The following is a 72089-nucleotide window of genomic DNA, read 5'->3' on the forward strand; positions in this document are numbered from 1 at the left end:
ATCTCTATATCACCCCAGGGGGTAGTTGCAACATCTTCATTTAAATCAAACCATCGTGGAGTAAACTTGTCACCCTTGGCTTCTCGATTTCTCTTTTCTGCTCTCTGCCTCTCCTCCAAACTGAAACAGAAATAATCAACCCCTTTTAGGTTCAACGACATTATTAACAGCTCTCTGCCTCTCCTCCAAACTGAACCAGAAAAAAATCAACCCCTTTAGGTACAACGACATTATTAACAGCACAAAATTCATTGTTCTGCAGAACAGGTTTTGGCTGTTTAAAGGGACAAGTGCTTGTCCACCAGCATTTTATTTTTTTTCTTTGTATTAGGTTGTGTAGTACGGTAAGGAATTCATGTAAATCCTACAAATCTCTCATTCATGCGCGTTGTTCATGCCATGAGATGCCATTAACAAGAGTAAATCCTTAATATAAGTGATTTATCACATGCTCAAATGGTCTTAGTCCCCACAAAACTAGTTCTCTTCATCAAATCAATATGGCAACATGGTATGAATATAAACAGAAGACAATTGAATGTTGTTTGAATGTAGTATCATCAAAAGGCAACATAGTACTGCTTCCTTGCAAGAAATGAACATTGGACAGGTGTAAGTGTGTAACCAAAAGAAGCAGCACAGGATCAGTCCGAATGCTACTCTCGGAGACCAGCCAAGATGGAACATAGGATAAAATAGAAACTGATATTTTCAACCTACAAGCTACTGGAAGCATCCAAATTCAGAAACTTCCACAAACAACCAGAATACGTATTATGATCATGATTAAATGGCGAAACTCCAAAGTACTAGTTGACACATCTCAGGAAAATTAGCACTCTTTCCACATTGTAATGAATTTCACACTTGGGTCGGGGACGGAGAACAAGAATAGTTGTTACATGTAGATTAAATTTTTTGAATAGACGGAGAAAAGAAGGGAAAGTAAGAGAGACTAGGTAAAGTAAAAATTAAATTATTTACTTAAACTTGAAAAGGAAGTGTGGAGTTAATCTCAGAACAACTACAAATGGTAAGTGTAAAATTTCTTATGCGACAGAGTGACTAGAAGAATATCCCATAAAAATGATCAGGCTCTTGTCATTATTGCATTTGAAACATAATGACATGCCCATCGGCTAGCATTCACTTGGGTAACTCATTTCATGAAGATAACAGCCTAAAAAAGCACAGATACAACTATAGACAAACCTGCTTTTTTCAGCACCAGACTTGGACAAATCACCCATCTCAAGAGCAAATCTATCAGGTCGTAAACGTGAATCTGATGCCAATAACATCTTGGGTGATGTGTCAAAACTATTTATCTTGTGGGCAAAGTATGTATATTGATATTTGTCATTTTTTGGAACATCTGCAAGATGCCAGACCTGCGAAGTATACATATTCAACGCCATGAGGAATGTCTGACCGAAATCAACCTCAGAACTGGGCTTGAAAGTTAGATAAACGCACCTAGTCTATTAATTCAGAGACATTAGTATCAACTATCATGCAATGTACCAGAATCTGTTCAGTGAGAGTTAATTAAGCTTCGTATATTTTGTTCTTCCATCGCATAGACTATTATTAGAATCATCCAGTAAGTTATACCTATGTTACTCGGACTCGGGTACCGATGTTGGAAAACGGTATGTGTCCAAGTATCCGACTCGGCTATTTTGTGGAAAAAATTCATGATTTTGGTCCAAAATGAAGCATCCAGTGTCCATATCATCCGAGTGTAGAGGATCCGACACGGGTACTTGAGGTAAAATGAAGAGTCAAGTAACATAGAGTTATACTCACATTTGCATACAAATGACAAGAAGATACTAATTGAAAAAAAAGTGTGTTTATGCCAGGCAAGGAGAGGAAACTTCAGAGCTGACACATCTAAACAAGAAAAAAGCTCAAAAATAAGCCAGTCAGCAAGTCTGATACGGAGTACCATGCAACCTTAAGCTCTAAGATTCTCAGTTCTACTGAATGCTTCTAGAGTTCTGGCAGGAGCAAGCCACCATATAAATAGGAGTTGGAAAAAAAAGAATCTCTTAAATAAGTACCTCTTTCAGTTCTGTGCCAGGTTGAGGTTCCCCTTCCACATCACATGGTTGACAGCTCATTGACTCATTCCATTTACCGGTCATCAATATTTTAGGCTCCTCATTGGCGTCATATACATAACCATCCACTTCATACCGACCAGCCCTACAAGGAAACACAAGCTTAAAATAGCCCATAATAGACCAGGGGGGGGGGGGGGGGGGGGGGGGGGGGGGGGGGGGGGACTGAACTTTAGCTTCAAAAAGAGAAAAAGGAGAACAAGGCCAATAAAACAGTCTTGAAGCCTGAAGGACTCGAATATAGAGTTGTCAGTTCTGTGATACATACAAAAAAGGCAACACTGGATAGTCTAGATATACCATGAAAAATACTCATCTAAACCAAAATAGCAAAGAGTTCAAGAATATTAAGCTTAAAATTAAAGAAGAAATAGGAAAAGCAAGTAACAGGAACACTATCGAAGAGCTAGCATGTGGTACTGACAGTTCGGACTCTGGAAACACATGCAACATGAAAAGACTGGATATTCCATGTCAAGACTCCGGACTGCAATGGGCCAAATGTCTTACTAAACTGTCTTCTACTTATTGTACGCTGAGAAATAGCAGGCTTTCAAACATTCTAATACGGTTCTCATCAGAGACACTGGGGTAATGGTACTATTACTACTATATGTCAAGAAAAAAAATCAAGTAGCAGAAAATCCTTAGTGGCGTCATTATCTGAAAAACAAATCTTGCGATCAAAGGACTCAAAGATCACTACATACCCAAACCAACCACAAGGTTGAAAATACAGCACAACTTTATCTCCGGTAGTTAAATTGGTTAGTATCATCTCGCCTGGTGAATCTACCCATGTCCGACCAAAGATCAGGTTATGAACTTTTGAAGAAGGGGGGACCAAATCCAACACTACACCACTTCTTTTAAGAGTGACACGAGTCCTGCATCCAACAGAACCATGATTAAACAATAGAAGAACTAAAAGGAAAAAAGTGAAAACAAAAACATTTTAAGTTAGCTACTTCACCACTATTCACTATCCAGCACATCATAAGTTCACGTGACAATAAAAGTATCAAGGATTCAAGATACATATAAAAAAATTCTAACCATTAACTAACAGTGATGTCATAGAATCCCCTTTGGATGGAGGTAGAACACAAAATGAGAGCCTTGGATCCAATTTGTGTTACATCTAAAATCAAAAAACTTGTAGCTCAGACCAGAGGGCTGCACAGCCACCGTGTAAATTAGCACAGCCCATTCTTTAGAAGATAGGAAACAAATGCCCACAGTCCCAGAATGACGCGGGAAGCTAGCAACGTCACTGCCATACTGAGCCAGCACAACCATTACTTGCCCCATGATGCCCTTGTGCTGAGCTTTCATCTAGCATTCCAATAGATTTCTCTTGATTAGCCTCTTTAGCGGTACAGATATGATGCTACAGCGTTATGAGCCTCCGTTAAAAAAGGAAGTTAAACAGTTTGTTGGTGATAAGTGACTCCATTTTTCTTTTGTGGATTAAGAACCTTCTCTTCTGACTTGTTGCCTCATAAGTCAAAGCTAGCTTTAGGGGGAACATAAATCCAAGCTCATTGCTAATTTATTGGAGTAAAATTTGCTTAATTTTTTTAAAAGCTTTTAGCCTTTCTGAATGCGATTTTCTACCCCTAAATTTCCGATAAAATGTAACAAACAACCCAGAAATCTTTTTTTTTTTTAGGAGATTTTGGCTTAAATAATCAGAAACCCTTTAAGGGGCCATATGCAACAACTTTTGGTATCCAAGCCAACGACAGGGATTTCATTAAAGCTAGAGCAAGTTTTGCGTAAGACCGTCATATACTTAAAAGACAACTGGCATCACTTAACTACTAACCAGAAAATCATAACTATTTGACAATAAGAATGTAACTTTTTAATTATAAACTATAGCTATTTGATCATAAAGTGTAACTTTAGTCTTATACTCGTAAGATTGTCTTATTAAAAGTTAATAATTAAAGCTAACACCTTTAGGCGAGTATCTTAGTGAACTTCCCAAATATTTTATGTCATCCCTCTCTCTCCACCTCAGCATACTACTTCACTCCCTCCCTTAATAGCACCTCTCATTTTTGTCCTGCAAACTTAATACAGTAACTTATTCTGCTTATCTCCACTCTTGCGTTCAGTTTCTCAAAATCCTCTATCCATAAATCTAAAATTCACCCCTAACCTTCAACCAAAGAAGAAATAAAATTTATTTCACAACAAACCAACTCCAACTGCCAAAGGAACATGTCAATGAAGACAATTAGTTTCAACATGTCTTCCAAGTCTTGGTCGGAATTTATTTGGACACACAGAACCATAGGTGGAGTGGAATACCTACCACCAAAAGAAAGACTCGAGGAAGATGGCAAAGCTTTTGAAGATGAAAGGAAGATTCCAAGGACACAGTGGAAGTTCAATCAAGATGATGAGCAGGATACACAGACAGAGCTTCTAAATTTGGAAGGTAACTTGGACCCTATTGAATCCTCCGGCTGCTTTTGGAAGATAAAAAGTAAATAAAATCTTTGATAGAAAAGATTATGTGGTTCTTTGAAGTTCATTTCTAGACCCTTAAAATATAGTCTGTCAAAGAAATTATCAAATGTGGCTAAGAGCAAGAATGCCATTCAATTTTCATCTAAAGGTGACAAGCAAAAGTCTAAAGAAAGCAGTACACTGTACAGTGTGGGGAGTTCTAGGCACTTTGTCAATCCACCATGAACATTCAAACGTGCATAATGGAAAGGTAACGCAAGTATGCAACACCAAAAGGCTTGGATATTTTACATAACATACATTAAGGGAAAGCCTGACACAAAAAAAAAAGAATCAATACCTATCAGGGAATCAAGAAGCACCACAAACACAATTTTAATCCTCACCTTCCAACGGGATAGATATCAAGAGAATTGCCTAAAAATTTTGTCTTCACCTTTGATGTCACATCATATGTAAAATGCTCATTTTCACAATGTCCAGCACTCATAGGAGGATGATGACTCACCTAAAATATACAGAAAATGCAAACCATCAGCACTATGAAATTGAATGCAAGAAAAGAGGACACATAGTAAAATTGCCAAACTAAAGTAGAAAGAGAAAAATTTGTCCAGGTTCATGTCAAAGCCCTGCTCCAAAACAAGCTACAATCATGTATTCTGTTATAAGGAAGTTTAAAGACAGACTGACGGACCTGCTCTGAAAGAAAAGTAATCCCATTATGGTTAACCATTTCATAGGTTTCACCAAGAATGGGATTAAAAGGCTTCCAGGTGCGCTGAAAAGCATAGTAGACAGATATTGCCCAAGATGCTGCAAAGTGCAAACCAAGACATGAATAGTTTTCAAATCAAACGGTACAGGAATTTGCCTCGGATTCAATAAGAAAGTCTGCTCACCAGCATAAACCAATCGCATATAAGGATCTTCACATTCATCAGCCTGATCTAACAGGTTGCTGTACTCCATTAACTATAACAGCCATACACCAGTTCCCGTGTTAAAGCCCGTCACTACATCTACACGTAATTAAAGCACAAACATAACTGCACATGCATCAATGAACAACAACAGACAGCACAAACCTCTGCCATTTTCTGCAGCATAGTCATAGGCTCAAATATTATAACTGGCAGGGTTACCATTGATGTAACATCAGAACCAATGTACTTCTGCATCATTTTCCAGTAGCTATCTCTCTCCTGTAAATATGGAAGGTCGGCAAAAAGGGGAACATGAAATAACATGTAAAATTGTAAATAGTGATTTAAATTATCAGCACTGAAAGCCAAATCTAAATCTTTCCTACAGTGCACAGACTCCAATGATTCTTTGAGATTAAGTATTCCAGTGTTTCAAATGGTGAAGGTCAGCTTTAACTAAGAAAATTCCAAAAAACCAAAAAAAATCATATGGAGTACTCAACTACTCAAAACCTGGAGACATCGAAAAGATGTACATTGTTCTGTAAGGGTTGGTAAGACAGTAACTATATGCAGCAACTGAAATGCATAAATGTAAGGTAGGTATATATAAAAAAAAGGGGGAAAAAAAAAAAAAAGACTAATATGAAATTCAATTATCTCGAGATTTAAGGAAGAACAGCACGACAAACAAACAATCTCATCTTACTGAAGTACAAACATCAAACATCAAACACAACACCATGAGAGATTCTATAGGTACACCAAGGCTATTTTCTGTTCATTTGAAGTTCTCCCATTCCTCAAGCTTAGGTGCACTTGGGTCCCTGGGTGTATAATGGAAATAGCAACGGCAACAGCAATGGCATGGATAAAAAGTCAAATTCAGGAGAAATCAATAACTCAATTCAGCAGAAATACACACCTCTTGTTTCCACCTACCTCTCTGTGCTTCTTCCTCAGCATCATCTTTACCTCCCTCAGGATTAACCACTTCCAGATTTTCATAACCTATAAACCTAGAGATCACATAATAATTAGAAACTAAAATCATCAAAAATTTGAGCATGGTCAATCATAAATAGAGATACTGGAATTATTCACAAAATTCAATTACGAGAATCAGCATATAACTATATAATACTAAACTCAGCTTCCTGCTTCCAACAACATTGAAAACATGGAGAATTCAACAAATTTCAGAATCAAAAGTAATAAATTTTCTATCAGTGCCACTTAATTACTTAAATAAGCGTCAAATTACAGAAGCACAGAGTCATAAATGCGAAAAGAAGAAAGAAAAGTACCCATTGACAGATCTATGCATGGCGTTACTGAACATGGATAAGCTGGAAGACATTGAAGCGAAAAAGCCCTTGTTTTCCATCTTCTTCTTTGGGCTCGGCATGTTGAAATTAGTGATCAGATTAAGATTCAAATTGGAACCCTGACTTATGATAATCGATTAATTCGAAGCACATGAATCAGAATAGAGAGGACGCCATTGCTAGAAGATGACTCTGGAGAAGGATGAGGGTATCATGGTAGGAGGAAGTCTTTGTCACGAGTGACTTGTGTCCATATTGGACACAAGTGAGTACCAATACAGAATTTGGAATACCAATACAGAATATATTAGTACCAATACAAATTATGTGAATACCAATAATAACACATATGACTTATATTGGTGGTATTTCTAAGCAATTTTGCATTTTGATACTGACATATTATGTGTTGGTACTCAAGATGATTGTATTTGGATCACTTGTGTCCATGTCACTTGAGGTTTAGAAACCCTCATCATGCTAGTGCCATAACTCATAAGCAGGCAATATCTGGGTTTTGTTTATCCCGTATCATTTCTTATTTTAGAAAAGGTTTATACACTTACCTTTTTCAAACCTAAATTAAACTAGTTGAGGTAATAAATTATTTGGTTGAAATACACAAATAATTATTCTAATATAATCTATATTATATATTAAAAGGCGTTTCTAAAGAAGTTTATGTGATACGTGGCACTCTGCTTACCTCGTGTTTAAACAATAAAGTCTTTACCACTAAGACACGACATGTTCCATGTTATCATTGCGAAAATAAAAATAAATAAATGTAAATGTTATTAACGTAGTAACCCGAGGCATCGCCCGGACCCAAATACTAGTTTAGTATACAAAAAGCATGATTTACCATTTTCAAGTAAATGTTTTCCTAAAACTACAATTTGTCATATCTATATCATTACACACCTCAGCTAGTGTGAGAATATATCAATATATGTTTTGAGGTCTTAGTCTTTGAGAATAGATTTTTAAAAAAAATATCAGGGCAGACGAAGCAATAGTTAAGTGAAATGAAAACAATACAACCGATATTGGTTTCAAACCGTCCAAAGAGAAATAAACCTCTAATCTTTAGGCATGCAATAAAAGAGTAACTGGCGATGCACATTAATAAAGCAAGGCACAATTTTCTTATCGTAAACATGCTTAAAGGCCACTCTTCTTCTAGGTCATGAAACTTGACACGCCATATGTCTCTAAGCTTTAGAATGTGCTATAGATGGTCGATTCAGATTGAACTCAACCTATAATACAAAAATGAACAACCCCCAACAAAACTAAATAAATTGGAGATGAGAATTTGCAATATGCCACAATTGACGGTGTATCATATTACTTTCTTAAGTTAGCTTACACTCTTACAAGCAGTTGGCACTACTAATTGAGTTAATGAGTTCAATATAGTTTTAATTCACTTCTGCATATTGCTTTTCATGATTAACATATGAACAATCATACAAAAGAATTTAAACTAATGTTAACTAAAATAACTAACACAAGACAAACTTGAGTCCATATCCATAAAATGTAGTAACTTAAAGGCGCTGAAGCTGAAGTCTGCACAGAATTAGCTTTTTGTTAGCCGGTAGTGAGCATTTTAGTTTGACCAATATATCAGCAATACCCTTCCATATAAATTGTGGAGGAATATAGAATTGATAGACAAAGAACGAACGAAATTTACACTATTTCCTGCGAGGAATCATCACTTTTAACCTAAATGATCCTATTTTCTTTCTTGATTAGAGTAGATGTAGTGAACTCGGCATCATCACAACAAAGCTCTACATGATACAAGTGAGAGATACATAAATGGATTGCCACAAGCACATGTCTCGATTAAACCTTGAAAGGATGAAATTTGATTATCTCCGGAAGTAACACTAGGTCGCCCCCGACTACCACCATCCACAGCTTCCAGCACGATGGCCGGTGGAAATGAACGACCCACATTACCCATAAAGGAGTTGGGTTATACTGCATACTGCCATAATTAGGCCTGTAAAAAATTTAATTGCATTACATTTTACATCACTGAAGATACACAGACATGAAGGTATGAAATTGCATTACATTTTACATTACCGGACTCCATCACCCCACCCTTTAACAAACACACCCCCCCCCCCCCCAAAAAAAAAAAAAAAACCCCAACACACACAAAATATAAAAAATAGGAATAACATAATATCGTTTTATACAATCAGACACCAGTTCCAGTCGCATAAAATATAATCAAAGGAACATGACATGATAAAAGGAATAGAACACATGAGCAATGGAAGTCGAGGGCATTGAATATATATGTTTTGAAATATCACAAAGGAAAACACCGAAGATTTAACAGGAACACGGAACAAGAATGTCAAAGAAACGAAACTACAGTTTTAGCACATTTGGGTAATGTAAAGCTTCATTTCAGAACTTACAATAACAAATCACTTGGTATTGAGGAGGAGATGTTTCAAAACATCATGAAGAAATCCATAACCCCACCCTCATCAAAAAGGAAGAAATTGAAATTATTACTATCATTCAATTCCATACAAATGAGGCATGAATGAAGTGTGAAATGTTGAAATCCAAGCATACTCTTCATTCTGGCTGTGAACAACTATCGTAGGAAACAATTGACTCTTTACGTCTTTCTACACCGTTCCCGCTATGATCCCATTTTTGCTGAAAATCCAATGTTGTAAAGATCCATGAGCAACAGATACTTAAAAAACTGAAAACAACAACAAAGAAGTTAGGAACTAACACCAAACAAAAAATATTAACAAACAGGCATGATATATTTGCTTACAAGTTACAACTTCAATTAATAAAACAACTTGAAACTTATTAATTAAAGATGGAAATTCTAATTTCATTCTAATGTTGTAATATTTGGAAGTTGTCTTACGTAAAAAAGACTACTTGAGAAGTATAATTGATCCCTCCATCAACTATATCACCAGTAGTGAAAGTTGGGCCAAACGGTTCTCTTTTTGCATGACCACGATACAGTATTCCATCATCTCCAAGATAACCATAATTGTTAGCTTCCTACCGGCTTGTTCAATCGAAGTAAGGAAAACAAGAAATATGATACTGTTAAAGTAATCTCTTCCAATGACCTAAAAGGGAAGAGGGGAAAGAGGAGAAAGAGGGAGAGATTACAAATAGTCTTGCAAACTCAATAGGCAAAAACAAAAGCAAGTTCTAAATCCAAGTAACCTATAATTCTTGATATTTACGCTTTCTCCAAAAGTTCTTTTAAAGAAATCGCTATTTCAGCCAGGCCAACTTTCCCTAAGAAAACATTTTGATAGAAGAGGAATTAAGATCACAACCTCCTAACCTTTTCGAAAATGCAGATCTTTCAAAGTCTGGCATGTCACAGTTTGTTGGTTGCCACTTATAAGATTCATAACCAAAATCTGCGCTTTGTGTTGGTCTACAAGCCCACACATGCAATAGCCATTGATTACACTTAAATCCAGAATACAATGGTCGCTTGTTGTTCACAACCCATCTTCCCTTTGCATAATTACAATTTACAAACTGCCAAGGTGAAAACATAATGTCTCAGCATATCTGTACTTTGAGCAACGGGTATCTGGGGATTTATTTTATCTTCTATTTCTTCTTTGTTCCCAACATCAAATATATAATGTGCATGTTGTAGTTTATGTTGTTTCTTTTGTTTCTATGTTTACACGTGGAGGTTCTTAAACATGTTGTCTTCTGATTTGTTGAGATCACTAGAGGTGTGTGAAGCTACATCAAACGCATCTGAATCAAAAGCAATTAGCATACATCAGAACATCAAACAATGAATAAAGAAAAACACAACAACATCCTGTAAAATCACATGTACGACCAATTAAACCATTACCTTTGTAAGGATTACCAGTCTAAAGTGTTATGCCTGAAAAAGAACACATCATTTTGTTGTAACTAAGTTATGTAGTCTGTATAATATATACTTCATTTATATATATATTCATAAAATTCCAAACACAGTTATCCTATTCTTCGGTCTTTTATCTAAAAATGAAAAAAGAAAATTAATGCCCAAGTCAAAGAATACTCCATTCCCTACGATGAGTATTTAGCAGAACCAACCAGCGCCTGTAGAACAAAATAGAAATTCTAAAAATTAATATAGAAGATGCACATGGATGGCACGAACCTGAAGGTAAATTGAGTGATCTTGGGATGATATTGTATTTGTGTAAACAAGTCTTCGCTCATAAGACCAAAGAAATATGGCCATATATATTACTTCCAGCAGAGTAAATGAGAAGTGTTTTCCTCGGGTTCTCTACAAACATCCTCCCTTCATTTTTTTTAAATTCACAAACATCCTCACTCACGCCATCTTAGTGCATAACAATTGGGTAAGTTATTCTACACATTGTCTCTTTAAACTACACGTAAAGTAACCAAAGAATTAGATATGTAATTTACACAGTACATTGAGCCGAGAAAACGGAACATAAAATTAGCTGATAAGTATGAGATCATTTGGATCACAGGGTTCCCAATTGATAGCATGCATGTTATATTTCATGTGGTATCCTCTGAATGAGCGTATTTCCATATTTCCATATACAAAGAGCCGGAAACTTGATAAATACGAGAAATTATTATAAGATTAATTAAAGTTTGATTTTATGCACTTTGCTGCATCTATTTGCTTGCAGGGAATGATATTAAATTTCCTATACGTAAACCAAGCTACTGTCATCTCACTATATAGTATCCTAGTCAAGTAATGGTACTTGAACTTATATATAGCAACAGTAAAACCCAACATAGATCTTGTCCTAGATGGTAGTATGGTACTATGTATATGAGGTCTAAATTAAGAAGTCGAGATGTACACAACCTTACCTCTAACTAGTACAAACTATAACAAAAAAACAAGAGACACAACAACTTCTAATCCTAAGCAAAACTCAAAGAAGCAACTTTCATACAAATAATTAGTATTTATATTATTGCCACTTCCTATAATAAGCTTACTTAACAAATGAAATTATAAGACGAAAAAAGAAGCTGCGACAACAATAATCCAACTGAAAGAACTAATTATAGTCACCATCAACACATGTATCTTCATATCACAACTACTTCTGTTTCAAAAAGATCACCTGCCCCCTCAAATCCAAACTTCGTTATCGAATTGTTTAAGCTAAGGCCCTGTTCTTTTTGGCTTAATTTCACCTTCAGGACTTATTTTGCAATTCAATTCAGTTCAGTTCATGATCATTCAGTTCAGTTCAGTTTAGTTCAGTTATGTTAAGTTTAATTCAATTCAATTCAACTTAATAATAATAATAAAGTTATTATTTATTTATTTATTATTATTAGTATTATTATCATTATTATTATTATTTATATTATTATATTACTTATTATTTATATTTATATTATATTATTATTATATATAACTAATTATTTATTATTAATTATAATTTACTATTTATCATTTATTATTATTTTTAGTAAGTAATTATGGATTATTAGTTATTAATTATTTAGTTATTAATTAAGTAGTATGAATTATGAATTATGAATTTGTTATTATTAATATCTATCATTTATTATGATTATTTAGTAATTAATTACAGATTAATATTATTTATTATATAGTTATTTAGTAATTAATTATTAATATTCTTTAGTTAATAATTAAGATTTTTATTATTATTTTGTAATTAAGTAGAGATTACTAATTATTACTAATTATTACTAATTAATAATTAATAATTTATTATAATTATTTATTATTTATTATTTATTATTTATTATTTATTATTTATTATTTATTATTTATTATTTATTATTTATTATTTATTATTTATTATTTATTATTTATTATTTATTATTTATTATTTATTATTTATTATTTATTATTTATTATTTATTATTTATTATTTATTATTTATTATTTATTATTTATTATTTATTATTTATTATTTATTATTTATTATTTATTATTTATTATTATTATTTATTATTTATTATTTATTATTTATTATTTATTATTTATTATTTATTATTTATTATTTATTATTTATTATTATTATTTATTATTTATTATTTATTATTTATTATTTATTATTTATTATTTATTATTTATTATTTATTATTTATTATTCATTATTCATTATTCATTATTCATTATTTATTATTCATTATTCATTATTCATTATTCATTATTCATTATTCATTATTCATTATTATTATTATTTATTATTTATTATTATTATTTATTATTTATTATTTATTATTTATTATTTATTATTTATTATTTATTATTTATTATTTATTATTTATTATTTATTATTTATTATTTATTATTTATTATTTATTATTTATTATTTATTATTTATTATTATTATTTATTATCTATTATTTATTATCTATTATTTATTATTTATTATTTATTATTTATTATTATTATTTATTATTTATTATTTATTATTTATTATTTATTATTTATTATTATTATTTATTATTCATTATTCATTATTCATTATTCATTATTCATTATTCATTATTCATTATTCATTATTCATTATTTATTATTTATTATTTATTATTTATTATTTATTATTATTATTATTTATTATTTATTATTTATTATTTATTATTTATTATTTATTATTTATTATTTATTATTTATTATTATTATTTATTATTTATTATTTATTATTTATTATTATTATTTATTATTTATTATTTATTATTTATTATTATTATTATTATTATTTATTATTTATTATTTATTATTTATTATTTATTATTTATTATTCATTATTTATTATTTATTATTTATTATTTATTATTTATTATTTATTATTCATTATTCATTATTTATTATTCATTATTCATTATTCATTATTCATTATTCATTATTCATTATTCATTATTCATTATTCATTATTTATTATTTATTATTTATTATTTATTATTTATTATTTATTATTTATTATTTATTATTTATTATTTATTATTTATTATTTATTATTATTATTTATTATTTATTATTTATTATTTATTATTTATTATTTATTATTTATTATTTATTATTTATTATTTATTATTTATTATTTATTATTTATTATTATTATTTATTATTTATTATTTATTATTTATTATTTATTATTTATTATTTATTATTTATTATTTATTATTTATTATTTATTATTTATTATTATTATTTATTATTTATTATTTATTATTTATTATTTATTATTTATTATTTATTATTTATTATTTATTATTTATTATTTATTATTTATTATTTATTATTTATTATTTATTATTTATTATTTATTATTTATTATTTATTATTTATTATTATTATTTATTATTTATTATTTATTATTTATTATTTATTATTTATTATTTATTATTTATTATTTATTATTTATTATTTATTATTTATTATTTATTATTTATTATTTATTATTTATTATAAGATAAGGTGGTGTAAATATTACATAAGGTAATACTATAAGTTTCAATAAGATAAGATAAGATAAGGGTCAATAAGATAAGATAAGATAAAATAAGATAAGTTCAGGGCCAATAAGATAAGATAAGATAAGATAAGATAAGATAAGTGAAATTCAGGTGAAGAGAACACTACCTCAATTGACGATGTCTCCATACAACATCTCCATTTGAATTAGCGATTTTGCCAGATATCATCTCCAATTCAATTGGCGAATACATCACCAGTTGTAGTTAATGACTAGTAAAAAGTAACACTTCACCATTTGACTTGGCGATTTATTTTTATAACATCGCCAATGCAATTGGCAATGTATCGTACTACATCGCTAATTAAATTTGGCGATTCAGGCCTGGCTCGTTAAAAAAAAATCGGTTTTTTTTTCCGACGTGGACGGTAGATTGAGAGTCAATTGAAAGAGGAACGTATTTTGAGAATTTTGACATCTTTTAGCATTATTGTCCGAAATCGCTCATAAATATCCAGTCAATCGCTTGTAAATAAACAATATTGTATTTTTGTATACATCAACAATCATAAAATATATGGTTAACGACAAGTAGCCTTATAAGTTTGGTTTGTTTGACTAACACTACCATTTGACGTTTTTCGTCAATGTTTTCCTTCTTTGAACTCCACTACAACGATTATTAAATATGGCAAATGAACAAAACGACAAATAAACAGAGATATTTAAAAGAATAGAAGAAATACACGACGGAAAACATTAACGAAAAACGTCAAATGGTAGTGTTGGTCAAACAAACCAAACTTATAAGGTGGTTAAATTTTAAAAAAGTTTTTATAAGGTAGCAATTCACAAAACCACCAAACTTAAAGGTAGTGTTTCACAAAATTTCCTAAAATACTTATAAACTTGCCAATTGATTGAAAAGTTTTCTCAATCCCTGATTAACTTGGATTTTCTCTCTAATATTTTGTGTTGGACTGGGGCTCCTCACTTTAGGCCCTGTTTAGTTCACCTTATTTTGTGACCTTATTACTTATTTCAGATTTAATCAGATCAGACCAAATCAGAAAAAATAAGTTCATATCAGAAGAAAAAAACAAGTTCAGATCAAAAAAAATAAGTTCATGTCATATCAGATCAGATGATAAGTATATATATTTATATCATTGTTATTATAATATTACTATTATTTTATTACTTTTATTGCTTTAATATTAAAAATGTTATTGTCTAGATCTGAGCCGATATGTCTACATCAGAACCGGTATGGTCAGATCATGTCCAAATCATAAATTATATGTATGTATCATTGTCCAGATCATAACCGATCTGTCAAATCATGTGCATATCAGAATCGATATATCCAAATCAGAACTGATAAGTCTAGATCAGAACTGATATGGACATGATGAGTCATATTTGTATAGGGTATTTTAGGCGCATTTAGGTTGCATTATTAGGCATTTATATCATTTTAATTGCATTTAGGATCACATTTGCATAAGTTATCGTTGTCGTACTCTATTACGCTCCGTTTGTGTTTTCTTAATGTTTCAGGTGATTTTACGGTCATTTGGATGCTTTCGGAGTGTTATGAGTTGATTTGGATGATGAACGGATGGAATGTTCACTCGAGGATCATTGCATGTCTCTAGGGATAATTTTGAGTCAACAATGACGCTAAACGCTACTTTTCTAAGCATCAAAACGGACAAGCGTTCACTCTTTTGATGATATCTCAAGTTCTACATGTGGGGATGAGACGATTTTGATTGGGCTAGAAAGTAGGCTTCAAGAGCTTTCCAACGACAGGTTACACGTCCTTATAGGCATTGTAGAACAAGAGTTATGACATAAACAAGATGGCTCGACTATCCGATTCGCCCACGGCCCAAAACGCAGGCCCAACTCTCCTCCTTGGGCGCGAAAACCAGCGACCAACCAGCGGGCCCACTGGTTTCTGCGCCCAAGTGATTTCCGCGCGTGTTTTGGTCTTCGTGATCGTCCAATTAAATCATAGCTTATGTAATTGTTATTTATTCCTATTTTATTTAGAATTTAGGAAGCATATAAATACTTGAAGGGATTGCTTTATTTCCCTTATGCTTTTATTTTCCTAAGGTTTTAATTCTCCTAGAATTATAAGTCACTTGCTTCTTCTCTCTTTTCTTTTTCATGAACCCTAGTTTTTCTACATACTTCATCAATGTAATTCTTTGAGGTATTATTGATTTTCTTTTTATTTTATTTATTGCTTTTAATTATGTTTTCATTCTTAGATTTGATTTTCATTGTTCGTTTCATGATTGAGTAGTTCGCTTTCTAGGGTATGGGAATCCATGTTTATATTATGAATCTTTATTATTATTGTTGATGGTTTGATTATTCATTAATGTTTCTAGTTGATTAGGTTTATATTATTAATCTTTGCAATCTGATCAATTGTTTGATTAAATCATGCTAATAAGGTTTAGAATCGAAAGATCGAATTTTAGAGGCTTACCTACAACTAGCAATTCTTATTATGTTAGCGATCGTACTGCATATGTTGAATTGAGAGTGTTAAGACCCGACCGTAGGATTAACTTGTGCTCTAGATAATTTGAATATTTGAATTGTTGATAATGTTTTGATTGATCCTGAACTATGAACATGGTGAACCGTTGCCCTAGATCTTTTAGTTTATTTTTCTATTTATTTTAGTTTAAACATTGAATCCTAAATTTCGTGACATTGTTAGTTTCGCCATACCTTGAAAGCTAGATTTAAATAGCCATCTCTCTGTGGATTCGACCCTGCTTACCCTACTACATTGTTAGGAGGTTTCATTAGGATTTTATTTTTGACGGGTGTACGACATCCTATCAAATTTTGGCGCCGTTGCCGGGGAGACGGTTTTATTTTTCTTTTTAGCTTTTATTTTTGGTGAGACTACATTGTATATATATTTTTTTCGTTTGTGTATAAAATTTTCTTTTTGTTTTTTTTGATGGCTTCTATTTGTTTTCCTCAATTCGAGAATGAAGTGTTTTGGATATATTATTATAGGCTTGGAGATTTTCTTGGTCCAAATCATATTTTTGAACAATGGGAACTATGTATGGTGATTTATTAGGGATTGAATGAAGATACAAGATTGGTGTTAGATTCCATGAGTAGTTATATATTTGTGGAGAAGACTCCAGAAGAGTGTTGGGATTTGATTGAGCAATTAGCTAGGGATACATATGAGTGGGAGATGACAATGTTTGTTGAACCTACTCTGCAAAATTTCTCTTTTCCTATTCCTCAAACTCACACCCCTCCCCCATACTATTGTTCTTATTGTCATTGTCATGACCATGATACTTCTCTTTGTCCCTATAACGAGTCATATGTTAGTACTGTCAACCCTTTCCTTCGATTTGATATGCAAAATTTCCAACTCGAACCATCTTATTGTGACATGAAAATCCTTTATAATGATGATGATGATGATGGATTTGTTGAGAATGTTAGTTCATTAGAGGAAGGTTATCATTTGACTTTTGGTACTGAAGAGGAAAAGTTGGATATAACGGAGACTTTGGAGGATGAAGAATCACTAATGGTTGTAGAATCGTTGGTTGAGAAACCATTGGTTGCGAAACTTTTGGTTGAAGATTTTAGTGACAAGTTTATTCACGGGGGTGGAATTGTAGGTAAAAGCATTAATACCCCTATATCTCCTCCCGCCTATGTCCCGTTCTCGCGGAGGCTTGATCTTGTTCCTTCATCCCCCATGTTAAGTCTTTCGAACTTTATCAATAGGCCTCCATTCCATGATACATTTGACCTTGCCGACCTTGATGCTCATTCTAAAACATTTACATTGCCCGAGGAGCAATTAGAGGGAAGTTGTAAATATTCTCTCTTTTCTTTTTCTTTTGATTTTTCCTCTACTTCTGTTTCTTTTTCTTTTGGTTTTATTTTTTCTGCTTATTTATCTAATACCCTATTTGCGATGATGAATTTGGTTTTACTCAAGCCATACGTAGTGCTCAATGACATGTTTACAGGGGCATTTGATAAATTACTCAAGGCGTTGGATTCTTCTGATTAACTATTTGAGTGGAGTCAAGCTAATGACTTAAAACGAGCGCTTATCGGGAGGCAACCCGATTCCTAAATGTAATACCCCGAAATTTTAAACTCGATTTATTAAAATTAAAAATATTTATTAACTTAATTTCGTTTTAATTAAATTACGAATAATCGAATTTCGTTATTTTAATCGTTTTTACGAATTATTTTAAACGATAAATTTATAAACTGAAATTATTTATTTTCGTTAACGATAATTTATTTATTTTTAAGGAATTATTTTAATTAAACATTTTATTACAAATTCTGAATTTTTGCCAAATATTGTGAATTTATTAAATTAAAAAAAAATGAAAATGTCAGCTTTATTTTCTTGCTCCCCACGCTCAAACCAGGAAGTAAAAAACTTCCTTCCTTCCCACATTTCAGTCCAAATGCAAATGCTTGGACCCCAAGCACAATTCCTAGCTTGTTCAACACAATTCTAATGTACAAATTCAGAAACTTTAGGTGGAATTTCAACAACAATCAAATTCAATCTCAAACTCACTCCCTTGTTCCCTTTGATTCGGTTCACGAACCACCACCGCAAGCACCACTGCAACCACCAGCCACCACTACTGCCACCACCGTCCAACAACCACCAGAACCACCCTAATCAAGCACAACCACCGCCACACCCACCGCAAGCACCACCTCACCTCCCCTGCTCTCTTCGCACTCCCCTGTTATCTCCCCTGTTTCCTCCCCCTTCGCCCCACCGCACCAACACCACACCACGCACCACCACCTCCAGCCACCTTCACCACCTAGGCAACCACCTGCTGCCATCGCCGCACCGCCCTGTCACCGCCCAGAACCACCCACGAAACACCCCCCATCTCCCCTGTCTCTCCTCTCCTTCGCGCCCCTTTCTCCCTCTCTCGCCGTTCTGCCACCACCAGTCAATCACCACCATCGCCGCCTCACCTCTGGCACCGTGCCACACCACCGAGCCACCGAGCCACCTCCCTCCTCTCCTCTCCTTCTCTTCGTGTTCTCCCCTCCCCTGTTCCGCGCCCTGCTCCCAGAAAACCAAAACCAAAATTTGGTTTTCTTTGGTTTTACTCTCCTTTAAAAACCCAAAATCAAATTGGACCAAATTAATTTGGGCCTTGGGTAAGAAACCAACTTATGATTTCAGATTTTCCTAATTTATTAGTTTCATGTTTTAATTTATTTCTATGATATAAATATTCACTAATAAAATTATTTACTATTTTTCAGGTTTAATTATCGATTTTAATAAAGGAAATTACTAGTTTTATTTAACAAAAATGGAATTTAAATAATATTCATGACAAACAATTTATAAAATAAAAATATATATACATATATATTTTTTGATTGAAAATTAGATTAATATTAGTTTCATTAAATTTCAAAAGTATATTTTATTAAAAATCTTTATTTATAAAATTTATTAATTATAAATCTATGATTTTATAAACTATTGATTTTAAAGTATATTATCGATTTAACTAAAATCAGTTACTAAATGGATTTATCAGGGACAAAACTTAAATAAGATTTTCGTGTAAATTAACTAAGGAAAATATATATATTTCGATTGAAATTTCAATTAATTATATATTCTTCACTAAAATTGGCGTTTAATTATATATTCATTAAAACTATGAAATTATATATTATTTTTAACATTATTATTAGAAAATTTGTTAATTATAAAGTTTCGAAATTATTAAGTTAAATTATTTATCAATTTGGTACTTATTCAATTATTTAATATTTTTTAAAGAAATTGGACTCGGAGCTCAGGACGAACGAACCAACGAAAATCCCTTAGCAAAGTCGCGGAATTAAGGTAACGGCTATTGCTAGTACCCGCAATTCCCTTATAAATGTGATTATGAAATTACAACGTATGATTGATTTATTAAATGAATGTTTTGACATGTTTTATGAATTGCGGGAAATGAAATATGATTTTATTGAATAATTTATTATAGTATGATTTGATGGAATTATTCCTTATTTTATGATTGATTATAAAATGCTATGATGATTGATTGAATTTCTTATAAAATGTTGTTTATAAGAAACCGGGAAAGAAAGGATGTTTGATCTTATGATCCAAAGGAATTATGTTACTTCAACTGAAGTAAAAAGACTAAAATGTAAAATTAAACGAAACATGATAAATGAAAGTGAAATTCCTAGTCCGTTTGGCAGTATATGTTCACAGGTTACGATTCTCGGTCATGCATGTACCCATGGGGCATCCGCCCATTGAGCCAAGGCTCTCATGTTTTCGGGCCAAGGCCCAATGTTTATGGACAGCGGTCCATCGTGGAAGACGTTCCACCATGTCATACTTGCCACGACTAGCATGTGCACCCAAAAGTTAAGAATGAATTAAATAAAGGACTTTATAATATGTTTTACATTATTCTATTCTCCCTGTGTTATTAAATAAAATGAATTGAAATGAATTTACGTTGCTAGAATAGTTCGTTACTGAGTCTTCGGCTCACCGTTATTTTGTTTTCTGTTTTAGGTACCGCTGGGATCGATGGGAACGAGTAGTGGCGATGATTTCACCTTAATAATATTCACTTAGTTTATGCTTAATGTTTTAATAGTTTAATTAAAGACTTATAGTAATTTATGTACCTTTATTTTGGTAATACAAAAGATTATTATATTATTTTTTTTGGGATTTAATATCTTATGATTGATTGTTGCCTCGTAATTCCCAAGAGGGAGTTACGGCAGGTAATGCCCCGACCAATTAGGTTAACTCCGCTGCTAATTATGCTTAAATAATGTAATTAGAGGTCGGGGTGTTACACTAACTTTCCTTCATTTAAATTTTCTTCATTTATTTCCATTATAATTTAGTATTTTATTTCTATTTGCTTAATTTATTGAAAATAAAAAAAATAAAAAAACAACAAAAGCACAAAAATATTTTCCTTTGAGTTCACTTGAATTCATAATTTTGTTTATTTTTTGATTAGTTTTCGTTAATCGTATTTATTTATTTATTTATTTATTTATTTTGCGTTTAATTTTACTAACGATTTTTTCTTTTTTTTTCTTTGAGTTCACTTGAATTCATAATTTTATATTATTTCTAGATTATTTTTTCGTTCATCGTATTTATTTTATTTATTTTTTTGCGTTTAGTTTCACTAACGATTCTAACTTTTGAATTTAGTGGTGCTTGAATTATTAATTTTTCAGAATTATAGGGTCAAGATCAAGTTAATTCCGAAAATCCAATGCATCGACAAGTTTTTACAAGCCACAATAATGTAGCGACGAGCTGCACTCGAGCATTCCAGCGCTCGCCCAACGAGCTAGCTGGTCGCACTTAGTTGTGCGCACAACCAGCGACTACCCAGCGGCCTCGCTGAACGTTTTTGGCTCAATTTCAACTCTCTGCCTTGCCCGCTGGATTCCCGCCCTCCCCTTATTCAAAAAACAAGAAAAACAACTGGCCTTCCCTCACCCACAACACCGCCTACCACCCAGCCCATCCTCCAACCTCTCCCTCCGTTACTCGCCGGCCACCACTCCCCAACAACCGGCGGTCGGCGAAACCTCTGCCACCACCACCACCCGACCTCTCTCACCCGCGCAACAGCAGTTGCGCACCAGAAGTTGCGCCACCACCATCGCAACGAACCATCGCACCACCGCGCCACCAACCAGCCGACCATTGCACCTCGGTGGTCGGCGCACCACCTGCACTTCGCCTCCAACCACCATCACCTCGCCGGAATACCACCGCCCCTCTCTGCTCCTTTTCACGAACCCACGCGATAGCCCAGCCACTCTTTCGAATCTCTCCGACGCCAGCCTCCCTTCCCGCCACCGCTCCTTCAAACCATCGCCACGATGCCAGCCTTCCACCACCAGCCCACCATCCACCAACTTCCCTCCTCTTCTCCTCTCCAATCTCCCATATTCACCATTATTTTGTTCATGAATTTTAAACCCTAACTTTTGAAATCAATTTGGGGTTTTTAATTCTTTGTGGACATTGGTAAATTGTGTAGTATTAGTGCTTGTTTGCGGAATTCATGTGAATTTGCAACCAAATTCTGGTCTTTGTGGTGCACCAAAGGTTTTAAAATTTCAATTTTTCTAACGTTTATTCACTTGAATCATATTTGAAAAGAAAATTGGAATTTTGATGACAATATTGGTTGTTGAATTCAAATGGTTGTCGTTGTTGTGATTATTATATGAATTATTTGTTGAGATTGGTTAACGTTCGTTGGTTTTTGAGTTTGAATTATTAGCATTGGGCCACTATTGCCATTGCTTGGATTGCTTGTTGGGATTGATCGTTGAATCTTGAATTATGCATCATCTTGGTTGATTGGAGTATTTTAAATCGTGGTTGTTGCATCATGAAAACAACTAAACCAACTAGCTCTCACCCAAATCCACCACATCCGTGGAGATTGGCTCTTTGCGTCGTCAGTTTGAAGCTTCTGGCCACACCGCTTCTACTGTCGACAGTCCTACCGAGTCTTACTCGGCCGACGAGGCTCATCACGAGTGAGCACTTTCCATCTCTCTCCCTTGTTTGAGTTATATTGTTGCTATTTTCACAGTGAGGGCACTGTGTTTTGTTTAGCTTGGGGGAGGGATATCTATCTTTATTGCTTTCTAGTATAGTTTTATTGCTTTTTTTAGGTGTTGTACGCTTTGTACCATCCATTAGGGGTGGGAGTTTACGTGCAACGAAAAAAAAGTACTTTCCTGGTGTTATTGTTCAATTTAGTTGCATTTTTACTTGCATTCATACGTCTTTATACCCTGCATTGTGCAATTGACTTTCAAACTATGTTCGGGCTTTATTTGACTCTCTTGAGCTTCTTTTGAACTTAGTTATGATTCTGAAATTCAGTCGGTCATGCTATACATTGATAACAGCTTGGCATTGTGTGAACCAATTGAATGGTATGCGGTAAGATGTTGGTCTCGTGTCAAGAATAGCTAGCCAATTATCTTGTAGGTCACCTTACTATGTGTTTGTGTGATTGATGTGACTTGTTATTGTATGATTTTGGCTTGAGATTCATTAGTAGTTTAGTTGCAACTCACGCATGCCGCGTATGATAGAGGCCATTCTCTTAGGAAGCCTTCAGACGAATTTAGAAACATCAGTTCCTGCCTTTCATACCCATGTTGTAGCCTTGTCCTTTTATTCTTTTAACTCCACATAATTGAGCCCTATTAGCCCCGTTGGTTACTTGTCCCGAGTCTATCTTGGGGGAGCTTCGGTGTTCGTAATGGTTTCATTGATGTTGATTGATTGGCACACTAAGCCAATAGTTCGTGGTTCGAGGCTATGTTTGAATTTGTGGTTCGAAAATGGTGTATATTATTGTTGGCACCCAAGCTTGTAATAGTTAGCATTAGATTTATTTATGTACTTTCGATTTCATTCTTTAGTTTCATTTTCAGGAAAAAAAAAGACAAAAAAAAAGAAAAAAAAAGGAGAAAAATCAAAGAAAAATCAAAAAATATGTTTTTCGTTTTTGTATGTAGTTTGAAAGAAGGGAAAGGGGAATGAAGAAAGATCATTGACATTATATTATGTTTTTACCCTTGGTTATAACTTGGTTGATTGTTCGGGTTTCATGGTTCGATGGAGTTGGATTTGCGGCATTATCACGCCGACGCATATAGTTCACATTTGCTCCCCAAGTTGGACCTTACTCTCACTTTTTCCCAAATTATACCCTACCCTTCCTTTTCACCTAGCCCCATTACAAGCTTATTATAAAGACCTCTTGATCGGCATGTTTGTTTTGTGATTGAATGAAAATCGTTTCTTGCTATTGTCATCTTACCCCATATTGCATCATATATTCATATTCTACAAGGTATGCGGCGACGACTATCTTGATTGAGAATAGTTTGTGGCTAAGCTTGGTTGTTTCAATTGTGGATCATGATGCTTTGTGGTTCTATTTGTATCCGAGCTAGATTTCTGTCTCAATAACTCTGTTTGATTGTTTGCTCGAGAGTTGGGTTGGTCTTACCATGGTTCTATGAAAGTCATGTGTGTCTCGTTTCTCTATCTTTGGTTTAGTGTTGCTTGGGGACAAGCAACAGTCTAGCTTGGGGGAATTTGATGAGTCATATTTGTATAGGGTATTTTAGGCGCATTTAGGTTGCATTATTAGGCATTTATATCATTTTAATTGCATTTAGGATCACATTTGCATAAGTTATCGTTGTCGTACTCTATTACGCTCCGTTTGTCTTTTCTTAATGTTTCAGGTGATTTTACGGTCATTTGGATGCTTTCGAAGTGTTATGAGTTGATTTAGATGATGAACGGATGGGATGTTGACTCGAGGATCATTGCATGTCTCTAGGGATAATTTTGAGTCAACAATGAAGCTAAACGCTACTTTTCTAAGCATCAAAACGGACAAGCGTTCACTCTTTTGATGATATCTCAAGTTCTACATGTGGGGATGAGACAATTTTGATTGGGCTAGAAAGTGGGCTTTAAGAGCTTTCCAACGACAGGTTACACGTCCTTATAGGCATTGTAGAACAAGAGTTATGACATAAACAAGATGGCTCGACTATCCGATTCGCCCACGGCCCAAAACGCAGGCCCAACTCTCCTCCTTGGGCGCGAAAACCAGCGACCAACCAGCGGGCCCGCTGGTTTCTGCGCCCAAGTGATTTCCGCGCGTGGTTTGGTCTTCTTGATCGTCCAATTAAATCATAGCTTATGTAATTGTTATTTATTCCTATTTTATTTAGAATTTAGGAAGCATATAAATACTTGAAGGGATTGCTTTATTTCCCTTATGCTTTTATTTTCCTAAGGTTTCCTCCTAGAATTCTAATTCACGTGCTTCTTCTCTCTTTTCTTTTTCATGAACCCTAGTTTTTCTACATACTTCATTAATGTAATTCTTTGAGGTATTATTGATTTTCTTTTTTATTTTCTTTATTGCTTTTAATTATGTTTTCATTCTTAGATTTGATTTTCATTGTTCGTTTCATGATTGAGTAGTTCGCTTTCTAGGGTATGGGAATCCATGTTTATATTATGAATCTTTATTATTATTGTTGATGGTTTGATTATTCATTAATGTTTCTAGTTGATTAGGTTTATATTATTAATCTTTGCAATCTGATCAATTGTTTGATTAAATCATGCTAATAAGGTTTAGAATCGAAAGATCGAATTTTAGAGGCTTACCTACAACTAGCAATTCTTATTATGTTAGCGATCGTACTGCATATGTTGAATTGAGAGTGTTAAGACCCGACCGTAGGATTAACTTGTGCTCTAGATAATTTGAATATTTGAATTGTTGATAATGTTTTGATTGATTCTGAACTATGAACATGGTGAACCGTTGCCCTAGATCTTTTAGTTTATTTTTCTATTTATTTTAGTTTAAACATTGAATCCTAAATTTCGTGACATTGTTAGTTTCGCCATACCTTGAAAGCTAGATTTAAATAGCCATCTATCTGTGGATTCGACCCTGCTTACCCTACTACATTGTTAGGAGGTTTCGTTAGGATTTTATTTTTGACGGGTGTACGACAGCCTATCAGGACATGATCATGTCTAGATCATAATTGATATGTACAAATCAGGTCCAAATCAGAACCGATATGTGTAGACCATAATCGATCAATGCCGATCATACTTAGATCAAAACTGTTATGTCCAGATTAGTATTGATCTATACAGATCATGTCATGATTATAACTGATCGGTGCATATCATATCTAGATAAGAACCGATCTATACAGATCATGTCCAGATCAGAATCGATTTGTACAAATCATGTCTAGATCTAAACTAATATGTCTAGATCAGAACTAGTATGATCGATATGTGGGGATCATGTCCAGATCAGAACCATCATATCCAAATCAAAACCATTATGTCTAGATCAAAACCGGCAGATCATGTCCAGATCAAAACCGATCTATACAGATCATGTCCATATCAAAACCGATATGTACAGATCATGTCCAGATCTGAACCATCGGCTTAGATCAGAACCCATACTTTCAAATAAGAACCGGTGTGTCCAATTAATGTCCAAGTCAAAACCATTATGTCCATATCGGAACTGGTATGTCCAGATCATATGCAACTCATAACAGATTTATTTACACTAATATAAACCTGGTCCACGCTAACTTAGCGTGGACTACGGAAACGGAGTAATTTGTATGGACAATATGTGTAACTTTACCTCACGTGACAGTTATTTTGTGATTTTAAATAATAACTATATGCGTATTACAGTAACTATGTGTTTTATAGAGTTACTATGTGTTTTGTAGAGTTTCAATGCGATTTTTGTCTAGCCAACTTTATATACGTTTTAAACTTTTTTATTTTTCAAAATTTCAGATCTGCATTCTATTCATTTCTCTTTCATTTTTCTCTCTTCATTTTCTCTCTATGCTTTTCAAAATTTAGCCCAAATTTCTAGGTTTTGTTCGATTTTCTTCGTAATTATCTTATAATTCTTATAATTTGATATTTTAGATAAGGAAAAATTAGAGGAAGTAGTAGATCAAGAAGGAGGTTCGCCGTTGCCGAAACCGAATCGAAGAATTTGCGCTCTTCTACAAATATTCGCAAGAATTTTTAGAGATCACATCTCGGTTTGTTGTTTTTTAAAGAATTTTAAGTCTATTTTTATTTAAAATTGAAAATATTTGTTGTTTTAGAGAAATTAATGTTTGTGTTTTGCCGAAATAACGTTTTTACTTCGCGAATTCGATCAGTGACTTCACGATTTTAAATAGTAACTATATGAGTAATAGAATAACTATATGGTTTAAAGAGGTACTATGTAATTTTAATGGTTACTATATGTGTACAATAGTTACTATATGTGTACAATAGTTACTATATAATTACTATATGTGTACAATAGTTATTATTTTGTTGAGTGATTTGAAATGTTTGTTGTTTTGTTGAAATTAGGGGTTAGTGTTTCACATAGTTAGTATACAAATGATGTAGTTACCTTTAATTTATGTTGCGAAATAGTGTTTTTAATAGTAATTGGAATGTTCGTTGTGTTTATGTTAGTAGTACTCCCTCCGTCCCTTAATACTCGCACCGCTTTCCTTTTCGGGCCGTCCCTTAATACTTGCACCACTTCTATAAATGGAAATCTTTACCAATATTATATTATTTCTCACACTTACCTACTACCCCACCTACACCCCTACTCCATACAAAAAATCATTTAAAAATCCCCACCCCCAACTCACCACTCCACACCCCTTACACATTTCCCACTAACTATATTAAAAAAATACTCCACTATCAACTAACACCCATTAAATTAATAAGTCAATTCAAATGTCTTAAACTCTGCACCGATCAAACCGATGCGAGTATTAAGGGACGGAGGGAGTAGTATTTAGAGTAACTATATTTTTTAAAAAGTTACTATAAATTTAAAACAGTAACTATGTGTTTAAAATAGTTACTATATTTTTTTAGAAAGTTATTATAAGTTTAAAACAATAACTATATGTTTAAGATAGTTATTATTTTATTAACAGTTTATAGTGACTTTTTGATAAATAATAATTACTATACGATTACATTATGTACTATGTTATTTAGAGTATTTTTTTGTTCGTTTCTTAGATAATGGCTATATGGTTATAATGGTTACTATATGTATACAATAATTACTATATTATAATAATAGTCCCTATATGTTTATATAGTTACTATATGTTTTATATAGTTACTATATTTTTGAAATAGGTACTATATTTATTTTTTCATGATTTGTTACCATATGTTTATTTTCTTCAATAGTTACTATATTGTTTATATAGTTACTATATGTTTGAAATATGTATTATGTTTATTTTATCATGATTAGTTACCATATGTTTATTTTCTTCAACAGTATTTGTATGTTTTATATAGTTATTATATGTTTGAAATAGTTACTATTTTAATTTATTGTGATATGTGCATGGTTTTGATGTTATTCTATATTTTTAGCGATAGAGTTACTATATTATTATCACACCAACTATGTCTGCAACTACGTGACTAAATGACCATCAAAAATATTTATAGGTATTATATCTTGTATAATAGTAACTATATGTTTCATATAGTTATTATGTATATTATAATGTTCTTTTATGTTCTTTGTTGTCCTCTATGTTATTATTAATAAAAGTTACTATGTTAGGATCACAATAACTATATGATCATATAACAATAACTATATATGCAACTCTTCTAATATATGACTATCATTAATATTAAAATATACTATATCATGTATAATAGTAACTATATGTTTTTAATAGTTACTATGTTATCATTTTGTTCTTTTTATGTTCTTTTTTTTGTCTCTATGTCATTAGTAATAAGAGTGACTATATTATTATGACAATAACTATATGACTATAACAATAACAATATCTGTATTTCTGCGAATATCTTACCATCATTAATTCTAAGAGTTACTGTATGATGCATAATATAAACTATATGTTTTACATAGTTACTATGTCATTTTTTCACACTTAAATGTTAAATTATTAACTTAGTTTATATATTATTAATTCAGAAATACAAAGATGATTCATCTAGAATTGAAGTCGTGCGAAGAATAACTTCTGCAAGGAAAACAAAAGCATGAGAAGAAGAAGAAAATTCTGACAACAATAAAAACCAAGGACGTGGTAGAGGAAGGAGAGGTCCCGGACGTGGAAGGAGAGGACGTGCATGTGGAAAGAATGGACATGGACGCGGCGATTAGTATTTTTTAGTTCAAAAAATATTTGAGTTTAATGTGATTTATTTAATAGATGCAAATAATTATAATGTCGTAATTAAAAACAACTAACCATCTGGTTAATGTTTTTCTTAATTACTGTTCAAGAGTTATAATTACTCTTACTTTTGATATACTTACTCTTTTTTATTTCAGTAATATGATATATAATAGTAACTATATAATAGAAAAAGTTACTATGACCTCGATGTAAAGAATTTATATCATATTGTTCATTTTATAATATAATAATTGTTCTATAGGTAAAATTACTTTTTTTATATGAATATAGTTACTCTTTGGATTGAATAATTATTTTTATCGAAAAGGCTATATTATTATTATTATTATTATTATTATTATTATTATTATTATTATTATTTTCATAGTTACTATTCTGAAGATATAGATATTTTTTTGAACATATAATTTCTATAATTTCCTCTTTTTGTCTGCAGGAAGGAATATATAATTACTCTTAATTTTGATATAGTTACTCTTTTTTATAACATTAACTATATGATATATAATATATAATAGTAACTACTATATAGAATAGAAAGAGTTACTATATGATATAGAAGAGTAACTATTTCTATACGATAGAAATATTTACTATATGATATAAAGCATTCAATATCTTTGTGTATACATTATTAAGTAATTGAATTCTTATCAAAATGACATCAAAAAGTTATTGTATGACTATTAGAGTAATTATATTACATACAAGTACAACTATATCAACTTAACAGTTACTATATGATCTTTGCAGTAACTATGTCGCATATATTAATAACTAGATTTGAAGCCCGTGCGATGCACGAGTTACTTATTAATTTTATTATTATAGCAATCTAATAAGTAATGGTCTTGTATACTATATATGTTTTGTTAATCAACAGATACTTTTCAATAATTGTATTATAAAAATCTAATAAGTAGAACTTCCTACGTTTCATAATGTTCCTCATGTTTACTATTCATGTGTTCAAACTTTAAAAGCTTAGATCGTAATTCGTATTATGAATAATCGAAAAAAATTAACTTGTGGGGTTTCATTGAATTTTTTTTAATGTAAATTTTCTAAATATCAAATTTTTATATTTTTTTACTAATGCGAATTTAAAACTATTAATGGTCAAATTAAGTAGTAGTCTTTTATACGATACATGTTTTTTTTAATTAATACCAGAAGAAGTGGTAAAAAGATGTGTTTAATATATGCTATACTGAATAATTAGACGAATAGGGTGACGAATCTAGGGTTTTATAGTTTGTCAAAAATTAAAAAATATAATTTAATAATATATTAAGACCCGCACTTGCAAAGAATTTAATGTGAATCAATAAACAAAACAATATAATTTAATAATATATTATCAGATAAATTGAACACTACTATTAAATTGAAATTAATAGAAATCATACCTTGATCATTCTTATATATGGATATATCTGCAAGATGCGCACACACACAAAAAAATTTATGGATCGATAATGAACAAAATAATAATCATGTTTTTACATGATTTCGATCCTTTATTAGAATTAACAGGAAAATAAACAAACTAATAACTCCAATGTTTTAGATAAGGGGAAAAGGGCCACAAGATAGATTGAAGATGGAAGAACATGTAAAACTCTCCCTCTAGCTCAAAAAGAAGAAGTAATTTCAATTAGAAAAACGTACCCCAATTTAAACCATCTCACACATTAAAAATAAGTCTAAAACTCTGTACCGGTAATTATCACTTATTCTTTTTTATTTTTTATTTTTTTTTAAAGTTTATAACGTAAAAAAGTAGACTTAATTTGTGCAAAGTGGAACACTAATTTTCTTATCATAACTCTAAAAGAAGTGAAATTTTATCATAACTATAAAAGAAGTGGAACACCATAATTTAAAAAAGTGAAATTTTATCATAGAAGTGGAACACAATAATTAAACTATCTATGTGGCACGTAACATCTACGTGGCACCTAATTATTTATCTATGTGGCACTCAATTTTTTTAATTCCAAAATAAATTACAAAACTTATTTTTCATTGGCCGAAACCAATAGTAATCCTAGGTGGCGCTCTAATATTTCAGCAAATATGCCTCATTTATATATGTATATTAGATTATATTGTTAAAATATACTGTATGACTAGTAGAGTAACTATATTGCATATAAGTAAACTATATCAATGTAAGAGTTACTATATAGGCCGTGGATTTTTTGGATCACGTGAACATTGCTTGTCCATGTCATCTTTAAAAGCTGTAAAAAACCTAAAATATCCTGGTCCACATTAAAATAGCGTGGACCTGGTCCATGCAAGTGGGATTGTAACAGATTTTGTCCAGATCGTGTCCAAATTAGAACCAATCTATCTAGACCATGTCCAAGTCTATCTAATATATATGGAATAGTAAACCCTAAACCCTAATTGACTAAAGTTAAATAAGTAATTTGTAATTAAAACAACATTATAAATTTGAATAAAATTTATTTTACATGTAAATCATTTAATATTAATAATGGTAGTTTTATTATTTAAATATTAATTATAAAAATTATATTAAATTAGATCAGATCAAATCAGATCAGAAAAAATAAATTCAGATTAGATCAAATAAGGAGAAATAAGTTGAATTAAGCTGGCCTTAATCACTCGCTCAAACACAAAATAGGAGCAAATTATCTAACCGATATCAGGCAAATTAAGGTCCCCGAATCATAGTGGGATAGTGAGTTGTGCCATCATCCCCAACACCACAACTGACAACTCTCTCTAATTCTATCTATCATCCAACTCCTCCCTCTTGTTTAAGTTTGCATTCATCCCACAATCCCAGAATTTAACACAATTACTCCTACTACGTATAAATTTCGGAAAATTTCTGATCTCACCCACGTGGTCTCGGATACTTTATTTATTTATTCTTTCAATTCAACGAACAAACTTCAAATCTTCATCATCGTTGTCTTTTCCAGATCCAAATCCACCTACGTTTGCCCGTCTTTTATACTGTCACCATACGATTTTTACCCACTTCCTCAAAAACCCTAAAAACCCCCCTAATTATTTGATTTTCTGGGTTCCAAGATTTAAAATTTAGAGATGAAGGATAAGAAATCTTCGAAATTGAACCATCTACATCAGAATGGTCACACTTCTCCGTTTAAATTGGGCAAATTGTTTGATCCTGATGTTTCCTGGGATAAGGTCAACTTTCTTATCTTTTATTTCTCCTTTTCAATTTTAGTTTTTTTAATTATTATGATACTGTCATTATTATTATGAATTGGGTTTGTTAATTAAGTTGGAGATTAATTTGATTGTTTTTAGATTATTTAGAGGATTGTTAGATCACCCTATTACTGACAGTAAGCTGCAATTGGAGTTATCGTCAGACTTAATTCGTGGGATTATTAATTCTTTCAATCTTCTGTATTAATAAAGCTAATTTGAAGCTTTTATGAATCGTATTTGGTGGGATTGTGAAACTGCTAATCAATCTTGATGGGTGGAATTGTTATATAAGTTAAATTATGAGAAATTGAAGTTCTAGTCAATCTCTATTATTGAGATGGTTGAAGATTTAGTGAATCTCTATTAGAGAGATGGTTGAAGATTTAGTCAATCTTAGTTTTTGAAATCGTCGGAGCTTACTTTATCCGTCAAACTATGTGGATTTATGCCTCAGAATATACGATTGGCTTTCATGTTTTTGAGTGCCATTGAACTGATGATTTGGGAAGGCCATAGTCAGGCGAATATTAGGATTGCTGGATTATTCGTTCGATGGTTATATGGACTGTGTTCTGTGTGACAGTTATTGACTATCCTGCTGTTAATTTTTGTTTTTCTCCAGGATCAACTAGGAGATGTTCTACACTGGACTCGACAAGTGGTGGCACTTGTGTGTGGTTTAATTTGGGGCGCTATTCCTTTGGTTGGAGGCATATGGCTTATATTGTAAGTTGTACAGTACTTTGAATTACCGAGTATACGTATAAGACAGAGTCTGCAACTGCACTTTGGGTTACTCTAAAAGATAATTTCTACATCTTAACGATGAGTTTGTGTGATCAACATTCACCTTATTTCACTTTAGCTCCAAATTAGTTGTTTTCCAGTCAAAAAGTAATCTGCTCCAGATCTTTGTTTTATGCTTAGAATATTTCAATGCACCTATTCTTCTGGTTGTTTCTAGGAGTATCATTTATATGCTGGATGAATATGTATGGTGGTCATTATATTCGAGCTGGAAAAGTGATGGGTTATATTAAGATGTCAGCTTACTTCATTTTCCTTGTAAATAAAGAAGTGACTGATTATCTATGCTGCTATATAAACTTGATCTGATATCTTGACGGCTTTAGTTATATGCTTAGATTAATCCAGAATAAGATGAAAATACAAGGGTTAATATGTTAAACAACTAGGGTTTTCCAGATGAATAGATGAAATCTTATCTTTTAGTACTTGGATTTGAATTGTTTTGGGAGCTTCCTGTGGTAGTGATAAGAAATGGATTATCACCAGGGTGGTATTGTCTGGACGTAAGTGAAAGCTATGGTGTTCTAGAACGATAAGTTATCTACATCATGTCAAGTTATCATTCTTCCTGATGATTAATTGTGGTTTCTCTACTGTTTCATGGTTACAGATTCTTGGCAATTTCATCTGCTATTGTGTATGGGTATTATGCATTGATACTTAAGGTTGATGAGGAAGAATATGGTGGTCATGCATCTCTCCTCCAAGAAGGGCTTTTCGCATCAGTGACACTATTTCTGGTAAAGTCCCGTTGCTCAACATCACATTCTCGACTTTTAACTCGTCAGATTTTGTCTGTTTGATGCATTGCTGAACTGACTTTTATCCCTATTGTTACAGCTTGCGTGGATTCTAGTATACAGCTTGGGGCACTTTTGATAGATTAGGCAGCAAGAACTCTTCTTGGTCGATATTGAGATAATCTAGTGCCACATTTTCTTATTTGCCTTTAACAATTAGATGATTTATTACATTTGTATTTGTTTAAAGTTTGTGCTTTCTTAGTTATACTGTGAACACAAACTTGTTAGCGTTTAAGGCGATAGCAAAGTCGTTTTAACCGTCTTTTCACGGAAGTTCTAATGATTTTTACAAAATATTGATGTGCCTTCTTTGGAGAATCCAAGAACTATCTTTTTGCCTTGTTGATATACAGATCTGATTTGCCTCAAAAGAGTTGTGGCATATTTTACCCGTGACTTTCAACTGTGATCACAGTCAGGCAATCAGATCTCAGTTGCGACAGAACTTAACACCAATTTACAGCTCGCGAGCGAGATTAAGTAGTTCCACCAAAGGGCTCACTGTATGACAGAGTAATAATTTAATACCAAGTATTACGTAATTTGAAAAACTAAACACAGTATGTTCGAAAGAGTAGATCAAAGAAAGAACAAAAGGTCAAACATTGGGGTATTTATATCCAATTTCTGTAACTTTATATCCAATTTTTGTAACTTTATTATGGAAAAAAATTGACGGATAAACATCTTAAAAGGGATTAATCAATATCGAACCACTTTAAATAAGAATTTGTGAAGACCAAATAATAGTATTTGATGTATTGTCTTTCAACATGTCAGTTGGAGTAGCTAATTGACTAGACTTGAACGCCATAACTACAATTGCGTCATTTGTCTGTGCGGGCGACAGCGTATTACACAAAAACACTATGTACTAGAAATAAAATATTTCTTACACGATACTTAGCTAGGCAGGAAGGCAACAATATGCTCTAACTAATCTCCAACTGCATCAATTTTGTTTGCTGTATACTTTGATTTATGTACCAGCCAGTGCTAGACTTCAAAAGAATCATCCTACTGTACATGAACTCAAATCACATTTAACTCTCTTGCCCCAGTTTTTATGTCAATGTTTTAACGCCGGCGACTTCGTCTCTCAGATATCAGGTAAACGCGGCCATGAACCCATCGTCTTCCAAGTTTTGATATGGATTGCTGCAAAATGACAAAGTGAGATGAGAAGAAATGTTATGCATTTCAACACAATATACAACATCATATGCCAAAACCAATAATCTATAAACCTCATAATTTTATGTTGTATGTTGACATTATATGAGGATGTCATGAGTTTTTTGTAGCCACTATACCAAATCATGTCATCCATTCCCCACACTGAACCTAAAGGCAACTGAATTTACCTCAGCCTTGGTGCGAAACTCAATCCGGCATTCGCAAACGTGACAATCAGCTCTATGGGAAGAGCTACTGCTTTGATCTGACCTCAGAAATGCAAAGACCTGCAAAATTTTGCGAATGATGTATGTGAGAAAGATACTACAAAGTACATATCACTCTGATTCATAGATTACAACGAGGGCACATTTGACAAAAAGAGCTGCTAGAGGTGAAGTGCAAATTCAGTAAAGCTAACCTCCTCTCCACAATTTGGACAGGCTCCTTTCAATGCCACTAGATCATTCCGCCATAGGCCCTGTAGAGCTCGAGCTGAACCATGAACATAGGCATTAGACAAGAGATGATAATATCAGTATCACTTCACTGTCATAAAAAGGCAATATGCAAAACCACATCTACCCTTTTATCTGTTACCCAAGCTTGGATAATGATGGCAAGTTTTTATTTTTATACTTTTTTAACTTTCCATCCAAGATGCTTAATTTTTAAAAGTTTGAATAACTACTAGCCACTTCATTTCACAAGGAACAAAAACTTGAAATAATCTTGAATAACATGGTGAAATGTTTCTGTATTTACTGTTAAGGATCTACTATTAAATGGCCACTAAATACTATGAACTGAAGGTCATTAGAGCACACTGCTATTATGCCAGCCTGAATTAGATCAACAAATAGAGTAAAGCAATGGAAATGAAAATGAAAAGGATGGATGGATGGCAACATTACCAGAAGCTGATGCAATTGGGCAGCCAATTACAGAACCCAGAAGAATGAACAGCACAGTGTTTAACATGCCAAGAACCTCCAGCAGTGCTGGTTGGCTGCTGTAGACTGCTTCTGAATTAAGAATATCCTGATAAGCTAAATTGATGGTGTACAACATGGGCACAAGACATACTGAACCGCCAAATGCAAGTATCAGAAACCAGACGCTCGCCAAAGCAAACACCTGCGAAGGGTCTTCCTGCCCTACACACACGTCATCATCTTCAACTAATATACAAATATCCTTCCTAGTCAACATGGATGTTATTTAAACAACAAAAATATAGTGAACAATACAGTTAAATTATGATGAATTTCTAAACTAGGAAAAATTGGCATCAACAAAAGACAAACAGAAGCTTTAGTTACAAATCACCAACGTTTTCCTTTGGTCATTCTTTTCTTCTCTTGCATTTTTTTTGGGGGGTGGGGATCTTGTAGAAAGTAAAGTGAAGTATGTCATTTAAAGTGCTTAAGCATGTGTGGAATCTAGCCAATCCCACCAATGTGGAAACGTGGCTGTGGTAAAAGGTTTGTGCACAGTAATTATCAGGGATCTTGACTACTGGACACCAGTCTTTCTAGTTCCCCCAACACATCTACACACCACATCCTTCAAAAAATCATAAATCAACAATTTGCCTTGTCTTGCATCCCCCTCCCCCTCTTAGGCTTTCAGTCTAGTTTCCCATTAATGTTTACAACTTCATACTCGTAGTATCAAGATGCACACATATCCAGTATCTAGATAGTTTGTACCATAAAAACAAGAGTTCCTTGAGAATGAGTACGTATAGTATCATCAGTCTACATCCTTAAAATATCCCAAAACTTCCGGACTAATAATGAAAAACACAAATCAATAACCTTCCTTGAAAAAGTGCTCAAAGACCTAAAGAAGCACAAGAAAATCTGAAGGGGCTTTCAACATTAACCCCTGATGGAGTATCTCACTATATCGGTTTATATTATTACACACTGTTTATGGCGGGCGAAACCCCTCATTCTGAGTTATTATCCTCGACTCACAGAGAACATTGCTTAGGTAACTTGTTACTCGAAGTAATTAGTCATCAGAAGTTAAGAAAGTGAAAGAGTTGATTTCACTAAGCATTCTGATGCTTAATACATCAAAATAGGTATTCCAACTGAATCCTCTTTCAGCCAGAAAAGCATAAGATACCACCTTGTTGTTCTTGTCATTAAATTCTTCAAATTCAAATTCCTCAGTGAAGCAACTATTTTTTCCACCGTAAACTGAGAACAGGCCAACTGAATTTTAAATTCTCTCTCCTCCCATTTTCTCGTGCCAAGCCCAATTTCAGACAACAGTTCAAAATTGGACCTGTCACGCAGATTAATCACATTGTTTTCAGCTCGGAATTACAAGATTAGGTAGGTCAAAACTCGGTAACCTCTTTCACCATTATTTTCTTTATGTATTCCGGATTGAACAATCTTATCCAAAACCTTGAATATTTCAAGCTAATTCAAGTCATTCCCAGGCGGGGTCAATTTTGGACAGGTCTATTAGATTCCGGTTCTAATCTTCAGAATCAAATACAAGAAACACATCTAATTAAACCAATAAGAGTAACATTAAACACAAGTACACCAACAATTAACTGCGAATGAGTTTACCTGAGCATCAGCATAGGTAGATTGGCGGCGTAAACTACACCTTGGATATTTCATCACGTATTTCGATCCATACCACCTCAATTTCAACTGTTCCACCATCAACACCACATCCTTATTATCATCATCATAATCAATCACATTTGTTCCTAATTAAAATAAAGGCCATCTCAATAAACTCACCTCAACCCTATCAAACATGTCATCTAATATCAACGGTTGTCCACTGTAATACGCATCTTTCGCCTATTTATTTAAACGAAATCAAAATCAATCGACTCAAATCAAACAACGCATTTAACATTTCCAACACTGATGAACTGATGAAGAAGCTAGACGAGGAGAGAGAACGAGATACCTGACGGTAAAGAGCCTCAAGGGTTTCTTGGCTGGCGGTTTCAACAGGACCAACAAAAATACAAGAAGGGCCCTCGGAAGTCACCGGACTTGCCGGTGGTTGAAAGGCGGCGCTAGCGCATGTAGAAAGTCCGCCTCTGGCGTGAAAATGGTGGCTGAAGACGGAGGCAGAGGATGATTTTAGCGGGAGAATTTTGCCGGCGATGGATTTGTAAGGAATGGTAAAGCGTGACCGGGAGAGAGAACTACCAGTTGCTCCGGCCATCGACGGTTAGGAGAGAGAAAGAGTGTGTGGATAACGTGAGGTTTACACGCGACTTTACGGTGTCGTTCATGTAAAACACACAAATAAATTGAAAAAAAACACATCTATAATTTGGTTATTATTTAGGGTGGTGGACGAAAATGTCCTCTTGTGGTCAGGATTGAAAGGATGCCAAATTGGGCTGGAGTATATCTTACTGTGGGCCCTGTGGCCCACGTATGATTGAGTGGCTTTTGTTTTCAGGCCTGTCAACAAATATCAAATTTGCCAGTAATATATAATTAAAAAAATGCGTCTGCCGGGAGTCGAACCCGGGTCTATTGCTTGGAAGGCAATTATCCTAACCGTTGGACTACAGACGCTATTGTTGAAAATTCTGGTCCATATATATATTTATTACAAAATAGATTGGCTACTCCATATTTGTACAAGATAGAGTCTAGTTTATCTTTCTTTTTTTATTAGGTAAGAAGAAAAAAATATATTGAACAACACATATCTCAGGTTATCCATTCCAATTAAGTAGGCCTATGCTTGAGTCGCTCTCAAACATTTCACAGCTGATAGGACTCGACCATATTATCTTCAAGTCACATGGTGAGTTCACCACAAACTCCACCAACTTATGTGTGGTTTGGAGATTACCATATTCGGCTTAACCTGAAATTCTACGTATCAATTATTTATTATGTTGAGTATGAAAATATAACTATTGTACGGCCGAGCATTGCCTCCGATTTTTAATTTTAGTGTGATTTGAAAATATGTGCACATATAGGCGGTATCGCCATCGAATTGCAGTGGTAACACAAGATCGTCTGAGTAACAACCTTCCCTATATGCCCCATACCCATAAAGTTGTATCCTCTTCGTTATGATTAGTTGATTACTCCGTATTCAACTTCCATCAATGTTTTCCTCTTAATTACTCATAATTACATTTCATTACCTCAAGTTTTTTTTTTTTTTTTTGTGAGGCTTAAGCCGGGAAGAAAATAAATGTACATCTATAAATTAAATAATTTGTTTTCTTTTGTTCTTCCGCGTTCATTTTTATTTAATTTATTATTCATTTTAAAAGAATATATATTTGTATGGATAGATATAGCATGAGTTGTAGTTGGCTCGATGGATGATGATAGTGTAGAGACTATTCGCTACGATATTGCAACTTCATTAGTCAGTCATTTGTTGTAAAACACGGTTGTTTCGATTTATTAAATAATTGTCTTATATTAACATATATTATTTAGACGTTAATATTATAGTGTAACACAATTATTAAAGTTTAATCGCCTACTGCCTTGTTTTATACATCAGTTGATTTTTTGGGAGTTGAGTATAATAGATTAAACATTAAACATGGTCCTTAACTATAATTAACCCTATTAACGTCTCTAGATGGTCCTTAACTATAATTAACTCTAACTTTATTAAACATGTTATAGTTATAGTTGAGACGTTCATATAATAACTAAAAAATTGATAAGACTATGTTAACATATTAATTATTAAAAATAATTAATATTTCTGGTCTTGCATTAAGGATCTTTTTGCTACCATAATTATTTTATTAATTTCAACTTCATCATTTCATAATATATAATTTGGTAATCATAATATCTAGTTTTTCCTAAATATCGAGGTTTCATCTAGTATAGCGATTGAAAACATTAGTCTAATAAGTAGATATTGTATAAAGTAGGTAAGTAACATCAACAATGATGATTTTCGTTTAATATGTAGCTATAAATAAAAAAAATTAATGAATATTAGAATATATGTCACTTATAATAATGTATCGTTTTCTATTTCCTTATTATGATTATTTGACTAATAATACAATCAAGGTATTTAATAGGAAATTACAAAGATTTTATTATCTATAATTTTAGAATTTGGTATATTCTTTGTAGGAATTTCATGCAATATTTTTATGTTTAGTTTATATCTTATGTGATTGCAAATAAAATAATAAGAAGATCTACAATGTTGTCATAAATAAAAAAGATAACATAATTTAATCCATTTATTTATAGAAAGAAAAAAAAAAGCGGGAAAACTTTCATTGTGAGCATGACATGTGTCATCTTAGGTTTTAGGGGTCTCTCTTTTAGTATAGTTATATAGATTACGTTGATTTTGTTTTTAATTGCACTATTATAATAATTGTCTAATTTCTACTTGTGAATAGTTGAAAGTTTGAAACTGATCGAACTTTATGATCATAATCTATTCCATGATAATACATCAAAACTAGACCTCGAATGACATTCTTAGCAACACAAGAAGCATGAAAAACAATTGCACTTGTTGTGCCATTAAGAAAACTAAGTTAAACCACTTAGATTTTCCCTACAAAAACTACAAAATACAAAAATACGCAAGAACAAGTTATATACTCTAGTAAAAACTAAGTAATAAACTAGAAATTTGTGAAGTTCCTGGAATCAAAAGAACCAGAGAAATAAGGATCCCATTCATGTTCCTTCAACTTTCCAAGCCACCTATACTTCCATGATTGTCTTTCATCATAACCAAAACTATCATCCCTCCCCTTTCTCATGTCATCCTTAATCCTTCTAACTCTCTCCAAAACCCCCTTCACTGTTACGTCGAATGCATCTTCCAACGTCTCTAGTTTACACCTTGGATCGGCATATATTATCTTAGGAATTAAGTTTATAATCTCTTCTCTCATTTTTTCAACCCTTTGGCTAGAAATGTTTTCTAACACCTTTTGTATGCTAACTTTTCCATTTCTTACCTCATACATAGGAATAAAAACCGAGTACTTGGTGAACTCCCTAGGGAAATGCCACAAGTATTGTATGTAAGCTGAACCCGGGTGGAAGAAAACGGGTATACAACCTGCTAGTATCGAGTCGAAGGTGGACCTTCTAGTGTAGGAATCCCCTGGAGGCTGCAAGCAGAAGACTGAGCTTTGGAACATCTTCATCAGTTCAGCTGGTTTATGACACTTATTCTTCCAGTTGTTGCAGTGAATTAACATACATTTCTTGGCACTCTCACATTGGTTAATCAACTGGTTACGTATCGAGTCCGGCCTATCGGGTCTTGGAGCCCCGGCAAAGGAAAACAAATTCCTCCTCTTCTGTTTCCTCATCTTGTTTTGCCACTGGAAGATCTCTGCATCATTTGCTGGGTGAAAATAAGTCGGGTATGGTATCCCAAAGTCATTGCTATTCCAAGGGGATGATTCGATTACTAAACCTGTCATGTTTTTGGATTCGGGTAGGTAAAGGAATTTGGTTCCCCAATCCGGATCATTCTTGTTTGCTGACCTCCTAAAATCCCAAGTAATTCTTCCTGCAGCAAAGAAATGATCTCTGCCCCACCATCTCTTCCATTCTGGCTTCCTTTTTAGTAACCTCACTAGCTCAAACCCACCCGAATCTCTTACGTCAGAGTCTGTATTCCACAAATGTCGTGCCACATCAAGCCCAGTATAAAATGGTACAAAGATAGCTGATGCTATAGAAGAATCATTTGTTAAGCAATCATATTGCTTCATCCTATTGTGAAAGATCACTTCTAGTAAGAATTGGTTAGTTGCAAACCACCCATGTTCAGAGAAAACCCGGTCTGAGTTTGGAAGACGCGGTCCTAGACCCGAATTCCTCACATACTCGCACATGTCCATCCATAAGTCAAGGGACTTGCAATCCCTGAGTAAGTCTACGTTGAACCTTCTAGGAAGAGTGTGCAAGAAAATGTAGCGGCCTGAGCAGGATTTTGGATCAGATTTTTGCTCTGTTTTGCACACTCGACGTGGAGGTGGAGGTGGTGATGGCGGTGGCGGTGGAGGTGGTGGAGATGGTGGTGGCGGTGATGGTGGAGGAGGAGCAGAGACGTTAGAGTTCTTTTCCCCTACATTGTTGTTCCACGATGTTTCTTGATTAAATTTATTATTCACTTCTTGTGTATTTGGAAAACTTTTAGGAGGTTTCCTCCTTTTGGATCTCCCTTTTCTTTTTTTCTTCTTGGGAATTGCAATCTGTTGTGTCTTTTCCTTTATTGTTTCCTTTGCTACCGCCTTATCTTTGACGAATTTCTCTTGATCATACTTCTCATTATCATTAATAGAGGTTTTATGATCAATGTCATCAACAAGATCATTTATGTTAAAATCTAGAAGCTTGTCAATCTCATCATACCCACTTTCCCCTGTTTCCTCTATTTTTGTTGTTTCTTTACCTGTTTTTTCACTAATTCTATAGGTATTTTTGGTGTAACCATCATCTATTGAGGAACTAATTCTTGTTGTATCACCAGGGTTAGAAATAATTGGAATTTGATGTTGGTAATTTACAGAATACACGTAAAATTTTGCTAGAGATGCTACACTTTCAATCAAAGAGGAATAATTTAGACAAATCAAAAGCGACCATATTGTGAACAATGATAGAATTAGCAACCAAAATTTACTCTTACATAATGCCATGGTTGTTTTCTGCACTTGTACACGATGAGCTCTCGCTCTCCGGGGTATCATCAATCTCTTCAAGATTAATCAAGTGGAGAATAGAGGACATATGATTCAATAAGAGTAGTTGTTGCATGAAATGACCATAAGAATTTTAATGGTGTGAAAGGATAAAGGATTGGGTAATTAAATGTATAGTTATTTGGGAATGAATTTGGGAAATCGATCGCATTAGAATTTTTGATTAATAAGATTAAGAATTTTTATGAGGGTGAGAAAGGAAAATTAGAATGGTGGGAAAGGACGAATAATTTTGTTTGGCTAAAAAAAAGCAAAAAAAAGTGGATGAAACTGAATGTTTCTTAAGAATTTGGACATAATTAACCTATTTTATAGGTTTTAACGTGTGACACAAATTGTAATTTTCAGAACTTGTACTTGTTTTTTTCATCCTAACACTATTGTAGGATCAAGCATGAGTTTTATGCAGTGTATGAGATAAATCAATACATGGTTGCAAGTATTTCGATCTCTTTTTAAAGGATGGAATTTCAGAAGTAGCACTTAGACAACTAGAACAATCACATAAGTTGGTAACATATCCTCGAATGTCTAATGAGAGTATTTCACAACTACAATTTTTCTTCAAAAACAACCGTCTAAAAACAAAATTCCAACTATGTTATTCGAGGGTGGAAATTAGCATATACATATAATATTGTAATGTGCATAACACTCATATGGAGTTGAACTGTTGAACAAAGTGCAAATTGAACCACGCTTCTACCATACACTCGTTGTATGTTTGTTTCTTAAAAAATTGTACATACTTAGAATAAATTAGACTAAAAAAACATAATCACAAAGAAGTGAAGAATGATAAGAGGTTTTTGTTTGATCATTTAAACTAAAAGGCAAGATAAAAAAATGTAACGTAATAATATCAAGTAATAAAAAAATCGCCACATATATGCTTTGATTATATAATCAAAATGTCAAAATAAATCTCTTACTAATTCAATCCCATGTGTAGCGTTTATTATCTAACTTGGTTGTTCCCCTGAAAAATATTTATCCCATTCATGAATCTTTAAATCCCCCACAAAATTATACTTCCAAGAAAATTCTTCAGGAAATCTCTCAGACATTGAATTATTTCCTTCTTTGATGTCTTTCCTAAGCCCCTATATCCGGTTTAGTACTCCCTTCACTGCAACATCAAATGCATCACCAAATCTCTGTAATTTGGAATTAGGATTTGCATAAATCACATTTGGAATCAACTTAATGACCTCTTCTCTCATAGCTACAACCTTTTCTTTTGGTATCTCTAACAACCTCTTCTCAACGGCGAAATCCTCTTTTTTTATATCTTCTATTGGTATATACATTGAGTAAGTTGTGTAGTGTTTGGGAAAATGCCATAAGTATTGCACGTAAGCTGAAGCCAGGTGGAAAAAAATAGGTATACATCCAGCTAAAATAGCGTCAAATGTTGATCTTCGAGTATATGAATCCTCTAGTGGTTGTAAGTAAAAGACTGACTTTTGAAACAATCTCATAACATTCTTTGGATATTCACAATTCTTAATAACCGCGTCACATTTCATAAACTTGCAATGTTTACCTTTTGAACCTAAGCATTGGTTGATAATTTCGTTCCTTATAGAATCATTAAGCTCTGGCCTAAGAGCACCTGCAAAGGAAAACAAATAAGGCCTTTGTTTACGAGTCATTCTTTCCTGCCAACCATAAACCTCGTGATCACTCGAAGGGTGAAAGTATGTAGGATATGATATTGCAAAGTCAGTGTTGCTCCAAGGACTTGACTCAATAACTAAACTAGTCATGTTTTTAGCGTCGGGAAGGTTGAACAAACGATTCCCCCAATCCAACTTGTTATCCGTCATTCTTCTAAAATCCCATGACACCCTTCCTGCTACTAGGAAATGATCGTGTCCCCACATTTTCTTCCATTCGGGTTTCCCCTTGAGGTGCTTAACTACTTCAATTGACACATAATCTATAACCTTAGTTTCATGATCATCCCATAAATACCTCCCTACATCTAGGCCTGCATAAAAAGGCACATAAACAACTGATGCCTTTGAGGAAGTATTAGTGAAACTTTGATATTGCTTCATTCTATTATGAAATATAATATTACTTCTAAAGAAAATTTGTTTGTACCAAACCAACTAGTAGAATAGTTTAGACCCGATCCAAGACCGGAGTTTACAAGGTACTTACACATGTTAACCCATTTGTTAAGAGTGTTGCATTTTTCCAGGAAGGCAGGAAATCCTCGTTAAAATTCCTAAGAACATCCTGAATGTAGATATATCTTCCTTCACATTCATCTGATTCTATACTAACATTACCATTATTGATAGAGAATGCGGTACTAATATTCACTAAGTAGGAGGACTAGTATCATTAAAAAACGACGAAGAATTGAAATAGGCGAAAACCAAAGTATAAACAAAACAAACAAAGAGGAAAAACCAGGTGATGATCCTAGGGCTTCCACTAACAACTGACTTTAATTTGTGTTTAAGTTGAGACATCTTTTACTTTCTGTATTATCAGATTGTTGAAACTTTAAAGTGTATGCTTTATGCATAAAAAAAAAAAGGAATCACTGGGAAAGTGAAGAATCCCTTGAATAGTTGAATTCTAATGTAGGAATCGCGTGGAAAATGGGAAACAAAGATGAAAAAAGTCATAATTTACGTCATTTCCTAATTAACTAGTGTGTGGCCCGGGCGTTCCCCCGGTTTCTTACTTTTATTCGAGTTTATTTATTTTGTAAATATGTGCACATATAGATGAGTCGTCGTCGACATCAAATGACATCAAATTATGGTGGTGACACAAGATTAGTGGCAGATCAACAAACTTCCCAAATATCAAATCCCACATTCGAAAATCAAAACAGAGTTAGATACTTTTCTTCATAATTAGTTGATTTATTACACCATTTTTTGTTTTTTTTGTTTTTTAGGCTTAAGCTAGAAAGGTAATAACTGTACATTTATAAATTCTCTTTTTTTCCTTTATTTTTTTGCATTCACTTTTATTTAATGTATTATTTAACGTCAAAAGAATATATGTGTTTATATAGAAAGATATAACATAAGTTGTGGTTGGCTAAGGTGGTAGGAAGTGTAACTTTTAACAAAGAGGTCTGATGTTCGATCCTTGTTACATGTTTTTGGTTGTAATGACATGTCATGATGCTAATTAGTGGTGACGTGGCGTAATGAGAAGAGGTATACGTGACACGTATACATTCTTAACAACGCCTTTTAATATATTAGTATAGATAGATTGCACGACAATCAAATACGACAAGGAATTTCCTAATTGAAGGAAAGTTATTAATCTTAGTCAATGGAGTATATTGATTTGGACCATTTAGCTTGTGTGAACGTGTTCATCTCACGTTTCCACCCTTCCTAATTTAACTAGCAATTTGGCCCGTGCAATGCACGAGAGTAATTTATAAAGTGTTAAAATAACTTACATTGCTCGACATACAACAATTTTTAGGTATTATGAAATTTTAAATTATTTATTTAAATTTATAAATTTTGTTTATTGTAAGATATAAATATATAAAATAAATAACATTTAAGGTTATTACTAAATTAATCTAAATAATATTTAGAGAAAACAATCAACAATCGTGATAATATACTGTACAATATAATATCTATGATAAAACAAATGATGATTAAAATAATCATTAATAAACATTGACGAAATTTGAGATTTGGCCATAGAAAATTATAGAAGATACAGGCGACACATAACATAAAACACGCACACATACCACGGGAAAATGTATGATGATATAGAGTTAATGGTGTGGTGATATGATGAAATGGTTGATAGTTCAATTTATTTATAAGGAGTGCAAGGAAGATGAGAGGTTGATGGCTTATTTTGATTAGATGTTTAGTTTTCTCTTTTTTGTAGTTAAGAATTTAAAAAGACTATTAACTTATACAAAGTAAGTATTAGAGTTTAATGTTTATTGTTATTGTTATTGTTACTATTATGGAATATTGGTTGATTAATATAATTTAAGTTAGTTTATTAAGTTATGATTATTTATTGTATGTTTTTGTTATGTGTGTCTTTTGAGTTGTTTATTTATTTAATTAATTTATTTATTTTAATAAGGGTGTCTTTTGAATTTTCTCTATAAAAAATGTAGGAAAAAGGTAGATTGATAAGGTGATGACACTTGTCATTTTATCACCTATGGTTACAGTTTTTATAGACTAGGTATAGATTACTTCCTCCGTTTTTCTTAATTGTACCATATTAACTTTTGGTGTTATTCATATTATCAACTTTTACCAATTGAGGTTGGCATGAGTGGTTAAGAGTCTCTTGCTCCTTAACCAAGGTCTCGGGTTCAAGCCATTGGTATGGAAAAAAATCTCAACTCATCGAGGTACCTATTCAAACTCTCGCGGGAGATTAGTCCACTCGCCGAAAGTGGTGGGAACTCCTCGTAGTAGAACCCCATAAAAAACATAGTCATAATGAAAAACATAGTCATATATATATATATATATTATCAACTTTTACCATTATTGGTTATATGTGCAATCTGCATAATGAAAAACATAGTCATATTGAATCTGTTAGATTTGTCTCAACACATATTTTCAATGTACCAATTATTTATAATTATTACCTATGGACAATTGAAAATATTAATCGGCAAAGTGAAGCTTCGTTGGCAAACATGCCTAGTAAAAACAGAATTACCATGCAACTAAAAAAAATCCAAGGATGTATGTAACAAAAGTATAAAAAATACGAAGTATCTTTTTGGCTCTTCTTCCCTTCGAAGTACGGTGTATGAGTTTGTCACTGGCCATCACTTTTAAAATAGTGACACGTTATGTTTACGGTTTTTTCATGAAAAGCCCATGAGGTTTAACGAAATACATCAAATACATCTGTGCGTTTCAAATCACATATTATACTTCTGTTTAAACTTATTTGCACCAAATACCCTTATTACTAACGGAAGTCTAACATTGTTAGTGCTAATTAACTTACTTAACCCCTTATTAAACCTAATTAACTTTAATTTTCTTTTCCCTAAAAAAAACTTTAATTTTTTTTTGTCTTCTCTTTCTTCTTTACTTTCACTCTCCCCCTACCCTTCTCTTCTGGTTCACTTCTGGAAACATCAACCACCTCCCCCATTTCCATGGCAACCAAAACCCGGTCCCCCACCCGAAACCCTCCTCTCTGCATCCGTCAAATTCTGCAACAATGCCCCGTACTCCGTCGTACCAACATAATCTCACTACTAGAAAAATGGGCAAAGAGACCCATCCAAAATGGCCTAAGAGGGTCTCTAGATAGGGGGGGTCTCTTTTACAAAGAGACCCCTCATCTAGAGGGGATCTGTTTGTTAAAAACAAAAGACCCGTTATTTAAGAAAATGGGTCTGTTATGTTAACCATATGAAAAATAACATATAAGGCAAAGAGTCCCCTTATTAAAGATATGAGGTCTATTTGTAAAAAAGTTCAAACCCCATATTTAACATAGGGGGTCTCTTTGAATTTTTTAATATTATTTTATCCAACAGCTCAGACCCCATATGTAAGATAAGGGGTCTCTTTGAATTTTTTAATATAAAAAAAAGATCCATCATCTTAGATATGGGGTCTCTTTGCCATTTTTTATATAAAAAAACGGATTTTTCATGAAATGCCGCCGAGTTTTTCATAATTCATCAAACGCCTATCAAGTTTCAATAATTCATAAAATACCCCTATTTCAATACTTAATACCCCAACTACCTTAGTGACGTCATCAACCCCAATTTAACCCACTAACCCCTAATTAACCCACCCATTAACCCATTTTCCCCTTTTTCTTTCTCCCCCCCCCCCCTTTCTTTTTTCTTGGCCTTTTCTCCATGGTTGCTCCTTCCACATTCTCTCATCCTCACATCAACCTTAAACCCCGTACTGGACTATTCTCGAGAGCTATGCTGGGAAGACCACCACCACCACCATCAGCAGCAGTAGCAGCAACAACAACTCTTACTCAAAATCTCGATGTAAATCTAGTTCGTTCCCGCCACCCCGCTAATCATCATGGGTTGTATCTCCCTTACCTCTTCGTTTCCGGCGCCGCCATCCGAGATAAAGCTTGATCTCACCATGTCTGCCACTCGCAATCTTAATTTCACGGCAAGTTGAAACATTTCACTTTGAATTCTTCTTTTTGGTTCAATTCAATTGAAATCAACTCAATTGTGGTTTATAATAATGAATTGGAAACCCTTTCACTTTCAATTGCTTCTTTTCTTTGGTTCAATTCCATTCAATTAAATTATGGTTTATAATAATGAATTGGGGCGTTGTCTTAGCTCAAAAATTCCTTATATGGGTCAATCCCAATTTCTATAGAAAAGCCAGAAAAATATGATATCAAACCACTGATTTCTTCAACAAGCCCAGTTCCACTGTCTAGGTTCAAAGTTTGGGGATTTTTGCAGCTTTGTAGGCCTGACAATTTCGATTTATTTTCCACAGACTTAGAATATTTTTGGATTTAATCTCTTTTGATTATTGTTTTCAATTTGTTGATAGATGTATTAGCGATCGGTTGATTATTGTTTCAAATGTTGGTTAAGCTGCTTGACAATTTGGACGATGAATCTTAGATTTGGTGTTTTCAATTTGTGAATTGAGGGCGGCGTGGGTTAATGGAAGTAGGAATGGGAGAGAGAAAAGAAAAATAAATGGGTGGGTTAATGGAGGGTTAATTAAGGGGTTAATCATGGATTATTGAGTTAATTAAATTTTAAGTGGTGTATTATAGGATCGATGACGTCATTAAAAGTATTTGGTGTATTAAGTATTGAAATAGGGGTAGTTGGAGTATTAAGTATTGAAATGGGGGTATTTTATGAATTATTGAAACTTGATGGGCGTTTGGTGAATTATGGCAAAACTCGGGGGTATTTCATTAAAAATCCGTAAAAAACAAATCTGGAACACGACAAATATTTATTGCGAATTTATATTAGAAAAACAACTTTAATAAAGCACCAACTATTAACATTCTACCAAAATCTTCTACAAAATCGTTCATGATCTATCATGAACATAAATCCATTTTTTTTTTTGGCAAATAAAAGGATTTTATTACCAAAAGGAAGGGAATAGGCAAAAGCCTTTACAACCAAACGCCCCAACAGGCACACAAACCAAATCTATCTACTCAAATCAAGCAGAATAGAACTAAGCTCACTAGAAACACTACTAGCTACTCTGAACTGAATTTCTTTGAACAGTTCAGTAGTAGTTTTACAATGCTGGTTATAAATCTTACTATTTCTATTAAGCCATAAAGAGTAAACACTCTCTGCAAAGAACATCAACAACAGTTGATGTCTACCTTTACCTCTCTTGCTGCTCTTAATCATCCATTGGACTTCTGCAGTGAACCCAACAGCAGGTCTTGTGAAGTGCAAGAAGGCCAACACCCTCTGCCAGACTTCAGAGGATAATCCACATTCAAAGAACAAATGATCTACAGACTCAGAACTGGAACCACACATCACACAGACATCAGAGGTGACAACTCTCCAAGTTAGCAGCTTATCCATGGTAGTGAGCCTTCTCCACATTGCAAGCCATAAAATAAACACACTTTAGGGGTATCCAAGTTGTTACATACAATTCTCCTCCAAGGTACCTTTGTGTGAGTACCACTCAGATGCTGGTACATAATTAGTTTAATGGAAAATCTACCTTGCTTTATAACAGTTCTCCATCCCCCAACTCTTTCCACTAGATGCATACAACCAAGAATTTTCTTGAGTGACCAAGACATACCAGCAGGCCATTGAGCTCCAGTAATACTCCTACCTTTGATATAGTAAGTGTCCACCCACCTAACCCACAGTTTATCTTTTTTGTGAGTAAGGTCCCATATGAGTTTGCAGACTGTTGCTTTGTTCCATGTTTCCATGTCTTTAATATTCCATCCTCCAGCAGACCTTGGTAAGCAGAGATTAGCCCAAAATACCAAGTCTTTCTTTGAAGTTGTGGTATCACCAGTCCATAGATAAACCCTGCAATACCTCTGAATTTCTCTAATCACTTTTTTGGCAGAACAAAGATCTGACGCCAGAAAGATTGGAGGCTAAGCAAAATGGTTTTAACCAACTACAACCTCCCTGCATATGACAAGTATCTAGCTGTCCAGCTTTTATCCCTAGCAAGCACCCTGTCAATCAGTGGCTTACATTGAATGTATGGCAGGTTTTTAGTAGATAGTGGTACTCCTAAGTACCTAAAAGGCAAATCACCTGTTGGAATTCTGAGCTCAGCCAAAATATGTCTTTGCACCTCCTCAGTAACACCACACAAATAAATATTGCTCTTATCCAGATTTCCTTCCAGACTAGAAGCTTGAAAGAACAAAAGGAACTTCTGGAATAGCATTGAAGCAGAAGTAAGGTCAGCTCTACAGAACATAAGCAGGTCATCAGCAAACATCATGTGGGTGATGTCTAGCTTCTCATACTTAGGATGAAAGTTGAAATTATGATCTCTTTTAAGCTGTTGCATGTTTCTAGACAGGTACTCCATGTCAAGAGCAAAAAGGAAAGGGGACAAGGGGTCACCTTGCCTGAGACCTTTCTTTGCATGGAAGGGGGGACATGGTTTGCCATTGATAAGCACACTGTATGATACAAAGGTTAAACAAGAGAAGATCCAGTCAAGAAAGAGGGTAGGAAACCCCAATTCAGTCATTACATCTCTTAAGTAATTCCACTCAATAGAATCATAGGCCTTTTTCAAATCCACCTTGATCATGCACCTTGGAGACAAGTGTTTCCTATTATACCCCTTTACCAATTCTGTAGCCAACAGAATATTATCTGCAATATGTCTATCAGGAATAAAACCTGCTTGACATTCACTCACTACTTTTCCCACCACTTTTTGCAACCTGGAAGTCAGGATTTTGGAAATGAGTTTGTACAGCACAGTACAACATGCAATGGGTCTGAAATCTTTGACTTTGGTAGGATTAACTACCTTAAGAACCAGAGTTACAATGGTACAATTTACTTGCTTTAACAGTTGCTCCTGAGAGAAAAACTCCTTAATGGCCACATAAATATCTTGCTTAATCACATGCCAAGTTTGCTTGAAAAACACAGCATTAAGACCATCAATACCTGGAGCCTTACTGTCATCAATGCCTTTAAGAGCCAAGTCAATTTCAACAATATGTCACTGGAAGGCACAAAGAAATCCTATCTTGATAGCTTAACCTGGCACCAGACCTCATTGTAGTAATATAAATAGCAGGGAGTTGAATAGCACAAGATCCAAGAAGGGAAGAATAGAAGTTAATCACTTCCTTTTGAATCTCCTTTGTTTTTTCAAGTTTGACATTACTACCATTCAACAGTAAGTCAATTCTATTGATTTTATGCCTTTCTTTCACAGCTGCAAAAAAGAACTTGTTGTTGGCATCACCACTTTTCAACCAATGCAGCCTTGATTTTTGCTTCAAAGCTATTTCTTCCACTTCAACCACTTTCTGAGAGAACTAGCAATTTGGCCCGTGCAATGCACGAGAGCAATTTATAAAATGTTAAAATAACTTACATTGCTCGACATACAACAAATTTTAGGTGTTATGAAATTTTAAATTATTTATGTAAATTCATAAATTTTGTTTATTGTAAGATATAAATATATAAATAAATAACATTTAAGGTTATTACTAAATTAATCTAAATAATATTTAGAGAAAACAATCAACAACCGTGATAATATACGTACAATATAATATCTATGATAAAAAAAATGATGATTAAAATAATCATAATAAACATTGGCGAAATTTGAGATTTGGCCATAGAAAATTAAAGAAGATACACGCGACACATAACATAAAACACACACACATACCACGAGAAAATGTATGATGATATTTTTTTGTTGAAAATGATGATGATATGGAGTTGATGGTGTGGTGATATGATGAAATAGTTGACAGTTCAATTCATTTATAAGGAGTGCAAGGAAGATGATAGGTTGATGGCTTATTTTGGTTAGATGTTTAGTTTTCTCTTTTTTGTAGTTAAGAATTTAAAAAGACTATTAACTTATACAAAGTAAGTATTAGTGTTTAATGTTTATTGTTATTGTTATTGTCATGGAATATTGGTTGATTAATATAATTTAAGTTAGTTTATTAAGTTATGATTATTTATTGTATGTTTTTGTTATGTGTGTCTTTTGAGTTGTTTATTTATTTAATTAATTTATTTATTTTAATAAGGGTGTCTTTTGAATTTTCTCTATTATAATGATAAAAATGTAGAAAAAAAGGTAGATTGATGAGGTTACAGTTTTTAAATACTATAAGGAAGGAGAATGACATGTGACATTGTTGTGTTTATGGTGTGGGTTTTTAAATACTAGGTATAGATTAGAACATTCCTGTTCCTGAACCAGCAAAGAACTTTCAGTGGGGTGAGACTGTAACTGAGCTTGAATGAGATCTAGCTGTTGTCTAGAAAGGTCAATCCGTTCCTGAATCCCCTTAAACTCTTTGTTATGAATACCTTTTAATTTACTCTTAATCACCTTCAACCTCTCCCAAACTGAGAGCATCATAGACCCCTGATGGACCTCATTCCAGCTATTTTCCACAACAAGAATGAATTCAGGGTGATCAACTAGATAGTTGAAAAATTTAAAGGGTCTACCACCTCCTCTATCCTCAGGCAAGCAAGTAATAAGCAAGGGGCTATGATCTGAGATTCCAGGGTTTAGATATTCAGTACAAACTACCCCCTTCTGACTCATCCAAGGTGCATTACCAAAGCTTCTATCAATTCTGCTAGCTGTTTTATTCCCATCACCTCCTTTATGCCAAGAGTAGAAGTGGCCACTACTCTTGCTTTCAAAAAACTCACAATTATCAATGAACTCATTAAAGTCTTTTATTTCAGCAACAGTTACATCTGTTCTATTGATTCTATCTTGAACATCAAGAACTGAGTTGAAATCACCAGAAATCAACCAAGGAGTGCTCCATGTGCTTTGTTTTAAACCACCTAAATCAGTCCAGAACTTCCTCCTATCTTCAATAGTGTGCAACCCACAGATTGCTGTAAAAACAAACTTATCATCTCCTGGTAAGTTAGAGACTTCACAGTGAATGAATTGCTCATGAGTGTTAAGAATTTGCACTTTAACTGAGCTTGCTTGCCACCCTAACCAAATCCTCCCTCTAGCATTAGTACTGTAGTTTTCATCCCAAAGCCAAGTAGTTCCAAACTTCCTCTGTATAGACTGGCTCTTCCTTTCTTTTACTCTAGTTTCAAGAATAGCAATTATTTTAATGTTATGCTTATGTAACAGCTTTTTTACCTCAGTAGCTTTAGAGGGATCATTTAACCCTCTCACATTCCAAGTGCAGAGATAGGACATCAAAGGTCAGGTGGGATGTCCTCCTCATCCTCATGAACATCTTCCTCCTCATCCACCTCCCCTTCTTCATCAGTTGCTTCTTCATCTAGAACACTGAAATGATTTCCAGTGGATGCAGGAATTCCTTTGTTCCTTGACTTCTTAGTAGACTTTCCATCCCCCATCAGCCCCTGAATGTGGAAGAGATTGAGAAGCCATGCATAGGTGTCACAAGAGCATCTGGTCCTTGATGAGCAACCTTCTTCTTAGGAACCCAAACTTTCCTAACCACAGGTGGTGGTTGTTTCTTATTCTGAACTTGTCCGGGTTTAGCAACTGAACAATCATGCCCTGGCATTTGGCATTTGTGGCAGTAAGAGGGTCTCCAATCATATAGGAAAACTTTTTTGAACTCTCTCCCATTAACATCCTCAATCCATACATGATCTGGAAGCACTACAGTGACATCCATCTCCACCAAAACCCTTGCACAGGACACTCTCTACTGTCTAGTGGTGCAGCCATCAGCACAAATTGGTGCCCCTAACAAGCTGGCTATCCTACTCAATGAGTCACTACTCCAACAATTCAGAGGCAAGTTAGGGAACTTAAACCATAGTGGAATAACTTTTAACACTTCCTCATAGAAGTTAAAATCTGCAGCCCAAGGTTTCAAAATCACAGGTTTACTAAAGAAAGTATAAGGTCCCCCCATTAGCACAGTTTCCCTATTAGAAATAGCATCAAATTGCAACACAAAGTATCCATCATCATGCAGAAAAACATTAGGGGTTCCCACTCTGGACCAAGTAGCAGCAATAAACCTTTTCACATAGGCAATAGTTGGCACATCACCCACAACATACATTACAAGGGATGCAAGCCATTTATCAGTAAGTTTATCCACTTCACTTTTCTGCATTTGGGCTAATTTTTTTCCATCCTTAACAGTAGGAGCAACAAATTGTAATGAAGCACCTTTACCTGTTAGGGGTGAACGCTGGAACAGGCTGCTCCAAGTGGTTCCAGTTTGATTGACACCAACAGTAGGGCCAGGGTTAACAACACCAGAAGTTGGAATCAATCCAGGGTTCCTGAAAGCCATTGTGTCCTCCAATCTCCTTGAGAGTACCTGCAATCTCTCAGTAATGCCATTCTGCTCCATTATGGAGTTCGTACCCACTGCCATGCTCACCTGCTCCTAACCCTGTTGAGATCTAGGTAAACCCAACACACTATTCAGCTCCAAAATAGTGTTAATTATGGAGTTCCACTGGAATCATACCAGCACTAGGGTGAACCAAAGGAGAGTGCATCATAGTATCTGAAGTTGCCTGCAAATCTGAAACTCGTGGGGTTTGAATCTGCAAACCTTGCATATTTGAGCCTAAATTTGTGTTTTTTATGCTGTTAGAAGTGTTTCCATGAAGATTAGAAGGGGTAGCATCCACCGATTTCTTCTTTCTCCCCATCAACGGAGATGCCGTACGATAGAAGTAACCCTAAAAGTTCGCCATTTTCAGAGAGAGGAGAGAGTTTTAATTCGTAAATCCAAAATTCTTACATATACATGAAAGTTGTACAAGTACAAGAAATTTATATATCTCAATATTCCCTCATTTAAACCTGCATATTCATTGATATGATATGCTAATATTTCAAGGCTGCGACAACCACGAGAAATGCTTCTAATACCTAAATCTGTAAGTTAGACAAATGTAGAGGAATCAGTATATAAAGAAAAAACTGAACACAAATGTCTAATGCCGAAACAGACAGAAGAAGTTGAAACATTCATATGATTAGCAGAATTCTACTTCACTTTTCAGTGAATTAGTCAATAATAACGATTGACATAATTTGATATTTGAATAAGCTCAAGATTAGTAGCAACTAGGGAAAAGGTAAAATAAGAAAATCTTATTGTGTAAATTTGAATGTAAAGTTTACAATCTTCTATAAAACCAGGTCTGATGGAAACTGTACACAGAAGCATGGAACTTCCCACAGAACATGAAAGCTATGGGGAATGAGCTTTACTCGTGTATTGCTCGTACTTTAAGCTAATTCAGATCACAATCTAGTCTGGACTTTCTCAAAAACTCAAGCTGAGATGCACGATTCAGAAATAAGACTGTCCCTAGCGAGAGAACATGATGACATGATAGATTTTATCAATGCACAAATTAGTCGGTATATATCAATTAAAAGAAAAATACAGAAGAAAAGGTTAATGGCCAAAAGCAGGAAACTAGGTCAGAATGCTTTACATCCAAGGGAATTATAAGAAGAGAAGGATTACAGTACATAAAGTGACATTTTTAGGAGGTTCTCACAACTACGTATGTTATAGCTTTTAAGATAGAAATCAAGTGAAGAGATACTGAAGTGACCTGTGATTGAGGAAAAGGAAGAGGTAACATGATGGTCACAGTATGATGGAAACAACTAGTTGTGCCCTTTTTGGGGGGAAGAGAAAAGTTAGCACTAGAAGAAGAGGTTAATGGACAAGAATAGGAAACTAGTTCCAAAAAGCTTTACATAATGAATAAGAAGGGGAGGATATATATAGTACATAAAGTACTTTAACACAAAGCAAAATAAATTAAAAACTGTAAAAACTATGAATGCATTTTGTGAGTAAAACCCCAAGAACATAAATCTCAGTAGGTGCACAACAAGTGTAATAAGTGAATATTTAGAGAAAACATCAAAATCTATATTCTTAAAATAAAATTGTAAGGGAGAAATGAAGTCTACTTTACTACCTCGAACCCCTTAGAAGTGCAGTAGTATCCCAATCAAGTTTAACTATCAAAAAGTATTTTCATGGTGGTTGTTTTCTTATTGTTCCATCTTCTAAATACATCCATTGAAGTTTTCTTATAGTCTTGAAAGCTTTCTACCGCTTTGCAACTTTTAAAATTATCCAACGTTTGCGATTCTCAATGACATAAAAACCCCTCTGCATTGACACAAAAGCATTAGTTATATATGTATAACATCTGAACTCGGGAAACACTACAGCAGCAGCAAACCAATAAACATGCAGCACATAAACTGCGTCAAACTGCAAAAGAAGAGAGCAGCAGAAAAGGATCACAATGCAAAAAATCACCCTGCACAACAATTAGTACAGAACACCAGAAACATCAGAAGCTACTGCCACAACATCAGACTAATACATCAACTCAAAGAAACAAATTAAAGTCAACAAAGCTCAATATTTGTAAAAAAAAAGAGAGAGAAAAGAAAAGAAAAGAAGGAAGACAAGCAGACCAACAACAAATCAACAAAGAGATGAAACTCTCAACCCCGAGCTCTATGCATTTTGATTAATGCCATAAATTCATCAGATAAATAAAGCAATGTTCAAGGAACACAATATCCATTTTGACTGTAAATATAACTTGGAAAATATACTACAGAAACTCATATCCTGAAATAACAACTGCAAAGAAAGCTTCCCTTAAAGGTCATGTAGCTAAGTTCAGCACTAAACTATGATGGTATTTATAAGTACCTGATTAAACCAAACCCAAATGTTAAAGATCGTCAACTGATGTACTAAAACTGACATGTATTCAATTGTGCCCAACTAGATAGCTCGATATGGTATGACCCCGAAAAAAATTGACCTAATATAACCCAGTAATTAAGTCTACTAAGGTATAACTTTTAATGCCGAATTGTTACTTATAGACAGAAAACCAGCAAACCTTAGAATAAGTTAAGAATTCAACAAAGAAATAACCAAGTCCCTTTTGTGGATGTCCTTGATGAATATAAGCAGCTCTGGTAATAGATTTGTCTTGGTGTGAGCTAGCATTCCTTACTCCTTGTACAAATATGCTACCTAATAACAAAGAAAAAAAAGAGGTTGTTGTAGGGGGTAAATATCACTGGAATATCACAACAATAACCCAATTTCAGCAAGGAAATGTGATTTAGATAAATATGCAGAGAGGTATCTTGAAACTCCCCTAAAATGCACAGGGAAAATATTCACTATAAGATCTCAAGGTTTGACTGGATTACGGAGAGATAGCTTGAGTTTGCAACATATTAAAGGGTGTCTTATACATAAATAAATGCAAACAATAATAAATGTAACCAGTGTACTTTAACATCAGTATGCAGGAATTCAGGACCTCTCTTTATATTACAATGGTGGTGCATACTTGCATCAATGATGGGCAAGGATTACACTTTATGATAGCAGAATTCATTTATTTATAACTGCTCAACTAAATTTGTTCGGAATTTGAGTCTATTTCTTTTCATCTCAGAATCTCAGATTCTGATTTCGTTGTTCCCTTATCCAATCACACATACAATCAATTTTCATTTTTTCTCTCATCATGCTACACAACCCTATTAATTAAAAACAAACATTTTTTACCTTCCTTTTGTCCATAATTTCTTGTTCTTCTCCAGCGATCGCATCAACATCTTTCACCTGCATAAGCAGCACTACGTCTCTGGTCTACCGAAATTTTCTCCTACTATAAGCAAAAGACTAAGAAGCCTAGCGCTTAAAACACATAAAACTAAAACATTGTCAACTAAAAGTTCTTCAGTTTTCGAGTGTCATTTAGCCCAAAGTTCCGGTCTTTCCGGATATCCGACCAACTTTTATAGACGCATACTTAAACAACATAACAAAAAGTGAAATAAACACAAAACTCCTACTCACACAACCATACTTAGCATCCAAAATGAAAAATTCCATCAATGTGAAATCAAAAGAACCTAACCCTTGCCAAGTTACGATAATAGATATCCCATGAATTGGCACGAGCACAAACTAGTTGTTACTTTATAGACAGAAAAACCAGCAAACCTTAGAATAAGTTATAGTGTTACAAGCTTCAGAAAAGAAATTTATCAAAGAAATTGGTAACTAACTCGACATGTGACACATGTCTACGCCATATTATTGTTTTTCAAAGGGAAAATACAATAGATAATGTAATTTGGAGAAAACATGAGAACTTATTCAGTCTATCCACAGTCTATACTCTTTTTCATTTGACTATCTTTTATAATATTTTTGGGAAGGGTGGGGAAAGGAGAAGAGTAACCGAATAAAGGTTATGCAGTCTGTACAACAAATAGCATATTTCCTAGAAACATATTGCTGATCTATTCCATTCTAACCTGTAAGGAATAAGGATTACCATTTAAAACACCCTCGGGGAAAAAAGTGTTCATGTATGGAACAAGTCTGCAAACATGACAAGGAAGAAATACTTTCCCCATGAAACTAGAAAATCTAACCCAAAATTGCAATTATATGAACATTTATTTAAACACAAAATCGCAGCAATTGAAATTTCAGAAATTCAGAGGAAAACCCCAACTTCGTAGAAATTGAAGTTGAAAAAAGAAAAAAAAAACCCTAACTTGGAGCAGAAATTACAAATTGAAATTGAAAATCGAATAAACCCACAAAAAATTCAGAAATTCGAAACAAAAATTAAAGAGAGGAAGAGAGTGAAGAGTGTGAGAATGTTGAGAAAAATACCTAAATTTGAAGTTTGCTAGCGATGATGGTGAGGTCACTGGTGGTAGTGAAATCACCGAGGGTAGCGTAGTTCTCCGGTGGTAGTGCGATTCGCCGATGGTGGTGAGTATGTGAATTAGTTCGCCAATGGACAATGGTTTCCTTTCCCGGAAACCTTGTATGTGAGTCGAGGGAAGAAAGAGCAAAGACAATAGGGTCAATTCCAGTTTTGCGAAGGTGACAAATGAATTAAACTAGAGAGTAGAGACTCGTTAGGTTAAACGACAATTTTTTTTTATTTTAATTTATTTTGTACGAAGGAGGTGGGTCATCTATTAATAAGAGACCCGTTTAGTTAAATAGAGGGTCTCTTGTTTCTCTTATTTTATTTTTTACGGGAAAGAAATTGTTCTTTTTATACACTAGAGACCCGTTAAATCAGATAACCGGTCTCTTATTTTTTTCCCTCTAATTTTAAATGGGCCATTTGATTCATAAGAGACTCGTTATCTATAATATTAGATCTCTTATACTAAAGAGACCCGTTATGTCAAGGAAAGGGTCTTTTATTAAGGCTCTCTTTGTCCTTTTTTGTAGTAGTGTCTCCAAGGTAAGCATTAACGTGATTAATCAACTAACAACAATCAACTCAACTCAACTCAACTCAACTCAAAGGGGGACTCTGTAACACCCCCAAAATTTGGACCTTTCAATATATTAAAATCCTCATTTCATTTGAGAAAACGGTTGTCCAAAACCTTAGGAGTATTACATGGCATCCATTTCCTCTCCAAAATGAATGCGGTATAACAATATAAATAACCCATGATTATTATTATTAAATAAGTGTTCTAAATTTAGTTAATGTCATTACAACCAAACTAAGAAAATGTATAACAAAGTAATAAACTTAAAAGTTATCCATCTAAGTGATTTAGTCTAACGTTCGCCCTCACTCGAGTCGTTTTCCATAATTAACCTGCAAAAGACATAAGAAAAGAGAAAGAGACAAACTCTCAAAAATCAGAAAAACTAAGTAATTACGATTTCATCCCGTAAAATAAATAATTTTATTTTAAAACCTTTTAGCTTTAAACATAAACAAAACATAGAAGCCAAACTAAATAAATCCGTTAATCAATCCCCAACCAACAATTTTATAATTTTACTTAAGAGAGGGAAAGAGAACGCTAGTAGGCCGGGACTAGTCCCAAAGTAACCACCTACTAAGAAAGGGTCGCACGTCTCCTTTAAATGATGGCCAAGTAACCAAGATGACAAATTGTCCCTAGTGTGCACACCCCTCACTAATACTTCATGATTAGCAGGAAGACTTATGACAGTAAGTTGATAGAGAAATACGAAACCTACTAGAAGCCTATTGAGCAACAACACATGTACTCAATAGAAGTATAGAACAACATCTAGTAGGGCAACCTGTTCGTCACCCTTTCGGGTTCATTTCCCCTTTTAGATTATTCAACTTTACGTTTTTAATAAATTTAAAGTCCAAAACACATAGTAAAACAATTCATAGACAAAACAAAAGACTAAAGTCATTACTCATAATAAACTTGATTCCAAACTAATCTCTCGACATTAGCATTTCACATTGGACAACATGAGTAATTTGCCTTCAAGTCATAATTCGATCTTTCCAGTATAACAATCGAATAAAAAAATATATTATATCATTAATAATCTTAAATCAAAGCACTTAATCTTAAACCAATAATTTGAGATCAATATGGTTACGAAGTTAATTGTCCAGCCATGTATACACACTACACCCTCAAATCAAAATAGATAATAGTTATAATAGTAACAAGACTATGATAAATCGAACTTTAAAAGCATAAACCGTTAACTTATAACTATACTATCTAGTATATAGACATGTAATATATTTAGCACTTAGTTATAGAAACTAACCCCCTATCGGAATACTAAAGACGATGGACATCGATAATTATCTCGCAAGGCTTACAACCCAAAATATATACCTAAAACTAAAAACATCCTTGATCGTTGTAGCCTCCGCCTATGGAAGATTAGGTTGATGACAAAAGTGTAAATGACTGAATGATGAGAATGGGGACGGAAGAGATGGGTATATGTGGAAAATGAAGGGCTAAGCATTAATGGTACGTTTAGTAAATTAAGAAGTTTGAAACTGATGGAATATATTCAAGAGGTGATGATTGATGAAGAAGATTAGTGTCGGTTGGAGGCAATATAACGCTTCATAATGTGATAACAGTTTCTTCTTCTTTCCTTTTAATACTAAGTTGTATGCTTAGAAAACTTTAAGAAATCAAACTTTCTTTACATAATATACAAACTTAATGCTAAGAAATTTAACGGTCCAAATGTATTTTGCTAAATTGTATTAATTCCATTTAATTTTAAATTAAAACAAGAAGATGTACTTAAAATATTTACTTATTAAAAATAATAATATAAGGTTTTGTTTTATGAAAGTGGTAATTTAAGATACATAAAATATGAGATATTACAGACTCTCAAAGCCCAATCCATGATCATGTTTTTTCCTTCACTTCGAGCAAGGTTAGCAAGTTTTCGATTCCTTGCTCTTCTCTCCTCCTCTTCTCTCTCCTCTTCAATTCCTAACTCAAACCCCCAAATTTTCGATTAAATTCATGCAACCCCAACTCCATTTAAGAAGCAACGAAGCTCTCGTGATAAAGATGATTTTCAGAAACCCAACTCCATTGAAGAAGCAACGAAGCTCTCAATTAAATTCATAGTTCCGACCTCTTTTCCTCTCCCCTTCCCTGATTTTCGAACACAAGAGTTACATTAATCGGATAAAAACATAAAGAAGTCAATTCTGAATTTAGGGTTTGACAAATCAAATTGGGTATTTCAGCACGAATTGTGGAGCTAATTGATGAGATAATTGATTTAGGGAGAAGCATTATTGTTCGATAAATTTTTTATCATAAGTTTGATTTAAATTGGGGCATATTTCGAACCCAGATATTCGAGAAGTTTTTATTAAATTTCGAGTGAATTGAAGTTTAGGTGATGAATATCATTTTCATAAATGGAGCAGGAAATTTCGAATGAATTGGGGTAATGTTTGAATGACAGTGGAGAGAGCAAACAGAGAATGAGAAAAACGAACGAGGAAAGAGAAAAATAATGATTTTTTTTTTATTTCCTTTGTTGTTAAATCTTTAGGTTCGTTAGGTATTAATGAGGTTTATTTAGAGGTTAATTGTTAATTATTAGGATAAATAGGTAAATTAGCAACAAGGACTAACGGCGTTAGACTACCGTTAGTAATAAGGGTATTTGGTGCAAAATAAGTTTAAATAGGGGTATATTATGTGATTTGAAACACGAATGTGTATTTGGTGCATTTCGATAAATCTCAAGGGCATTTCATGAAAAAACCGTTATGTTTATTAAGATACAAAGTATTCAATTAATAATTTACAAACTAGTACTCCCTCCGTCACGGAATATTCACACCGCTTTCTTTAAAAAGCTGTCCCAGATTTTTTGCACCATTTCTAGAAATGGCAAAGTTTTATTAATATTATACTTACCCATGGACCCACCTATATCCTTATCCCCTAAAACATTAAAAAGTGAGCCATTTTCACTTACCCCTTTAAAAAGTTGACACATTTCCCGTTATCTATATTAAAAAAATACTCCACTATCAACTACCATCTAATTAAAATAAGCCAATTACATTGCATTAAACTTTGTGCCGGTTAAACCGGTTCGAGTGTTACGGGACGGAGGGAGTATGTATCCTTGCTAATGCACGAGATAACTATAAAAGTAAAAAGACTCCGGGCGGGTTTCGTGGGATACCCGCCCCACATCCGTACCAAGTAGGCAGAGACGGGGGCAGGTTTGGCGGGTGGTGGGGCGGGGATGGGTATAAAAATCATACCTGCCATGGGTGATGGGGCGGGTGTGGATTTTGTGTTGAACCCGCCCCATCCCCATCCCCATCCGCTCCGCCCCATCCCCACTTGTCCTGCTTCATACCCACCATGGGTGATGGTGCGGGTGTGGATTTAGTTGTTTGTAGGTGATAATATAAATTTAGTTGAGACTTTTAAAAAATTTTGTTTGGATTTTTGTTTTGTTATGACGGGTACCTTTTTCGATTATAAATGTTACTTTAGTCATAAGGTATTTTTCTAAAGTTTATTTTTCATTACTTCGTATACATGGCAAATGTTAAGAAAAATTAGGCGGGTATGAGACGCGGATGAGATCGACAAGGATGGATAACCAGGCGGGTGATGGATTTTAGTTTATACCATTGGGACGGGGATGAGGATGAATTTTGTACCCGCCATAAGTGATGGAACAGGGATGAGAATGAAATTTTTTAGGTGGGAGTAGGAATAGAGGGACCTATATCCGCATCTATCCGGCCCCATTAACATCCCAACCTAAACTCTTAATTTTTGGCAAGCCCACTAATAAATTTGAGTAATGTGCATATACAAAATAGGAAACACGAATAAGACTGGTCGGCCTTTAAAATTATCATGCATATGCTTCATATTAATGTAAAACTAATATTTCGTATACATCTCAGTCTCAGCCAACAAAACAACAAAATAGGCTAAATACAAACACTAAAAGACAAAGCACAACAATGACATTGTGCTTTTTGGTTTTTGTATGTGAAAAAATGGCGATTGTTTTTATTAAAATGGTGTTAGTTTTTGAAAAATAGCGTATGTTTTTTTTAAATGGCGTCTGTTTTTGAAAAATGACGTTTGTTTTTAGTGCTTGTCTTTTCCCTATTTTGTCATTTTGTGGGCTGAGATGTATTTTGGAAAACATATCTGATATTGACATCTCCGTTCTCGTATCGTATCACATCTACTTTTTCAATAAAATAACAATTGATAATCAAACAACCACTTATCACCTAAAACTTTGTACAAAGATAAGTGTAACGAGTAATTTGGGACGGATGGAGTAGGTCTTAGGTGAGATTGATAAAAAAAAATTGACAAAAAATTAGATTAATACTAGTTTAGATCCCGTGCACGCACGAATTTTGATTTTTTTTTTTCACAAAATATTAAATTTAATATCTCCCAAACTACTGCATAGTTATACCATTTTTAACATATCCGTTTAAATTTATTCATCTAATATGCATATTTAAAATGCTAATATGACAATTTACAAAAATATTGAGTGATATATTTTCCATTATTAATATAGCGATTTGATTAAAATATTACCAATTTAGAATAATTATTATTACGTCGTATCTATTATTGCCATAATTTATAAATTGAAATTTGTTTCAATACATAAATAGTTTTTATAAAAAAAAGTAGAGAATAAAAATAAAATAAAACAGACAGAGTTTTTTTGGAAAGTGATTTTTGACGGAAAAAAATCGCACCAGGAATTGACACATGTCATTTCTGGTGTCTCTTTTAGTATATAGTAATAGATAGATAGATTATCAAATTTTACTAATGTAGATTACATATTTTGATAATTTATATGAAAATATCCCTTAATATGTTACACTTGCCAATCATGAAGATTAACTGGGCGGAGCTGAGGAACAGTCCGTATCTATTACTCCCTCCGTCCCGGAATACTTGACCTGTTTTCCTTATCGGGCCGTCCCTTAATACTTGACCTGTTTCTAAAAATGGAAATATTCTAACAATATTATATTATTTCTCACTCCACCCTATTAACCCACTTACCCCCCTACTCCATACAAAAAATACTTAAAAATTCAACCCCTACTCTCCCCCAACCCCACCTCTTAATCCACCTTCCACTAACTATATTAAAATAATACCCACTATACTCTATTAGTTCTTTGTCAACAATTCACGAGGTATATTTAGGTCATTCCATTTCTCTCTCCCACTAGAATTTTCATCTACTTATCTGAGTTATCTCTACTCCAAATCGCCTGGTTGTCTCGATTTCGCAGGTACGATCGCACTTCACTCCTTCAGATCTTTGTAATTTTTCTATCCGTACTGTTATCGCTTCGGGTATACCTTTGATTTTCTAGTTTGTTTTCTGGAATCTTAAATTTCCCCCAATTTTGTTTTTCTTATTAATTTTTTTACGCATAATAATGATGGAGAAATCGAGGCACTGTACGATATGATTTATGCTCTACCGATTCTCCTTCTTGATTGTTGCTGGGGAATCCATTGCTTTTGGTCGATTTTTTTCCTTCAGAATTTCTTAGAACTAATGTGTTTAGGGTTATCGCTAATGATTTATTTGGTGTGACGTTTTGAATTTTCGAATCAGGTATGAAATTATGATCTGTTTCCTTTTCGATTGTGCTCAAATATTCTTCTGTGGAGATTAATGTATAAATTATCAAGGTGGTTGGTGAATGGCGATTACAATGTTGTTGCGGTTGTGGATGCTAAACTTTTAGAAATTGCGAGCCTTTGCTGAAGTTGAAGCTGTATAAAACTTCAGTCGTCGTGTCATAAGATTATTTGACATATAAACCGTTGATAATTATTCATGCATTCTCTGAGGTCTGACCATTTATTGCCTTTTGGAATTAGGAAGCATTAAGTTTTAGATTTTGTGGTGTTCCAAGATCGCCAATTAGGCATATTACTTTAGAACTGAAAGGTTAGCTGCTTGGCTATGCGCTTTATTGCTGTATATTGTGAAAACATCTAATCTCAGTTACAATTGTCTTAGCCTTGTTTTTCTTCTTGTCATCTATGAATTTGAAGTTCTGAATGCAAACGATGTTGACATTTGCAAAAGGTAGCTTATTTAATTAGCTATCATTTCAAACATTTTAAGATAGCTAAAAGAAGTTAATTTTACTTGTTAGGTCTTCTTGACATTCAATTTTTTTTTTATCACTAGTTGGTTCCTTGTGGAGCTGTAGAGCTATTTCTGGATACTATACTGTTTGGTGTTTCACCTCTAATTTTGTACATTTCCTAAGCTGAATTTATCAATAAAGCCCCCCCTGCGCCTGCTGATTTTAATCACAATGCTGTGATGCTCTTCACCACTTAGACCCTATTTGAAAAAGAGTTGTTTGCTGTTAGCTAAAATTGATTGTTAAAGCTTGGTTGGCCAGCTCGTTGTATTTGCTAACTACTTGTAGTTAATTGCTTTTGCTGATCATGAGTGTTTGAAAGTTGTTAATTAGTTGTTTGGAAGTTGCTAATTAGTTGTTTGAAAGTGTAAAACTAGGATAAGTCATTTAATTAGCGACCAACAAAAAGTTCTTTCTACAACTCTACAAGCTTCATGTTTAAGGGCTTGCAAGGAGCCTATTGGCCCCAGCAATCTCATTCAATAAGCTATTTATCAAACACCTTAACTGAATTTTATTTTGCTGCTCAAACAGCTAGTCGTTCCAAATAAAATACGGAGTACAGCTCTTTGCCTAACATCCCCTTATTGTGTTTCAAAATACACAATTTGTGCAACCTTTCTAGGAAGTGGTATTGGGCAAACTCCGTTGATTGTTTCCACAAGTGAACATTACCATTAGATGTTCCTTTCTTTGTGGTTTGTCAGATGTTTCAAAATTTATCCTAGGGTGTTTGATGATGCCATGCAGGTTGAAATGGTTGGTAGCAGAGGAAAGGGATCAAGATCGAAACTTAAAGGTCTTGCATCTGGGCCTGTAAAGCCAGAGCCTGTGAAGATCATTTTTGATGAATCTTCTGATGGTCTTTTAGATGGAGAGGTTGGAAAGACTGATACTTTGAACTCAGAAATGAATTCATTAGAGGAGGAACAGATGGATGAGATAATCTTTGGATCTGTTAGTGGTGATGGACTTGAAGGAAAGGATCCAAATTCTCAAGAAGTCAATGATAGGGAAAAGGATGGTGTGACAGAGATGGATGTTAACAGAAGTGAAGATTTTTGTTCACATGAAGGAACAATAAAGGATGTGAATGAGGTGAGTGGTGGAAGTGATGCGACTGCTGATGTAAGTGCTGAGGACAATGAAGAAAAAACTAATAAAATGAAGGCAGAGGAAGAACATGAGGCAAGGAAGAATGATAAGGAGGAGGAAGATGAAGCACCAGTGATGTTTAAGCTTGGCCATGATGATGCTTGTGCTGGGGATGAAAGGAAGAGTCCCGTGGTGTCCCTAGAAGGTGTGCCAACTGATAAAGAAGGTTTGGCTTTTTCTGATCATGTAATAATGGAAAACATGACAGATGATCTGGAATATCTCATAGAACCAAGTAAGCTTGATTTGGAAGAGCCAATAGGCCATCTTTCAGACAGGGGACATGAAGAGAATGTAAAAGAAAATGCAAACTCTACTAATGAAGTCAAGGAAAACACTGGGCAGGTCATTAGACCCAAGAGGAAAGCAGGAAAGAAAAAGGTGGTTAAGAAAAAAATTATGGTACGGAAGCCAAAGGAAGTTGAAGCTGGAAAAAATGATAAGAAACCAGAGGAAGTGGAAGCACCAATGAAGTTTGAGCTTGACAATAATGATACTGGTACTGCGGATGAAAGCAAGAGTTCAGAGGTAAACATGGCAGATAATCTGGAAAATCACAAAGAACCAAGTAAGCTTGACACGGAGGAACCAATAAGAACTCTTTCAGACAGGGGGGAAGAAGAACAAATAAAAGAAAATGCAAGCATTATTAATGAAGTGAAAGAAGTCACTGGACAAGTCAATAGACCCAAGAGGAAAATCATGAAGAAAAAGGTGGTTAAAAAGAAGATGGTACAGAGGCATGCTAGAGCTGCAAATGAAGAACTGCTACAACTTTCTGACGAGAACAATGCATTTGGTGAAGCATGCAAAGCAGATACCAACGGACAAGTAAACAATGAAGACCTGTCGGATGGACCTTGCAAAGTAGGCACCAAAGATCATGTAAACAATGAAGACCTATCAGATGAAGTGTGCAAAGTAGACACCAACGAGCATGTAAATAATGAAAACCCGTCAGTTGAAGCATGCAAAACAGACAAAAATGAACATGCAAATAATGAAGAGGCTGAAGTGAAACCATCTGTGAAGTTCAATAGGAAACTGAAAATTATTAGGAAAAAGAAGACTCCAGGTACAGCAACTGCGCAAGATGCTCACAGGCCTCAATCGGGAAATGAAGAAACAAGGATTGTCAAGCATGTAGGAGTTAATGAGCCAGACGGGAAAAATGGTGAGGTGGGAAAATCAGGGGATAAGGGTCTCTTAAAGAGGAGTCAAAAGAAAAAGTTTACTAAAAAGGTCTCCCAGGAAGGGGTTCCTGAAGACGTAAATAGGTCCAAACCATCCAAGGAGGGCAAATCATCTAAAAGGATTGATAGCATGGGGATGATATTCATGTGCAGTTCAGAAACAAAGAAGGACTGTTACCAATACAAAATTTTAGGGCTACCTGCTGGCAAGAAAGATATGGTTTCGAAAATTTACCAGGGCATGAGACTTTTCCTATTTGATATTGACCTGAGAATGCTGTATGGAATTTACAAGGCTGCTGCTCCTGGGGGCTACAATATTGAACCCAGGGCATTCAAGTCCCAATATCCTTCTCAGGTTTGTCTGACACCGAGCTTCTCTTACTTGCTTTCCCATCTTTATTATTTGATTCCTTTGCGGAGAGATTTCTTTAGAGAAGTATGTATGACAATGGAAGTTGGAGATGTGAAGGTGTCATGGGGAGAAGCATAACTTGTAATGTGGGTGGACTGCTTGGTTGAATCTTTTTGAGGAGCTAGGTAGCAAATCCATTTCAGTAAATACTTCTCACATCTGAAAGAGACATCTGCTGTGCGTGTAGTTACCGTGGCAGCTGTGTGCTTTAAACTAGCTGCTGAATCTGTTCACTTTCTATGCTTCTGCCAGTATTCAGTTCCTCTGTTGTGTTGACTGAATTAGTTTCGCTGTTGGCAAATTAAAACTATGAACTACATTTGAATCATTACTATAGTCAGTTTAGTGTAGGAAGTGCTATCTGGTATGCATCTGGTATGCTCTTTCAGATGCCTGTCTGATACTGGCCAGCTCATCTGTCTGCTTGTTAGGTGCATGGGTCATGCTCCTTAATCACTGAATCAGCAGGACACAAATTAGACAAATATTTTAGACACTGATTTGATTAAGAATAGTTATGGAATAATTGAAGGATGAATAGTGCATTCCATTACGGTTGGTTAGAAAGTTGAGAAATTGAAATTTGCGTTTCAATGTGATTGATGAGAATTTATAACTATATCAGTATATTGGCTTAGACTAGATAGGGTTAGGGCTACTTGTGTATTTTTTCCTTGGTGGGATACTGGGATCCGTAATAGGTTACTTTTGTTGCTTGTTCGAAAACTTATGGTCTTTGGTGTGGGCATGTTTGAGAGTCTTGAACTCTTGATTGTTTTGTCCGTTCAAGGAATCAGTGTGAGGCTAAGCACGCTAGGACTAGGGCATTACTACGGTATGTAGCCATGTGGTAGTAACTAACATGGTCAATTATTGTGTTTCTTATCTATAAGCTGGCTGAGTAGATTTGGTGGCAGTTTGGCAGCAACTTCTCCAAGTGAGAAATAGAAACTTGGGCAAACATAGGTTTTGGGAGAAGTAGAAAATGACTCCCAAGAAGCCCAAAGCAGTTTCTACAGGCCCCAGAAATAGAAGCTCCAAATACAAGCTTCTCAATTATGATTTCTGGGGGAGCACTTGCTTCCACTTAATGAAAACTGCAGTGGACCATATTACCCTTGTTTAAAGAATGAATGACTCATATGTCCACCTAAGAAATCCATTTTTACTACCACCGTCACTTCCCCTTCACAAAATCTACAAATCTACAATAATGGCCCAACTCATTCCATTCCCTCTCTCCTTTCCTCAATTCTCATACCCTTTCTCTCAAATTTCAAAACTCATCATCTGAATTAAAAATATATAATATAAAAAGAATTGGAACATGCATCTCCATTGGCATGACCACGACGCAGCGCAGCAATCACATACCCTCTTGGTTCTCCTGTGAACTGCACAAGTGAACGAGATAGGACAGCTGTCCGATCAATTGTGGGTGGTGATTTATCCTCTCATTTTCCATTTTATTTTTTTGGCATTCAATTCAATGGGGTTTGTACCAGAAACTCTTATTTGAGTTCTTATATGAAATTAACATATAAGTTCCAACAATGAAGTAGGGAATGAGGTTTTGTTTAAAAATTGAAGTTGTGAAGTGTATGATACGGGTTAAAAATCTTAGAATTTCGCAGGTTGGTAGTCATAAGATGGTGAAAATTAAGCACTGCTGTGAAAAATAAATAAATTAAACACTCCATATTATTAGCAAAAAGTTAGAAAATGTAGAACAACATGCCAAACAGTTTGAGTTTCTTAGAATTACTTCTATAATTTTGTGGCCAAACACCCTCATAGTTTCACAAGAAACAGTTTCTGAAAAACTACTTCTAGGAAATAGAAGTTGTTTTTTAGAAACTTGACAAAACAGGCCCTTGATCTTCACCGATTAACTTTTCTTCTTTCCTTTATTGGATTCTCCTTTGTACGAATCACCGTTGTCTGATAGACATTGTAGTGATTGCATTGATTTTTGAAGGTGATAGTGTAGGATATGACTAATGGCGAGTTTTAGATTCTGCAGTTGGGCAAAATGTCTGCTTATTTTGTGATTTTTTTTGGTATGGCTTTAACCTTTATGGAACCTTATCTCTTAATAACATGTTGGCGACCTTTGTCTTTCTCCAGCTTGCTGTGTTGCACAATGCACGATCCTTATCTTTTACTTTGATTCTCCAGCTATGTTAATTAGACTCAACTGATATGTCAGATATTTTAATTTTGAATCAACAGTTTTTCTGCAAAACCGATACACGTGTTATTGCTAAATTCAGTTATTTCTTTGAAAACATTGCATGTTTTATGGTCCTCATTGATCTATCAATTGTCTACAGACTCTATAGTCTATATGAACTTTTTGAATTCCGGGTATTTGACTTGGGCACTTGAAGTGATTTGAAGAGTTTGAGTAGTATGGGCTCTCCTGTGTAAAGATCTTATTGTATACATGGAACTTTGGCTGCCTTAGGAGAAGGGACACTGAAATCCAAACTTTGCTTCTGGCAGGTTCGTTTTGCCGT

The 72089-nt window shown here is 33.9% G+C and overlaps 6 protein-coding genes, 1 long non-coding RNA gene and 1 other non-coding gene across 12 annotated transcripts in view; 2 read left to right on the forward strand and 6 right to left on the reverse strand.

Annotated features, from left to right (window-relative positions):
* The window catches only part of LOC110802540 (oxysterol-binding protein-related protein 3C), an 8198-nt gene extending 1065 nt beyond the window's left edge, over window positions 1-7133 (reverse strand). Inside the window, exons 1-10 of one of the 4 annotated variants that reach the window (XM_022007966.2) lie at window positions 6841-7133; window positions 6459-6552; window positions 5696-5812; window positions 5510-5582; window positions 5305-5423; window positions 4994-5115; window positions 2837-3013; window positions 2067-2211; window positions 1213-1391; window positions 1-120 (exon numbers count right to left, since the gene is read on the reverse strand). The exon at window positions 1-120 is cut by the window's left edge and continues 128 nt beyond it. In XM_022007966.2, coding sequence (XP_021863658.1) covers window positions 1-120; window positions 1213-1391; window positions 2067-2211; window positions 2837-3013; window positions 4994-5115; window positions 5305-5423; window positions 5510-5582; window positions 5696-5812; window positions 6459-6552; window positions 6841-6941 — 1247 coding nt within the window. In that variant the 5' untranslated portion in view covers window positions 6942-7133. Of the gene's footprint in view, window positions 191-1212; window positions 1392-1470; window positions 1531-1614; window positions 1766-2066; window positions 2212-2836; window positions 3014-4993; window positions 5116-5304; window positions 5424-5509; window positions 5583-5695; window positions 5813-6458; window positions 6554-6840 lie in introns of those variants that run through there. The other 3 variants (XM_022007968.2, XM_056830877.1, XM_022007967.2) reach the window with 3 other exon arrangements.
* Window positions 7134-31926: 24793 nt separating this feature from the next.
* On the forward strand, window positions 31927-34420 carry LOC110802546 (uncharacterized). The gene is made up of 4 exons (XM_022007973.2): window positions 31927-32486; window positions 33136-33239; window positions 33934-34063; window positions 34164-34420. The coding sequence occupies exons 1-4, from the start codon at window positions 32382-32384 to the stop codon at window positions 34200-34202; spliced, it is 378 nt and encodes a 125-aa protein (XP_021863665.1). The 5' UTR covers window positions 31927-32381; the 3' UTR covers window positions 34203-34420.
* A 423-nt stretch (window positions 34421-34843) lies between these two features.
* LOC110802545 (PGR5-like protein 1B, chloroplastic) lies at window positions 34844-38602 on the reverse strand. The gene is made up of 7 exons (XM_022007972.2): window positions 38252-38602; window positions 38077-38139; window positions 37897-37983; window positions 36217-36454; window positions 35724-35797; window positions 35491-35589; window positions 34844-35284 (listed from the first exon to the last, which is right to left on the reverse strand). Exons 1-7 carry the CDS (start codon window positions 38513-38515, stop codon window positions 35204-35206), a joined length of 906 nt encoding a protein of 301 aa, XP_021863664.1. The 5' UTR covers window positions 38516-38602; the 3' UTR covers window positions 34844-35203.
* Window positions 38603-38805: 203 nt separating this feature from the next.
* On the reverse strand, window positions 38806-38877 carry TRNAG-UCC (transfer RNA glycine (anticodon UCC)). Its single transcript has one exon. It is a non-coding gene; the product is annotated as a tRNA-Gly (tRNA).
* A 1895-nt stretch (window positions 38878-40772) lies between these two features.
* On the reverse strand, window positions 40773-43264 carry LOC110802538 (xyloglucan galactosyltransferase KATAMARI1 homolog). The gene has a single exon (XM_022007963.2). The coding sequence runs from the start codon at window positions 43029-43031 to the stop codon at window positions 40941-40943; it is 2091 nt and encodes a 696-aa protein (XP_021863655.2). The 5' UTR covers window positions 43032-43264; the 3' UTR covers window positions 40773-40940.
* Window positions 43265-44146: 882 nt separating this feature from the next.
* On the reverse strand, window positions 44147-45106 carry LOC110802536 (xyloglucan galactosyltransferase KATAMARI1 homolog). The gene has a single exon (XM_022007962.2). The coding sequence runs from the start codon at window positions 45104-45106 to the stop codon at window positions 44147-44149; it is 960 nt and encodes a 319-aa protein (XP_021863654.2).
* An 11242-nt stretch (window positions 45107-56348) lies between these two features.
* On the reverse strand, window positions 56349-60186 carry LOC130463707 (uncharacterized). The gene is made up of 3 exons (XR_008923835.1): window positions 59982-60186; window positions 58857-58988; window positions 56349-58310 (listed from the first exon to the last, which is right to left on the reverse strand). It is a non-coding gene; the product is annotated as an uncharacterized lncRNA (long non-coding RNA).
* A 5595-nt stretch (window positions 60187-65781) lies between these two features.
* The window catches only part of LOC110802541 (uncharacterized), a 7631-nt gene continuing 1323 nt past the window's right edge, over window positions 65782-72089 (forward strand). The window contains exons 1-3 of one of the 2 annotated variants that reach the window (XM_022007969.2): window positions 65782-65931; window positions 67558-69513; window positions 72076-72089. The exon at window positions 72076-72089 is cut by the window's right edge and continues 103 nt beyond it. In XM_022007969.2, coding sequence (XP_021863661.2) covers window positions 67564-69513; window positions 72076-72089 — 1964 coding nt within the window. In that variant the 5' untranslated portion in view covers window positions 65782-65931; window positions 67558-67563. Of the gene's footprint in view, window positions 65932-67539; window positions 69514-72075 lie in introns of those variants that run through there. The other variant, XM_056831682.1, reaches the window with a different exon arrangement.

Source organism: Spinacia oleracea, chromosome 6 (assembly GCF_020520425.1).
Source record: "Spinacia oleracea cultivar Varoflay chromosome 6, BTI_SOV_V1, whole genome shotgun sequence".
In the NCBI taxonomy this organism is placed as follows: Eukaryota; Viridiplantae; Streptophyta; class Magnoliopsida; order Caryophyllales; family Amaranthaceae; genus Spinacia; species Spinacia oleracea.

Coding starts and splice junctions, on each gene's coding strand:
- LOC110802536 (XM_022007962.2), bottom strand. CDS start 45,106: ATGAAGCAATATCAAAGTTTCACTAATACTTCCTCAAAGGCATCAGTT.
- LOC110802545 (XM_022007972.2), bottom strand. CDS start 38,515: ATGGCCGGAGCAACTGGTAGTTCTCTCTCCCGGTCACGCTTTACCATT. Junction 38,140..38,251: donor TTGAGGCTCTTTACCGTCAG/GTATCTCGTTCT, acceptor TTAAATAAATAG/GCGAAAGATGCGTATTACAG. Junction 36,455..37,896: donor CTACCTATGCTGATGCTCAG/GTAAACTCATTC, acceptor TGTGTAGGGCAG/GAAGACCCTTCGCAGGTGTT.
- LOC110802546 (XM_022007973.2), top strand. CDS start 32,382: ATGAAGGATAAGAAATCTTCGAAATTGAACCATCTACATCAGAATGGT. Junction 32,487..33,135: donor CTGATGTTTCCTGGGATAAG/GTCAACTTTCTT, acceptor GTTTTTCTCCAG/GATCAACTAGGAGATGTTCT. Junction 34,064..34,163: donor CATCAGTGACACTATTTCTG/GTAAAGTCCCGT, acceptor CTATTGTTACAG/CTTGCGTGGATTCTAGTATA.
- LOC110802538 (XM_022007963.2), bottom strand. CDS start 43,031: ATGATACCCCGGAGAGCGAGAGCTCATCGTGTACAAGTGCAGAAAACA.